Source organism: Mytilus edulis, chromosome 1 (genome assembly GCF_963676685.1).
Source record: "Mytilus edulis chromosome 1, xbMytEdul2.2, whole genome shotgun sequence".
NCBI classification, from domain to species: domain Eukaryota; kingdom Metazoa; phylum Mollusca; class Bivalvia; order Mytilida; family Mytilidae; genus Mytilus; species Mytilus edulis.
In genome coordinates this window covers 76,505,689-76,556,805 of record NC_092344.1, presented here as the reverse complement: position 1 = coordinate 76,556,805, position 51,117 = coordinate 76,505,689, and the positions used below count along the sequence as shown (strand labels likewise).

Sequence of the window (51,117 nt, the reverse complement as noted above, 5' to 3'; positions counted from 1 at the left end):
TCTGAACTTATGTAAAAAGGAACTAAACGGAATAAAATGAATTAAAACTTAAGATAACCAAATGTAGCTGCATTCCCTCCTTTCCATTTACTTCTTTAGACTGATTTGTAAACAACAGATGATTCAGTAATAGAAGAAAAGAACCAATCGGATGATGTTGACGATTTAGAGTTTAACGTCCAGTGACAAATATCATGTGCATTTGAGAATGACAACACGTTATATGTACCATGTGTTGTATTAGAAAGACACTTTCGGACGGATTTGAGAACGTGCTACTTTGAACAGACACAAAAATTAAGGCTGAAGAAAACGTTAATAATAGATCATGCATATTCCAGCAGGCAATCCATATCCATATATTGAAGTGACACACCCCTTAATAAAATGCAAAGGAAGTCAAAATAAAATAGTTTTTACTAGAAGGATGATGTTGCAGCGTATTGTCATTTTTTTTTTACTCAAGAGCATCTCATTCTTAACTTTTTCAAAGGGAAAATATAAAGGTTGCACAACTATTGTCGTGGCTAAATAACTCTTAACTGACACACATTCAATTGTCCAACCCATTAACAGACTTTATTCCCATAATGTTCACTAAAACGTGGTATTACTCACGTTATATTACAATTATGAAATATTTACTAATTTCAATTTATATTTTAAAACCAAAGTACGATTTTGTGTCCTTTAAATGATATCTAAAATTGTTTTTTTCGCCTTTCACTACAAAAATTGCTATGCGTATAAGCATAAATACTACATACTTGCGCGACGCCTTTTAGTTTTACTAAAAACTACGCAGACTATGAAATGTTTTTACAGTTGGAAAATGTTCTATGATATATATTATTTTGTCAGACACTTTTTTTTTTTATTTGATTCTTATAATGTACCTAAAATCTGTATATTAGATAGATTTTAATATTAAAATTGTGCGTTTTACTCTTAACAGACGTATAACCAACCCGATTAACAGACCAACCACCGATATAGCCGCATACTCAATATAGATTAACCGACCTATCTCTCGGTTAGCCGAGTGTCGGCCGTGTACACACTCAATGTTATCGACTGTAAGTTTCGTATGATATATTTTTGGCTATTAATAAAATTCTAATATCCCAACGATTAGCCTGCATTAGCATTTTTGATTGATTCAGAATGGTGTCATTACAACAGCTAAACAAATTATAGTGTTAAAACACCTCTTCGAATATACATATAAAAATTTTCCTAGTTTATTTGGAAACTGTAAGAAAAGCAGAGAGAAACTGTAAACATAAAATGATCAACAAAAAAGTGAAGAAAGCCGAAATCGTCATTTGGTTTCTCATAGGAGTCCCAACCTTTAAAGTCTGATTTTTTTATTGCAATAATTTGTTTGCGAAAACGACAGCAGATCGAAACATTTAAAAAAAATATAGCAAAAATGCCGAACAAAATAAGATAAACAAATCATTCACCATGACGGTAATATTCAACTGACCTGTTATAGGAGTGAGTGCGCTTCAAGCATGAATTTATCAATTTTTGCATATTTTGCATAAATGTTCAAATCATCATCTTCTATCGATTCATCTTTTTATCAAATCGGTGCGGTTTTCTGTTCACAAAGTTAGATTTTTTCATGATATTAATTTATTTCTACGATTCCCGTTTCTGTAAAAAATACAAAAATTAGAAAGCAATGAATGAGGGTATTAAATTTGATAATTTTTGTGCCTCTTTCTTCAATATTTGTTTGTTTTTATTGTGATTAAGATTATAACACAATGTTGGCTGCTGTACCCCTAATTTTTGACTTTTTTACCAATTATATCTGTTTGTTTTGTTCACGCATCGTTGTCAATTGAATGGACTTTGGTGCGACTGTCGTACAACTGAGAGGTTTAGCGCTATAAAACCATGTTCAATCCACCATTTTCTACAAAAGAAAATGTCTGTACCAAGTCAGGAATATGACAGTTGTTATCCATTCGTTTGATGTGTTTGAATTTTCCTCGGAGTTTAATATTTTTGTGATTTTACTTTTTGACGCGATTTCTTTGACATTTCAATTAATCATTAAAATAGAAATGTGAGCGTGGTCAAATCAAAAGTTTTGATATTACAGCAAAAAAGTCAAGATAAAATTTGAAATTTTGCTGTTCATCTTTACAATTTTTAGGGATCAATATTGTGATTGACATAACTCATTAAGTATACTTCATCACAATAATTATGAAGGTCATGTCTTACTGTAGAACAAATGTCGGAAAGAACTTAAACAGATGTTAAGTCGAATATATTCCCAATGTTTTTTTTTTCGACGGGTAATAATCTGCTGTATCACACTCTCAGCCATGTGTTATTTAATATATTTTACTGATGTTCTATCAATATTTTCATTTAAACTTAAAACCAAAGAAATGATCTATGAAGTCGTTTACAAAACAACAAGTTACAGTTGTACAAAAATAAGAAAAGTGAAGCAGACATTCTTTACTTTATTAAAGTGACAATCAATGATAAAAACGTAAAACTTTTGTCTTGTCTTTATAATCATTGATGTAAATGCAATCCATTGTATTTTGAATTATCGATTTTATATTGGTCTGCACGAGGGTGAAATAAAACAATTATATATCACGCTTGAACCAATCAAAATCTGGTATTTTAACATAAAGTATAATTAATGTTAGTTACTCAAAAATAGAAAGAAAAAAAACCAGATAAAAACTGTTAACATAAAAATTAAAGTTGAAACACAAGATTTTAAAAATGCAAAATGACTGAAAACATTGGATGACCTTATTTAAGGATTTTTTTCCCTATTTTTCTTGTCATTGTCCCATTTACTAAAACATATACTATCTAGGTAGGGACTCCAAACAACAACCAAAAGGCAGCAATACAAGATCTACAAATCAGATATCATGGCGGAAAATGGAAGATGACTTGGATGCTTTATACTTTACATATAGATGCCTTATATTTTGAAGTGTCCGTCTGTCATATGTCAATTGTCCTTAGTCTCATTTTCATGGTTCATTGACTACATATACTTGAAAGAAAAAAGTTAAAAATTTTGTAATGTTTCTTTCATATCATGAGTAAGGTGTATATGTCTGTTACTATCTGACTATGACCTCAATTTCATGGTTATTGATCAATTTTAAGTTTTCCTGATTAAGTTTGTTCTTCGATGTGCAATAGGTCAACTACATTCTAACCATATTTGGTGTATGGAATGATTACATGTTGTAAACCAGGTGTACATGTATTTCTAGTTTGGTTTATTTAACCTTGAATCATTTTCATGGATCATGTTAAATTGATGTGATAGTTGTAGTAAAGCTTTATATATTTAGGACTATCAACATGATATCAATGGTAAGTAAAGAAGGCGAGACATTTCAGCGTGTACACTCTTGTTTGTGTTTTAGACACAAAACTGTAAACAGAAAAGTATGATCAGCAATAAAGGATAAACAAACAAAAAATGATTCACATACTACTTCAAAATATAATCTGTTTATCGCTATATTACTTATGACGACGTTGTCAATTTCATGTCAATTTCATTAGCAACGCCACGTGCCTCCTTAGTTTCTACCGATAATTTTCCATCTCAAACGAGTAGCCTGATATGAATAATTATCACCAAAAAATCAAAGGAAAAATGCACGAAATAGCGATTATATAAGATATGTATTAGCTTTTTGGTCTTTTGTTATTTGTATTTTTATTGACAATCGTACCACGCAAATTTTATTTTCACATTCATTTTGTGGAAAGGTCAAATTTATAAGGAACACTGAAAAGAACCTTACAACGTTTTAACTTGTCATAAAACGCAGCGTTTTGTATATTAATGCTATGTTGAATCTTAATAGACCGTATCTTACAAAAAACTATTTAAAATATCCATATTGAGCAAGCTTGACTTATTTATAAACCTATTAGTTTTTATAGATCAGTAGACCATATTCACCTGTTATATCTCAACTAAATGGCGTCTTTCTACCAATTTCTTCTAATGAATTTTGAAACTGTTATTTAAATGTCGAATGGTTCAGAGATACAATATTGATTTTCTTTTAAAAACAACCAACCTGGTTTTGCATGTCGAAATTTAATTACAAGGCAAAGTTCCTCTAACAGAATCGCTTTATTATTTTTTTAAAGTGACAATGATCTGTTTTCATTATATTCAACTATTTTGATCACTACCTATGGTTTATATACCGGTACTATAAAAATCCTTGTCATCATGTATTGAAATTATTCTTTCGTATAAATTGTACAGTTCTTCAAGAGTATGCAAGTGTGAGTAACCATACATTTTCCTTTTAATAATCAATTGAGAAATAAAAATACATGTGAATGTCGTATGATATCATGTGGGCCATTTATTATGTTTCCAATCTCTCAACTCTCAACCAGTAACCTGCATTATCAATTATTCTATCGACAAAAAATTATGTCAGTACACAGTTATCCAAATTTTATTGTTGAAGCACCCCTTTTGTCTCTCTTGACGGATTAAAAAATCGACACATAGGTATGCTGTTTCTGTCGTCGGCGACGACGACGGAGGCGTCAACAATGTATTAGTTTGTGATAAGATATAGTTTATGGTTAACCACTATTGGTAAGTCAAAGATATTTGGTATGCAGATTAGTTTTGGCACATCTCATTTCCATAGAGATTATTTGGCCACTCCCCTCAGTCATGGTCTATTGACTTTGAATTGTTTGCATACATACCATGTATTGATTTGTGATTATGTCAGTTAATGTGGTACCACTAGTGGTAAGTTAATTAAAATTTGTATGCATTTGTATAAGCGTCGGCATATCTAATTTCCATGGAGACAATTTGGCCCCACCCCTCAGTCATTGTCTATTGACTGTGATGAAATTGTCTCAGTTTACTTGTATTAGTTTGTGTTTAGGTTTGTTTAAAGGGAACTACGTATGCTAATTCAATGGTATTTGGTATTCATTTGTATAAGCATTCGCACATCACTTTTCCATGGAGATTTTTAAGCCAAATACCTTTAGTCATGGTTCATTGACCTTGAATATTTGCAAAAATTACATGTTAAAGTGTTGCTATTCTATTTTCAAGATTTGCATTATCGAAATTACAAAAAACCGAGACATATCTCTGTGATAACAGTTTATTATATATATTATTGAATCAGAAATGCAAGATCTATAAAATTCGAAATGAAACATTTGAAGACTTTTTAAAGGATATTTTCTGTAAAAAATGTAAAAATTTGCAGTTGTTAATCAATAACAATCATTTATGGAATAACAATCTGTATATCCATATAGTTTCAAAGAATAGTTTTAAAAGAAAAGAGAAATAATTTAACAAGGTGTAAATACCTGAAAAAAATACAGTCAAATTAACATTAATAGTCCATTTGCCAATTACCGATTTGATTTCGTTATTACACACTTTTTAAACAAATTACTTCCCTTTGTCAATCGTAGACTGGTTCCATACCGGACAAAATTGACTTTTGCCAATGCAAAGTATGATGAATTGAAAGTGAGGTATCGGCGGTTTAATTAATTTTTCATGAAAAATAATTTCTAATGTCAAAAGTATTTAGATTAACAACAAATTAATGTAATGAAAAGATTTGAAACCCTTAAATATTACTCACATTACGCACAGGTAAATTTGATCGTTCTTCTAGCTCTCCATTATAAATGAAAATTAATGTCCCTCATTAGGGACACAACTGAAAGAGGGATCTCGAATTCCAGGGTTAATTACGGGAATTTGCAAATAGCCTATTGGATAATACAAAGAAATCCTAAATTATAACTAATGTGTGCTGTCATATTTTACTAGAGTTAACTCATCATTATAAAACAATCTAATTAAATGTTTCTTTCTATCAAATAACATTGAAATGACAACATAATATTACAGGACTACAATACAAATAAATAGGAGAACGTATTAGACAAAGAAACACATGATTAATGAATAACAAAAAGCATCAGGTTTAAAATTCAATACGTCAAAAACGCGCCTCGTCCACACAAGACTCACTAGTGACGCCCAGATATAAAAGATCGAAAGCGAAAAAAAGTACAAAGTTGTACAGCACTGAAGATCAAAAGTTGAAAAAGGCTGTGTCAAATACGGCTATGTTTTTATGCTTGGGATCTGAACATCCTTATTATTTAGAACAATTAATGCTATTGCAAACAGTAAATTTTATCAAATGAATATAACAGATATACATAATGAAACTGAAGTATCAACTCATTACAGAAAACAAACACGAATACATGCAAAGACCAACACAGAATAGACACACCCGACTCAGTCCAGGCCTCAACGCAGTAAATTGTGAAAATGACGTCACATACGATGGTGAAAAGGCATTAAAAATTACGTCACATTTGAATTTATGAAATTTCTGAAACAGCAGAAGAATGACGTCACATATGAAAAACTATATCTCAAAAGTAAGATCGAATTAGGATTGATTAAAGATTATAATAGAACTAAATACTGATATTGCATTTAAACACAATGCATATTGCAATACTTATTAATAGCAATTAACTATAATATATATATGTCCAGTGTGTTATGAATGCAACTTCAAACGTAAATTATCGTACAGATTACGTTGACCAAAATTAAATCTAATACATGACGGCGGTGATTAATTTTTCTTTCCATAACACATATATATAATAGAAAAGACGTCAACACATTTGACAAAATCCGATGAGAATTACAAATATAACATTAAACATTTAAACTAAATACATGAATTTGGGAAAGACAAGTACCGTAACACGTCTTATAGTAATGCGAATTCACAATTAGCAAAATCGGGAATAAGTCACGTTTGGTAATTAAATATTAGACGACATAAAGACAAACCACAATCTACCATGTGGTAAAAATGTCCTTAGCTAGTTTGGTTAAAGACACATCGTATGGATCCACCAATTCGTGATGGTGTCCATAAAATTTACGGAGTGTCAATTTTAATCTGTCCTCCTCATAACTTTGTTGGAGTAGTTTCTGCGTAAGGAGCGCACTCCTGTATATGTATCAACGTATCAATTGTGATATGTAAACACCATACGAAGGGGCAGATGATATGTTACTGCTGAGAAATGGGAAATTGATAATTGGGAAGTTGAAATCGTCCCGTTTGTCATAGATTTTTGTGTGAAGTCGTCCATCTACGTCAATATTGAGGAAAAGATCAAGGTATGAAGCAGTCCTTCTAGTATCAGTAGTATCCTTAATTTCAAGTTCACTGGGATATATGAGATGTAAGTATTGGCTGAAGTATGGGTTATTCAATGATAGAACATCATCAATATATCGGAAAGTAAAATTAAAGAATTTCGCAAGGTGCTTTTTCTTTTTGTCTTTTAGAAGGTTCTGAATGAATTCTGCTTCATACGAGTACAAAAACAAATCAGCCAACAGGGGTGCACAATTAGTACCCATTAGAATACCGATTGGCTGTTGAAATATAAATCCTCCAAACTCAACAAATATATTGTTGATCAAAATGTCCAGCATTTTGATGATATCATCTTCAGTATATTTTCTGGAAGATTCAGTGTGATTCTTCACAAAATATGAATTATTGTAACCCAAAACAAGAAATTTGTATCTACGATTCCCATTTTTATAGAAAAAGCTCTGTTTTATGAGATGGTGAAGTCGATCTTTCAACTGAGCATGGGGAATAGTAGTATATAGCGTAGAAAAATCAAAAGTTTTTATGTTGCTGCAAAATTGCAAAGATTGTGATCGAAGGTTAAGCAGTAGATCTTTGGAATTTAAAGACACATCGTATGGATCCACCAATTCGTCATTATAAGGCTATAAGTCGTCTGACAATTTGAGTCATGCAGAACTTTTTGTAGTCCTTCTTTTTTGCCCCTATAGTTTCTATACACCTATATATTAAACTATTACAGTTTATCCCACTTCAAAATAATACGCAAACACGCAAATAAATGTTTAAAATCGCCCATGAAGGACAATAACACCAATAGGAAGTAAACTGGCAAGTTTAGCCATTGAATTGTTGTCATGCTGATAATTTATATCGATACTACACTATTCATGTTGTAAAAGTGAGATATAGCGATCCTATATTCTTTTGTTGGTTGCTGCGGCATCAATATTTAGTTCTTTTTTTTTAACACCAACAACTTTATCAAAACTTAGATTTTATGAAATTTGGACAGAGCTTGTTAATGTTAAGTTTTTTTTATGGTTAAGAGATAATGTCTGAAGCAAACTTTGGAAATACTTTATATATTTTATGTCAAAATTACACTTTTACACTGACACAAACAATCACATAACGAGGTCTTTTTCAGCTTATATAAAATGCTTCGCTGAGCGCAGTCTGATACAACCGAAGATTGAACAGTTGGTGTATTTTGGACACAATACTCATGCTTGATACTGTCTGAATTTGGATTGAAATCAAATTTTTGACATAATATATATAATTCTGACACAAAATAAATGTGTTCAAAGATCAAACAATTCTATTGTGCAATACTGTGCAATTGAATTCGAAATTTGGAAAATTTGGAAAAAAAATATGAATTCCTTAATGAATTGGAAAACGAAATCCCCCCCACCCCCTACCCCAGTTACATTTTTGAAACCCCCTTGGAGCAACAACCCTACAACACAGTCCCAGCCTCTCCTTTGTATAACGGAATCTTTCTAGAGAGATCCATACACTTTAACACAAGTTATTGTCTTGAAACCAGAAAAATGCTTGTTTTTGGCCCTTTTTGGCCCCTAATTCCTCCATATTTGAGTTATTAACCCCAAACTCGATCCTAGACTTCCCTATGTTATACGGAACATTGTGGTTTCAGAGAGAACCATACATTAACACACAAGTTATTGTCTGGAAACTATAAAAATGCTAGTTTTTGGTCCCTTTTTGGCCCTTTATTCCTAATTTGTTGGCCCCATGACCTCTAAAATGAATCCCAACCTTCTACTTGTAATATTAATTATTGTGGTACAATTTCAGAGCAATAGAAACACTAATACACAAGTAATTATCCTGAAACTAGAAACATGTTTGTTTTTGGCCCCTTTGTGGGCCCTTATTCCTAAACGGTTGGGACCATCATCCCTAAAAACGATCCAAACCTTCCTTTTGTGGTATTGAACCTTTTGTTTTAAATTATAGAGATCTATTCACTTAAACCAATTGTGTTTTTTTTTTTTTTTTTGCAGTCGTATAAAAAGCATACATGAATATAAACGTATATTGTGGTACAATGTATTATAATAGGTTCTTTTTAATTTTTTGAAGAAATTTTACCTTTTTCTTGGGCCTTTCAAATAACAGCAATTAGTTATTAAATCTTCATTGTTTTCTTAGTTATCATTTGGGAAATCTAACAAACTGACTAAAGAGACCTTCTATAAATTCAAAAATAATTGCAATATGAATAAAACAACCGATGTTCAATGCTTCCCCCAACTTCTAATTGTTTGAACTGGACTCATCTTCAGCCTTGACAATTTATCTTTAGAAAGCAATTGCATAAATTAAGATTAGATAACGATTAATTATACTAGATACTTTACAATACGAACCGATGTCAAGGATACAACATTTCATCTCAGAAGTTAATCAGCCAAAAAATTGTACACCAATTGGTCGCTACACGATCTGCAGCAAACTGGGAAACCCGACACGACGTAGTTAGCTCTATATGGCATAGGCTGTTATATAACCAAAGTTGCATTTTCATTTTTGTACAATATTCTGTTACAGTTTATAAATGTAAATTTGCTTCGATTAATCTCACATTTTTTGACGGTCACCATGAATAAGCAATTATAATATTATTACAAGCTTCAAGTTCCAAATTTGCAGTATTTTAAGTCTCTGCATAAAAGCTTAAATTCTACGATTTTTTTTGAAAATTTAACTATTACTGGTTAGAACTGTTTTAGTGAATCAAAACTAATGTCTTCCCTGTAGAAGTCACTGCAATTGTAAATAAAAAATATGGTGCGTTAGTGGAATTATGCACCGTTTCCAATAAATTTAACAACTTATGAGTCAAAGGGGTTAGGAAATGAGTAACATAATATATGGTACACTTAATTGGTCTAGTCATGATATAAAATTATTAAAGTACATAGTTTATAGGTGGGTATCTGAACAGTGTTTATAATGGGAGCGAACTCCATCAAAACATCATTGTTGTACTCTAAGGTCTGATTGAAAAAATACATATGATTGAAGGTAGGAATATGAACATATTTCAAGCTATTTAACCATCAATTGTATGTAGAGGGCAGGGCATGCCACTGCTGGTGGAGATTTATTTCCCCGAGGGTATCACAAGCCCAGTAGTCAGCACTTTTTGTGCTGACATGAATTGTCATTGATACGGTTATATTTATAAATTTACTGTTTACAAATTTTTGAATTTTTTGAAAAACTAAGGCTTTTCTACATCAGGCATAGATTACCTTAGCTGTATTTGGCAAAACTTTTAGGAATTTTAGTCCTCAATGCTGTTAAACTTCGTTTCTTTATTTGGCCTTTTTAACTTTTTTGGATTCGAGCGTCACTGATGAGTATTTTGTAGACGAAACGCGCGTCTGATGTATATACTATATTTAGTCCTGATATCTATGATGAGTTTGTATATGACCCCCATGATGAACTAGAAAGGCAATTAAGATTAAATATGGGTTACAGATTGAGTTCTGAACTTTTTTAAAAGATAAGTCTAAACAGTAACATCATTATATGAGGGAGGGAACATGACCACAGGGAAAAAGCCTTAGCTGTACTGCGAAGGTCTTATCTGTTCTGTGGCCTATAAAATAAAATTGCTTACTACCACTCCATTTTAATTGTGATGTCTCATAAGCAATCAGTACACTTATCTTTCATATTGACATGTCAGCACCTACATATGATGTGTTGTGTACCATGGATAATGACTTATTTAACCTTGACCTTTTATTTGACCTTGAAGGTCAAATATCAAGGTCATTATCAATGGTACATAAAACATCATATGTAGGTGCTGACATTGTGTGTCAAGTATTACAAAAATCTTCAAGGAGAAAAAGGTGTGCTCTAGTAAAAAAAAAAACGGGGAAAAAATCAAGTATTTTGACCTTGCGGTCAAGGTCAACTGGCAGTTTTCACTTTATGAGACATACTGTCTTATTTTAATACACCTTCATGCCAAATATCATGAGATTGTGTCAAAAGATAAAAAAGTTTTCATGATTAAATACACAGGTTATTGTGGAAAATATATGAAAATAACCCATTTTTCTCCGTTGCCATGGTAACGATGTAAGAGACCCCAGCTGAAAAATAATAAAGCATGTAGTACATATGTAAACCCTTACAGAAATATTTAAAACATTTAAAAATTCAAAGTACTTTATGATGATCTTTTTACCAAGTATCCAAAATATGCCCAAAATGTCCTTTTTGGACCGGTCAGCCTCAAAATTTAGCAATACTCAAGCTTTAACATTTTGTCAAGTTTCCATGGACGAATAATGCTTGTTATAAAAATCAATTCAAATACCAGTTAAACATAACCTTATCTAGCATATTCAGAGTAAAAAAATTGTGATATTTTTGTAGATTTTTTGGAAATTCAGGCATTTCCAGTAGATGGTATCTAAAAGTAGCTTAAAATAAAACTTTAAAGTCAGAATTTTTTTTCTCTTGACTATCATAACATGTGTGGAAAATTTCATTTCATTTGGTTGACTATCAAAGACTGGGTGTTAATATGGTTAGTAATAAGTCATGTGTGCTCAATATGGATATTTTAAATTATCTTTTAGAAGATGCGGTCTAATAAGATTCAACATAACATTAATAGAAAAAAGGTTGTATTCAGTGTTCTTTATAAATATGACATTTCCACTACATTAATAGGAAAATAACAATGCGTGGTATGATTGTCAATAAAAATACAAATCACAAAAGATCAAAATGCTATTCAATATATTTTATTATATCAAAATTCAATATAAAAGGACTATGACCAATATCTGTGAAAATAAGATTATGAGAAAGACTCGTAATATCAAACAGTTTGACGAGTATGTTTGTGTGTTTTACACTAAAGTGATATTATATTCTCAAATAGAATATACATATATAATTCTCTTTTTTGTTGATCTTGTATTGCTGATTATACTTTTCTGTTTACAGTTTTGTGCCCTAAAACAAAAACAAAAAGGATAAACTAATATCTTATAGAAATATTTTGTCAACTATTCTAAATCATAGTCATTGGTATATAAGGCGAGTTCCTTGCAAATCTTTATCAACTTTTGCTTTGCAAGTTTTCCATTTGTCTTGTCAAATGCAACTAAATGAACAAAACACTTTGGAAACATTTCATCAACTTTAGGAATATCCGTTTGTTCAATATATAGAATTTCTTCTCTATTTTTCAGTTCCATGATTTTTTGCTGAACAGTTTTGTCTTGTAATTGGCGACTATTAGCGAACGAGTATAAATTACATCAAACTGCATACACTTGCTAGTTTTTGGAAACTCTGGTTTTATTCCAGCAACAATTAAAGCTAGTGTTACGAATAGGTCGATTGAGTTCGTTGTTCGGAAGACGACACATCTACGGTAAGAACTCGGTCTGCAGTTAATTTCAATCAACTTTAAACCATTTGGACTCACTATCATTTCAACATTAAAAACACCATTATCTAGCCCAATCTTTCTACAGCAATCAAATAATGCCTAAATTATTTCTGCCATGAGTTTATCTGGTAAGCTAGTAGGAAAACACGTGGTTGTATCAGAAAATCCATATAGTAATTTTGGACCCATGCCAGTGACCAGTGCTTTTATTAAAACACCCTGAAATATTATTCCATCAATATGGTGAATAATACCTGACAAAAATTCCATAAGAACCACTGAACTACCAAAGCCAGCCTCATCTCAATCCTTTTCATATTTGCTTTGTAGCATGTTAAATTTAGAAACACAATCATCAATTGAGTACACTTTTGATACACCCTCGGAAATATGACTTTATTCTGGTTTCAGTATCGCTGGAAATGATAAACCTTTTGTATTTGATATATCTGATACATTTTTGATTTGGCATGATAAATGGGAATATTGATTGGTATCAAAATCACGTGGTTCTGTTCTCAGAGCATCATATGTAAGTTGTTTGCTCTGGACGGTAAGAGCAACACCAGGATTGACGCCAACAAATCCTAACTTCTGACACAATATTGATGTTAAATGGATACAATATTCGTCCAAAATGAAGCATGCTGATAGTTGGTTCATTGTTGGACCGAGAAGTTTTATAATGGCATCACCCTGACTTTCATCTGCTAGTATTGAATTATCAGAGTAATTGTATTTAATCAAAACAGCAACAATGTCACGAAGGTGTTTGTTTTCTTTTGAATCAACAAGAGCAACCTGAAACATTTATGAATTTTAAGACTATCATGACTATCATATTATGGTGGTTATTATTGAACGATTGAAGGATTGGTGTTTAACGTCATTTTCAGAGTTTTTGTATTATCTTATGGCGATAAGTGTGTACTGTTTTGAGGGGTATCGGAGTGCCCCGTAAAAATCATTGACCTTCGGTATGAAAAGTGGTAATGCCAGTCAGTTGAGATAAGTCGAGATCACCTGCCACATAAAGCTATGATGATTTAACTTCGCGCGAAAAAATACATTCGTGAAAATAAAGAAAAATAAATCTGAGAATTAAATGAACGCTCTTGGACTTATTAATTGTGAAAAGACGACAACAATGAATATCTTTATTGGAGTTGGTTTAATGCTTTACACGATGTTTCCTCTTGGTATATGCACAAAATGGCCCATCCATATTATTCATTATCACTCTATCATTTGCTATTCTGATGGTATTGCAGTTTGAAAATTTCGTAGTGCACATGACTACAAAAGGAGTCATAAACCTTAATATCAATTACCTTAATATTCAAATCCTGAAAAGTTTTCCATACAAATCGGCGATCTTTACCAGAAGCTCCAATGACCAGAACAGTTTTTTCTGATATTTGCTCAATATTTTCTCTGTTCCATATTATAGTATCATTTCCTAATGTCGCTTCTTGATTATTGGCCATCTGCACACAGTAAATTTATCTTATTACAACCTCCACGAATCGTAATTTAAATATAATTGTATCTCCACGGATGAAAAAAGGTAGTCTCGATTACTAGTATCCATACGATAACTCCGGTGCAACAAGACTGCCATGAACCGTAATCTAAATGTAAGTGTATGCCCACGGTTTATAGATAAGTTGTATGCTTGAATGATATCCGTCCTTAGATCTCTCAATAGTTAAAGTTAAAGGATGAATGATTACCTAAGAAAAATAGCTTCACTTCACTCATTTCTATTCTGTAGCAGAGTGTTATTTTTTTTTACAGTTGAGGTTTTGTTTGGTAATTTGATTTTCCACTTGGGAGATTTTTTTACTCAGATTCAACTTGAAATAGATGATAATTATATTTTACCCTTATATCAAATAATTTTTCGATCGGACTTTCCATTTATTGACAATCATTTTGATAGTATGGAAATATTAAGTGTTAAGAGACGCCTGGTTGGCGACAAGCAGACCATGTGTACTACTATTGTATATAATTAAGTTTGGGGAGGGGGACATTTCAATTAGAGTCGTATCGTTTTCGTTAATTTCGTTTGGCAATTACACATAAATACACTGGATTGTTTGGTTGATACTTCTAGTATGCCTCGCATTCTTATTTCTAAAGATGTTTATTATAGTCCTTTTATAATATGATAATATTAATAGCATTTTGGTCTATTTTTTATTGACAATCATACCACATATTCTGATTTTCACATTTATTTATAGGAAAAGTGCTAATTTACTAAGTACAAGGAATACTGAATCTATCCTCGTTATACCTTGTCATAAAACGCAGCGCATTATATTAATGCTATGATGAATCTCTGTAGGCCGTATCTTTACAAAGATGATTTAAATTATCAATATTGAGCAAACATGACTTATTTCTAACCATATTAATTATTAAGGATTAAGTAAACCATGCACGTCTTTTATATCTAACTTAATGGCGTCTTTCTCAACCTTTGTTCTAATGAATTTTGCAACTGTTCTTTAATTGCCAAACTGATTCAAATTTACATCATTTATTATCTTTGAAAAAAGACCCAGTTTTTGTCTCGCTTTGAAGGAGTCAAAAAGCGAGACATAGGTATGCTGTTTCCGGCGTCGGCAAAGGCGGCGTCAACAATGTATTAGTTTGTGATTAGGTCTAGTTTACGGTGAACCACAAGTGGTAGGTCAATCATATTTGGTATGCAGTTGATGAAACATTGCCACATCTTATTTCCATGGAGATTATATGGCCCTGCCATCTCAGTCATGGTCTATTGACTTCAAAACTTTTCCTTATTTTACATGTATAAGTTTGTGATTAGGTCAGTTTATGGGGAACCACAAGTGGTAGGTCAATCATATTTGGTATGCAGTTGAATAAACATTGCCACATCTTATTTCCATGGAGATTATATGGCCTTGCCCCCTAAGTCATGGTCTATCGACTTCAAAACTTTTGCTTATTTTACATGTATTAGTTTGTAATTAGGTCAGTTTATGGGGAACCACAAGTGGTAGGTCAACCAAATTTGGTATGCAGTTGAATAAACATTGCCACATCTTTTTTCCATGGAGATTATATGGCCCTGCCCCCTGAGTCATGGTCTATTGACTTCAAACTTTTGCTTATTTTACATGTATTAGTTTGTGATTATGTCAGTTTATGGGGAACCACAAGTGGTAGTTTAATGACATTTGGTATGCAGTTGTGTAAGCATTAGCATACCTTATTTCCATGGAGATACTTTTGCTCCGTCCCCTTAATAATGGTCTATTGACTTTGAAACTTTTGCTTATTATATTTTTATTCATTTGTGATTAGGTCAGTTTATGGGGAACCACAAATTGTAGATCAATGATATTTGGTATGTAGTTGTGTAAGCATCGGCATATCTCATTTCCATAGAGATAATTTGGCTCCGCCCCCTTAGTCGTGGTCTATTTACCTTGAAAATTTTTCCGAGTTATCATGTATTAGTTTGTGATTAGGTCAATTCAAGGGGGACCGTTAGTGGTAGGCCAATGTTAAGTGGTATTCAGTTGTATTGGCACATTTCATTTCCATGGAGAATATTTGGCCTCAAACCTCAGTCACAGTCTAATGACTTTGAAACTCATCCTAGTTTACATGTATTAGTTTGTGATTAGATCAGTTTAAGATGAATTGCTAATGTTAAGTCAATGATGTTTGGTATGCAAATTTACTGTCATTTGCAAGTATTGTTTCCATGTAGATTATATAGCCCCACTACCTCTTATTGACTTTGAAACTTTTCTATAGTTCACTAGTTTATGTTTGTATTTAAATTGGGAACAACTTATGTTGCGTCAATGGTCATGATGGTATTTGATATGCAGTTGTATAAGCATTGGCACATCTCATTTACACGGAGATTGTATAGCCATGTAGCTCAGTCATTGTTCATTGACTTTGAATATTTTCATAACTTGTGTAAGATGTTAAAGTATTGCTATTTTGATTTTGCATAATCAAAATCAGAAAAGGCGAGACATATCTCTGTGATAACAGTTTATTTATGTAAAGAAACTTCTTATGACAAAGCCCTTCTATCAAAATCGCAGGTGAAAGAAAAAATTCGGCAAAGATCTGTTGTACATGTCAGTTTTAATTGTGCCCCTCTTCTTGCCGACTTGTTTCTTTATTATTACGAGTCTGACTTCTAAGGAAAAATGATAAGAAGTTAGCGATATCCTTTACGTTCCGCTATATAGACTCTCTTACTTAATAATACAAAGTTTGATGACTATGTTGAACGAATCTATCCCATCGAACTAGAGATAAATGATACTACAGATACAGTTAAGTCTGCCTCATATGTTGACTTGCATCTAGAAATTGAAAATGAGGTCGGTTGAAAACAAAACTTCACCACAAAGGAGATGATTTCAGCTTCCCAATTGGGAACTTTAAATTTCTATGTAGGAACATTCAAGCAGCGCCTGCATACGGAGTATATATCTCCCAATTGATACGATATTCCCGGGCTTGTGTTTTCTATCATGACTTCCTAGATAGAGAATTGCTGCTCACAAGGAAGCTATTAAACATAGAGTTCTTTACGGTGAAGTTGAAATAATCCCTTTATAAATTTTACGGACGCCATCACGAGTTGGTTGACCGTTATGGAATAAATGTTTCACAGATGATATCTGATATGTTTCTTATGTCGTAACTACAATACCCTTTCCTTTTCACAAATGTGACCTATCGAACTAGAATATTTACCGGATTTGTAATAACAAAAGCAACACGACGGGTGCCACATGTGGAACAGGATCTGATCACCCTTCCGCAGCACCTGAGATCACCCCTAGTTTTTTTTGTGGGGTTCGTGTTGCTTAGTCTTTTGTTTTCTATGTTGTGTCTTCTGTACTATTATTTATCTGTTTTTGTCTGTTTTTTCTTTTTAGCCATAGCGTTGTCAGTTTATTTTCAATCTATGAGTTTGGCTATCCCTCTGGTATCTTTCATCCCTCTTTTTTTATCAATTTTGAACATTACCAAGGGTTCTAATTTTTTATATCGAGTTTATTCTTTTCTATAAAATTAAGAATATACATGCTTTACTTCTTCTTTTTTCCATATACTGACTACATTCAAATATCTTAATATACTTTAAGATTGGTTCTGCATTATTAAAATATGCTAAAAACAAGTGTGACATTATACTTAACAATAAAAAGGTTAACTCCTAATTTTAATATCATACTGCCTGTTTTATGTGATTTTTTTCTCTGATGCAGGCTTTTTTTTTTTTTTGTTATAAACTGTTTTTGGCCTTTAAAGAGCTTTCAGTAACCGCGAGTACTCTCAAATCGTACTTTCGTGTTAATTTGACCTGTTGATACAATATGCAATGCATTTTTTGTTACTTAATGCTTATTTATTGAGTGTTATATATAATCTCTCTATTTCTTATATATACAAGCTTTGTTTAGTGTTTGGTATGAATAAACATTTGACTTCTGTTAAGTATTATAAACACAAAATGATTCCTTTTGTAAAAAATATTTCCTTGCTTCATGACTGTATACATGTCCTAACAAAAACGTATTTTTATTTTACTGTGTACCTTATCTTATTTGGCGTCGTTTTGTACAAGGTTATGGTTGTCTTCTGATATTCTTTAACATCTCACCCCTTATTTTATTTTATTGATTTTGTGTTTAAATTGTGTCATAGATCAAATTTATTCGTTCAGTGTATGTTAACTTGTTTATGTTAACATGTCTTTGATTGATTAAAGTCATTAATATTTTATAGTCTGTCTTTCTATGTTGTGATGTTACGCTATTGTTTCAGGGAAGAGTAAGATTGGAACCTATTTTAACGTTTTAAAATCCTTTATTTGTTTGCACCTGTCCAAAGTCAGGAACCTGATGTTCAGTAGTTGTTGTTTGTTGATGTGGCTCATCATTGTTTTTCGTGTTTCGTTTTTGATATAGATAAAACTGTTGGTTTTCCTATTTGAATGGTTTAACACTAGTCTACAAAAGACTCATCAGTGACGCTCGAATCAAAAAATGTTTAATCGGCCAAATAAAGTACGAAGTTGAAGAGCATTGAGGACCAAAAATTCCCAAAAGTTTCGCCAAATACAACTTATATAATCTATTTTCGAATTAGAAAAGCCTTAGTATTTCAAAAATTCAAAATTCAACAGTTAATTTATTATTATGAACATATCACTGGTAACTCTAGTCAACACAGAAGTGCTGATTACTGGGCTGGTGATACCAATAAAAATTGATAAAATATTATTACTTTACTGCTTCTATTCATCAGAATGTATTCATTCTTGATTTTTTTAGCCGTCTTTAGAGTAAAACAAACAACTCTAAAGGTGTTTTCATATCTTTTATCTAGCTATAATATAGATTTCGTAATTCATTAGTTGACCATTTATTGAATTTCAAATTTTGTAAAAATAATTAAGCATCTATTCTTCTTTTTATGGTTAAAAGTTTCATTAGATAAGTAAGATGCTGAAAAAATATAATATACAGATATAAACACTACCAAATTTTCACATTATATTTTCAAAATGGTCACAAAGCTTCAAATTTGCAATTTCTTTAATGAAAAATGCACAAAAAAATTAAAACTACCCATAACAATTCGATTTTGTACATTTCATGAGCAGAAGATTATATAACTTAGTCAAATACAAACTTATAACCCCTTCAAAATATCATACTTTACAAAAATATCAAGAAAATCAACCAAAAACTGACCAATTAAGACTCATTTTTGCGGAGTTATATCCCCTTCCATAGGAAATTAAAAATGCTGATTTTGAGATTTCCTAAAGTTAGATTTTATGGGTCTTTTTTTCTTGGTATATTGAGGGAATAATGCTATAGATTAGAACTAAAACATTTTCTGTTTCAATTGGTTTGAGGTTAAATCTTAGTTTGCCTGGACTATTAAGACAAGTCGATAGCACCTGTAGCCCTTTTCACAAAACTTCTTAAGTGTAAAATTCATCGTAAGTCTAAAATATTCCTTAACTTTTCAACTAAATATTTTTATCATAAGATCAATTTTACACTTAACATTTTTTGTGAAAAGGGCTACTGCCACGTGCGGGATTCGAACTCTTTTTTGTGAAAAGGGCTACTGCCACGTGCGGGATTCGAACTCACGACTTTAGGTTGCACTTTGTAAATATAGCTGTTTCTCAAACCTCACCTCTTTTGGGGTGATTTAGAATATTCATAGATAATTAATTTTGTTTACATACTGGTTCCTCGTTCTGATCTGTAGGTTGTATCTCATAGAGACATAACATGGGAATTTTAGCAGTAAATTTACATGTGTATATTGTTTATATTGAAATCTGTGGTAACCCTGCAGTCGGGGTAGGGGTAGTTAAGAAATTTAGTGTCAGTTTTAACTCATAGAAGTTCGGGGGCATAACCATGTTGAAAATATGCCACACAGCCCTATAATTTGACCTTTGAAAAAAATTGTAGTGCATATGAACTTTCCATTCTAGGTTATGTTTTTTTTTCAAAACTTCATAGTAAAAGTGGAACAGTTTTAGTCGTAAAGGGAGTTCCTATTGAAAAATGCATTGTCAATATTTACAGAAATGCAACCTTCAGTGTTGACGGACTAATAATACAGCAGTTCGGCTACTTTGACAACTCGGCTAAGTGAAAGAAAATCTGGTTTAATTGTAAATCAGATATAACGTGGTCCGGATTATGTCGTATCAATGTATGTTGTTTTTTGTCGAAATAAAGCTTTGCTTATATAACTTTGCGCGAAAAAAATGCATTCGTGAAAATAAAGAAAAATAATTCCGAGAACTGAATGGAGGCTCTTAGGCTTGAATTTACAAATTGATGGCAAAAAGACGACAACCATGAACATCTTGATTGGAGTTAGTTTAATGCTTTTCACGAAGTTTCCACTTAGTATATGTACAAAATGGCCAATCTCTATTATTCATTATCTTTGCTGTATTGATGCTATTGCAGTTTGAAAATTTCGTAGTTCACATGGCTACAGAAGCAGTCATAAAGTTAAAACCTTTATATCAATTACCTTAATATTCAATCCGGAAATGTTTTCCGTACAAATCGACGGTCTTTACCAGAATCTCCAATGACCATAACAGTTTTTTTCTGATATTCGCTCAATATTTTCTCTGTTCCATATTATAGAATCATTCCCTAAGGTCGCTTCTTTAGTATAGGCCATCTACACACAGTAAATTTAACGCGTGACAACATCCACGAACCTTAATTGAAATGTAAATGTATGTCCATGGATGAAAGAACGTTAGTCTTGATTACTAGTATCCAGACGTTAACTCTGGTGCAACGAGACTGCCATCAACCGTAATCTTAATGTAAGTGTATGCACACGATGACAGATAAGTTGCATGCTTGGATGCTCTCCGTCCTTAGTTCTATCAATAATTAAAGTTAAAGGATGAATGATTACATTAGAGAAAAATTGCTGAGCTCAACAACTTTCTATTTTGTAGCAAAGTGTTATTTGTTTTGACAGATGAGGTTTTGTTTTGCAATTAGATTTTCCACTTGGTGGTTTTTTTTTTTAACTCAGATTAAGCGTCAAATAGATGATAATTATACTCTACCCTACAAATAGTTTTTCGATCGGACTTTCCATTCAAAAGACCTTTAAGCAGACCATATGTACTATACTGTTAAATTTAGTTTGGGGAGGGGTCATTTCAATTAGAGTCGTACCGTTTCGTAAATCACGTTTGGCAATTACACATAAGGTAACTACACTTGATTATTTGGTGGATACTAATATGCCGTATACGGTGCAGGAAATGCTTACCCTTCCGGAGCACCTGATTTCACTCCCGGTTTTTAGTGGAGTTCGTGTTAACTTGTTTCTTGATTATTATCTATAACTGTTGATGTAAATGACCTTTGATTTTGTGAGTCTTTGTTTACTCCTTAGTTTTGATTGTTATTGTCCTTTTAACGAGCTTTCAGTAACTGCGAGTACTCTCAAATCTTTATTTCGTGTAACTTTGACCTGTTGATACAAATTGTAATGCAGTTTTGTTACTTAATGTCTATTTATTAAGTGTTATATATAGTCTCTCTATTTCTTATATATACCAGCTTTGATAAGTGTTTGGTATGATTAAACATTTTCACTTCTGTGTATTATAAACAACAAAATTATTCATTTTGTAAAAAAAGTTTACTCTCTCTATGACTTTATACGTGTCCTAACAAAAACGTAGTTTTATTTAGCTGTATACGTTATTTTATTTAGCGGCGTTTTGTCCAAGGTTATGGCTGTCTCTCTTATATTCTTTAACATCTCACCCTTCATCTTTTTTTCATTTTTTTTATTTGAATTGAGTCATAGATCAAATTTATTCATTCAATGTCTTTGATTTATCGAACTTGAGTCATCTTAATTAATCATTATAGACTGTCCCCCTTCTATGTTGTGATGTTACACTATTGTTTCAGGGACGGGTAATGTTGGTCCCTATTTAACCGTTTGAACCTGCTACATTTGTTTGCACCTGTCCAAAGTCAGGAATCTGATGTTCAGTGGTAGTGATTTGTTGATGTGGTGCATAAGTGTTTCTCGTTTCTCATTTGTTTATATAGATGTGATCGTTGTTTTTCTTGTTTGAATGATTTCACACTGGTGATTTTGGGGCCCTTTATAGCTTGCTTTTCGGTGTGATCCAAGGCTGTATGTTGAAGACCGTACTTTGACCTATCATAAAATTGAGAATGGAAATCGGGAATATGTCAAAGAGACAACAACCCGACCAAATAAAAAAAGCTTACTTTTACAAATTGTGACTTGGATGAAGAGTTGTCTCATTGGCACTCATACCACATCTTCTTACATCTATTTACACATACTATATAAAAACTTGTCTTACGTATTGCATTTATTCTTTCGATGAAACATAATATTATTCCAAAGTTCATAGATGTGAAAAACTAAACTTTTATTTATGATCTATAAAAAAGAATTATGAGAAAATACTTTTGAATGTCGTTGGATATTTTGCTAGCCATTTATAAGGTTTGTAATTCGGATTTGTTTTACACGTATGTTATACAACAGCTATTATAAAATACACTCTATTGTTAAAGTACTCTTGGAATATATATTTATTTTTTGATTTTGGGGATTTGCACATCTTTTTTTAATATATAATATTCTTACCAATAAACAAATTCTGATTGGTTGTTATGATAACCATAAAAAAAATATCAGATGGAGCCAATTCGTGTATTCGCCTTTGTACTTTCAAAAGGCGGAATCACGAATACGAGAATTTTGTTTTCAATGAATCACAGTCATTTCTATTGATCATCTCGTATCTTTGATTTGATTGGCTGATGATCAACAATTTGCAAATAACATAACTATTGTGTATGCCTATCATAGCTTAAGACTTATGTTTTTATTTCAAAAATGAACAGTAGAATGAAAAGTAAAATCACATAAATACTGAACTTGGAGGAAAATCAGTTCAGAATATCCATAATCACATGGCGAAATCAAATAACAAAACGCATCAAAAAAGAATGGACAAGAACTGTCATATTCCTGACTTGGTACAGGCATTTTCAAATGTAGAAAATGGTGGATTAAACCTGGTTTTAGCGCTAATATACTGTTTATATAAGGAAATAATCAGAAGTGCGCAAAACAAACAAACAAGAAACAAAAAGTGACTCAGAAATATGAAATTAAGGTTAAATATAGAAATATATATTCTAAATAAAATGTCCATTAGCCACAGATACTGACTTTATCCAATTTATTACTCTTATTAATTATAACACAGTCTTGTACACGTTATAATCTTTTTCAATTAAACAAAGAGTGAATTTTTTTCAATTTCAATGGGGGGAAATTGGGTGATGTGCAAGTTGATCTACTACGACCCATAGGCAACGCAAGTTCTTGTTATATACATTAATAAATATTTTAAAATCAAAATTACATAAGAAAGACAATCAACTCAGTACCATACCATTATGTGACATCAAACTTATTTTGGCCGAGCGATAGTGAGGACTAAAATAACACCAATATAATGCCTACCCATGTTAAAACTACAATACAGTATAGCTTGCATCCATTATTTCGATTCTGAATAGGACGATTAAGGTAATTTCTATGTCCGATAAGTATAGATGTAAAAGGCTTGCATTTGTGTAGGCTTTTCCATGAACCTCCCTTGTTTGTTTGTGAAGAAGCAAACGACTGGCACTGTGATTTTTTAGAGGAAGGAGTTTAAACAGCCAGCATGAACGGTTGTCGTATCTAGGTCAAATAGGTCATTTTCGGTATGCAACACTTAACAGTCATAATAAATGAATAAGTAACATCATGTGCAGCATTTAAGAGTTTGAAAGTTTTTTTAAAGTTAAGGAAATATATTAAGTGCATGCTAATTTGATACAAGAGTGCACACGCTGAAATGTCCCGCCTTCTTTACTAATCATTGATATTATGTTGATGGTCCTAAATATAATAAAATTGAGAAAGGAAATGGGGAATGTGTCAAAGCGACAACAACCCGACCATTGAGCTTTATTACAACTGTCACAAAAACTTAATCAAAAAAACTAAACATTGACCAATGAACCATGAAAATGAGGTCAAGGTGAGATTAACCATGCCAGACAGACATGTACAGCTAACAGTTCTTCCATACATCAAATATAGTTGACCTATTGCTTATGGTTTAAGAAAAACAGACCAAAACACAAAAACTTATCACTGAGCAATGAACCGTGAAAATGAGGTAAAGGTCAAATAAAACCTCTGCGACTGACATATAGATCATAAAATATTTCCATACACCAATTAAAGTTGACCTATTGCAATTAGTATTAGAAAAAAAGACAAAAACTCAAAAACTTAACTTTGACCACTGAACCATGAAAATGAGGTCAAGGTCAGATGACACCTGACAGCTAGACATGTACACTTTTTAATCATTCCATACACCAAATATAGTAGACCTATTGCATACAGTATAAGAAAAACAAACCAAAACACAAAAACTTAACTATAACCACTGAACCATGAAAATGAGGTCAAGGTCAGATGACACCTGCCAGTTGTACATGTACACCTTACTGTCCTTCTATACACCAAATATACTAGACCTATTGCTAATAGTATCTTAGGTATGGACTTGACCACCAAAACTTAACCTTGTTCACTGATTCAGGTCGAGGTCGAGGTCAAGTGAAAACTATCTGACAGGCAAGGTACGCACATACCAAACATAGTTATCCTATTACTTACAGTAAGAGAGATTTCATTACAAAAAATCTTAACTTTATTTTCAAGTAGTCACTGAACCATGAAAGTGAGATCAAGGACATTGGACATGTGACTGACGGAAACTTCGTAACATAAGGCATCCATATACAAAGTATGAAGCATCCAGGTCTTCCACCTTCTTAAATATAAAGCTTTGAAGAAGTTAGCTAAAGCCGCCGCCGCCGCTGGATCACTATCCCTATGTCGAGCTTTCTGCAACAAAAGTTGCAGGCTCGACAAAAATTCATTATTATGAAGAAGTCAATATACGCATGTGCAAACAAATTTTATTGGATTTAGAGCATGGGTTTGTTCACAAAGCGAAAGAAGCACGTCATATTAGAATGAGAAATCAATAAGCAACAAATAGAAAATATACATATAAAATATCACAGAAACCGTTGATTTGTACAAAGTACAAGTATTGCAATCAGTAACAATGGATGAAAAATTATAAACCATCCTCATTGTCCAGAAAATTTTCAGTATTTTGTTCTTCCGATGGATTTGAACAAGAGTCCTTCGCCCACGGCTGTAATTCACCACTTGCAAATACAATATAGAAGATTGCACCAAATATATACATGCCTGCTGCAATGTAGAAAACTATCTGCCACTCGGCTCGAGTTTGTGACTGTAAAGACAAGACGAATACATACTTGAGTGAGTTCAGTACATTATCGTACACAAGTAAGAAGAAACCTAAAACGGTTGTTTTTCGATGATGATTCTTTTTTGATATGACTGTATAAAAAACTCGATTTATATTATCCGTTGTCGTTCATTTAAGAAAATTCATAATTGACGAGATATTAAAAATTGTGTCAAAATTAAAAAAAAACATAACAAAACAAAACATCACAACAGGAACAACAGAAACAAAAATTAAAACCAAACAAACAAACAAACAAACAATTAAACGAACAAACTAACATACAAACAAATATTTCCAGATTATTCTAACATTATTTTGTCATTGACACCACCTTTTTATTTTAAGAATTGTATTTTCGAATTCTAAAACATACATTCCCGTTTGAATGGTTTTACACAAGTAATTTTGGAGCCCTGTATGGCTTGTTGTTCGGTGTGAGCCAAGGCTCCGTGTTGAAGGCCGTAAATTGACCTATAATGGTTTACTTTTTTAAAATAGTTATTTGGATGGTGAGTTGTCTCATTGGCGCTCACACCACATCTCCCTGTATCTATCTATATAAACACAAATTTGAGATTCCCCCCCCCCCTAAAAACTTTTATAACGGTACAATTTAAGACCGAGGTATGCACGAGGTATGCACGCTGGATTTTATACGGAATTCAAAGAAAAATATCCAAACACGAAAAATTTGATTATGGAAATTTGATATCATCGTATGTAACTTATTTTAGGCCAATCATTTCAGTTTTTGAGATTCTAAGGCTTTTCTGTTTCAGGAAAAGATTACCTCAGCTGTATTTAATAAAAGAATTAATTAGGAATGTTTGGCCATCAATGCTCTTCAACTTCGTACTTTATTCGGCCATCTTAAATATATTTTTCTTAGTCGAGCGTCACTGATAAGTCTTTGGAAGACGAAACACGCGTCACGTGTAAATACAAAATTTCATTTCTGGTATAACGGATTATATTATTATAGAGTTTATTGATGAAGCAACTTCCAATTTGTTGAGGTACGCATATTTTAAAAAGCATACTCGACTGTATTACAATTTAATTAACGCAAAGGATGTATATAAAAGTTTTGATACGTTCTTTTGAGTTTTTTTTATAAACGTTTAAGGACATGGTCTCTCAAATAAATCATATTTTTTGTAATTGTTTCGATAAACAAAAACAAAACTTATAAGTTAGAAAGCTTGCTCCATAGATCTTATTTTTCTAGGTTCCATTCCATAATCGATGTAATTTCAAATGTAAATTTGCTTGCCTCAGTGACGCATAGCACAAAGCATGTGATTCTTAAATCAAATGTCACTGCAGTTGAGTTTTTATCCATTCGTATGATGTGTTTGAGCATTTTGCCATTCGATTACGGACTTTCCCTTTTGAATTTTCCTCGGAGTGCGGTATTTTTGTTATTTTAAATTTTGACAAATGAATACATATAACAATAAATACTATATTATAATCCTCAAAATATATGTTCGACTGCAAAACGAAATGTAGTCGCACATTTTTTTCTTAAAAAACTAACCTTTTCTGTGATAGCCCCTACTATAATTGGGGATATAATTCCTGTTGTAGATGCCAGAGAATTCGATATTCCAAGCAAGATCCCTGCATAGCTAGGTGCTATATCAATATGATTAACAACCCATCCACTGTACTGAAATCCTGCCGAACTTACAGCAAGAATAACCAATACAATGGCCAAGGCTGTTTGGGAACAGTCGACATAACCTAAACCAATCAACATGGAAGCAGGACCTAATTTTGCTGAAACAGATAAAACTGTACTGAATATGCAGATTTTATGAGGGAATTTAAATTATCGTCGTGTCATATGTTTTCGTATGTCATATGTTTTCGTATCAACCACATTTCGTCGGTTTCGACTGCATACGCGTACATTGTGGCATGTTTTTCTGTTTCTATATTTAGAACAACAACACCACTACAACTTGATGTATTTAAAACATATTCAACGTCGCTTTTTAAAGACGTTAGAACAAATTAAATAAAACTGACCTATTTAGCCATTTTTGTTTAATGTCAAAAATACGCATCACTAGAATAGTTGTGGAAAAAAATTCTGAAGGGTTAAAATAAAGTCCAGATATGTTTTTTGCAAGTCAGACACCGGATCTTCAAGACATATGACTGTCATGTGTTTTTTTGGCCGTTTTAATTACAAACCATCGAGTTAAAATTACTGATCCAATTTTTATTTCATACGAAAACATATGACGCCGTTTTTTTTACATACAAAAATCGCAAAGTAATCGGAAACAGTAAAAAATCGTAGAAATCATTGACAAAAAAACTAGATACCTAAAATCAATCTACAGGACATGCTTTTTAAATCTGAGTAAACACCTAAAGTAAAAACCGTAAGCAGTGAAAATTGTTATTAGTACGAAAACACATTACACGATGATAAGTGACAAACTCTGATTTTATTTCTTAATATATTATGATCTATTTCATTCTAGAATTAAAAAAAAATGCGAAACGAAAGAAGAACATACAGATTAGATTGAATAATGACTTTTAAAACCATCATCAACAAACAATTGTTTTTATATAATTTTGATTTTGAATATTTGATAATTGAATATTTGAAATGCTACTTTAATAAAAGGTTAACATTTTGATGAGTCTTACCAACAGTGTCAAATACTTTCCGGGTATTTGTAGTCGACATTAACTTTCTGTCTCGGAAAAAGTCAGCAAGCCAGCCTCCACAAAATACAGTCGCCCAGAAAACAATATATGGTAATGACGAAAACAGTCCATTCTGTAAGTTAATTTTATATCAGTTACTTCAATTGATGAATATGAACATTATTTTATACTACAATAATCGATACAAAAAGTACTAAAGGCACTTGGTTTATATTTTCCAAACTTTAAGCATACCTTTAAATCGATCCAAAGGGACTGTTTACAATAAACAGTGAGTCAGTTTAAATATAAAAGGCCCAATTCTATCACAAATTTAAGTTTGTTTCTATGTTTTGTAACTGTTATATGCATTTTATTAGATAGCACTCATATTAAATAATCGTTGATGATTGATAACAAACTAAAAATGAAGTCATTTCACCTCATCATTGGAATCATTGTTGAAGAAGAGGGGCAAAAGATACCAAAGGTACATTCAAACTCACAGATCGAAAATATACTAACAACGGGCATGACGAAAGAAAATAAAAGACAAACAGACAAATAATTGTACACAAGACACAACATAGAAATCTAAAGACTATGCAATATGTTAATATGGTCTCGTTCACAATGCGAAGTCCAGTAGAATTATGAATTTGCATGTTGTTTAGCAAACGGGCGTTGATTAAACATTCATCAGTCAACCAATCAGCCCAACTCTATTATTGCAGAATCAAAGAAAAAGTGGAACCGCTGCGCGATCCTTTAGATTATTGGCCATATAATGTCTAACTTGTTTATGTATCTACTTATCCCGTATAGCCAGATTGACTATCCTCGAATTTTAGGAGCAGGGTTGCATTTCTCAAGGCGAATAAACTATGACTGATTGCTATTATAATTCCCTGGGTCATCCTAGGAGGGAGTGTATTGGCTTGTAAATATTTTCTAAGTTAAATTTTGTTTTCGTTATAGTCCTTAATAAATATCATTGAGCTGTACAAAGTCAAAAATATGACAGTTGTTTTCCATTCGTTTCATGTTTCGGCATTTGCTTTTGCTATTTCACTTTTTTCATAGCTGCATTCAACTTCAAAACATTGATTGAAAATTGATCGCTTACATTTCATAGTAAAAGTGACATGCTTTGTTTAGATCAATTACTTTATTTTTAAAAGAGACCCACTTCCAAAAAAATCTGGGCCTGTAAGGGAAGCTTTGACATGGTTTAAGGGATATTCATACCCAAAAGTCGAAATCAATTTGACAAGTCATGACACAATGTGAAGAACGCTAACAAACAACAGTACAGGAAACACAACATAGAAACTAAAGACTGATGAAATAGTTAAATAAAATATGAATATACAACTTTCCGCTATATAGATGATGTTCTTTCACTAAATAATTCAAAATTTAATGACTTTGTTGAACGCACCTATCCCATCGAACTAAAGTTAAAGGATACAACAGATAAAGTTTAGTCGGCCTCAAAACTTGACTTACATCTAGAAATTGAAAATGAGGGTCGGTTGAAAACAAAACTTTACGTCAAAAGAGATGATTTCAGCTATCCAATTGTGAACTTTCCATTTCTAAGTAGCAACATTCCAGCAGCAGCTGCATACGGTGTATATATATATCTACCAATTTATACGATATTCCCGTGCTTGCATTTCCTATCATGATTTTCTTGATAGAGGGTTGATGCTCACAAGGAAGCTATTAAATCAGGGGTTCCAATTGGTGAAGTTGAAATCATCACGTCGTAACTACGACCCCCTTCCCTTTCATGAACGTGACTTACCGAATTAGACTATTTACCGGATTTGTTATCACATAAGCAACACGACGGATGCCACATATGGAGCAGGATCTCCTTACCCTACCTGAGATCATGCACCCCTATTCTTTATTTTCCAAGTTGTGTCATGTGTACTATTGTTTGTCTGTTTGTCTTATTTTCATTTTTTACCAGGGTGTTGTCAGTTTATTTTCGATTTATGAGTTTGACTGTCCCTCTGGTATCTTTCGTCCCTCTTTTATCTAAAGTTTTACATTTTTCATCATCATTTACAGCAAAAAGATACAATTCATTTTAACCATTATATAATCAACTATCGAAAGAGGACTACTTTTTAAAAACGATTATGAGTTCACATTTTAAAAACTTTTTCTACGTTGTTTCCTACATAAAATCATTACTTTTTCACAATATATCGAGAGATCATTCTTGCTGGTACATTCGTCTTATATTTTTTTCTGATTTATCAAACATTGTAGTTTCTGTGACTTACCGTTGTGATATCAAGCTTTAAAACATCGTTCATGTAAGTTGGGATGTATGTTAGCAGTGTATAAAGACCCCAATCACATGTTATATTAGATACCACTATGGCATAATTCGGCATTGACTTTGTAATCTCCAACCAGGGCACCTGTAGTTCCTGTAAAAACACGAATAAGAGTTTCAAATATAAATCTCCAGCCTTCTTAGCAATTTATTTTGAATAATGCATGTTTTCCATTTTGTGTTTTTGCGACTCTTTTATTACTTATATTATTTAGACATGTCTTTTAAAGTACGTATTGTGTTATTTATTTTCTTATCTCCAGTTTTTCATAGAAGAAGATATTCAAAATTTTGACAAACAATCTTCATACTTAGTTGAAAAATTTGTTGGTTTGATTTTGTAAGAAAAAGATTTACGTACAAAATCAAAAATTTGTCTTGGAAAACATGGTTTATTTTGAGTAAAAATTTAACTTTGAACTATAAACTGTCATTAACAGCTATGTACTCCTAGATCGATACATTTGTGCCCTTTGATTTTGTTTGTTCGCCGGCATGTGGTTACATGTAATTATTAACATTATATTTTTTGTCTTTGTTGGATAATTGTAGCATTGACAATGACGGAATTTCCTCTGGATTTTTATACTTTTTCTATAGGTTTTTATTTTACCACAAGATGTGGTTTTTATATTTTTTATGAAATCAGTTTTCTACAACTCTTTATAGTAAGTATTCGGGAAAAGTAATATATACAAAGTACAGTTCTCAGTATAGTTTGTACTATGTTACAAGCTTAACTTTGGTTGATGTACACCCATTATAAAGCCATAGATTTAGATATAATTGAGTTTTACTCTTCGTATTGTTATGTGTTTCTTTGTTCTACATTGACTAGAGATAGGAGGTGGTTGAGATCTTACAAATCATGTTTAACCCCGCCTTATTTTTTGCTCCTGTCCCAAGTCAGGAGCCTCTGGCGTTTGTTAGTCCTTTATTTTTTTTTTTAAACTTCAGTTCATTTATATGTTTTGGAGTTTGGTGTGACGTCTATTTTCACTGAACTAGTACACAATTTTATTTAGGGGCCAGCTAAGAACCACCTCCGGGTGCGGGATTTTCTCTCTGCGTTGACAACCCATAGGTGGCCTTCTGCTGTTTTCTGTTTTCTGGTCGGGTTGTTGTCTCTTTGACATATTCCCTTCTCCATTCTCAATTTGGATAAGTGTTTATAATGGTTTACCTTCTTTTTAGTGTCATGGGTACTGTCTGCTAATAAACCCATTATGTATTCTTTTTCCTCTCTTGAAATTCGTTTGTGCTCGGCTGGTGTATCACTTACAAACCACATCCATAAAATTAACCATATAAAACTTGAAATGCCTAACAAGAAGAGACAAGAACATTCTGTACTGACGCAGTCAGAAGTAATTTCGATTTGTGACATATTTATAAAGGATACTTCCCTATGCTTAAGCTTTTTAATTTCCAAGTTAAAATAGAACTAAACTCAATAATAGTAGACAACTCACTAATAGTAGAAATCTCACTTATAGTAGACATCTCACAAATAGGCGACACCTCACAACGCCTATTCGAAGTCCGTCTAAATGTTGTGGTTCTTAGCATTATGTATGAGTTTCATAAAATGTAAATGAGACAAACTTCAGTAGGAGTGGGAAACGAAAAGATTTGCAGTTTTTAAATTTATAAAGAAGCATAACTCTACATCGTTAATTGACTCACTTCCAAAATTTGAACTCTGTATGCTAGCTGAGGTTTTTTTATCATTGCCTAAGGTTTGGATAAGAAAACTTAAGTTTCAGTGCGGAAACAAAACAAAAATGCAATTTCCAAACAAAAAAGTAGCATAACTTTAGAACGGCAAGTAAATCATTGCCTAAATCCAAATTATGTATGTTAGTTTTGGTTTTCAGTATTTTGTATCAGTTTCATAAGTTGTATGAGGAAACGGAAAAGGCATGAACGGACGGACGGGCGGGCGAAAGTGCAGAAATACGGTCAAGAGGTAACAATTGATGCCCCTGTTGCCTCTGGTGGAAGCATTAAAAGCACGAAAATGAAGAGAATTCAATGACAATTATTGTAGCATGGATAGAAAGTTCAGTTAAAGGAGACTTCATCACTGGGTCGATGCCACTGCTGGTGTAGTTTTTATTCCCCGATGGTATCACTAGCCAAGTAGCCAGCACTTCTGTGTTGATATGAACTATCATTGATATGGTAATAATAATAAATTAACTGTTTACAAAACTTTGAATTTTTGAAATACTACGGCTTTTCTACCTCAGAAATAGATTGCCTTAGTTGTATTTGGCAATACTTTTAGAAATTTTTGGTCCTTAATACTTCGTACTTTATTATACCTTTTTAACTTTTTTATATCCGAGCATCACTGTTGAGTCTTTTTTTTAAACGAAACAAGCGTCTGGCACAAATACAAAATTTCAATCCCGGTATCTAAGATGAGTTTATTTATAAGGAAATTTAAATTGCCACTTATTGAAATCATGGACCAAAGTTCAGTTCAGTTTAGAACGTTACCTCTTCTTCCATGTGCATTTAAGGGTTTACTTGGTTGAGTTATAAAAGATGACCTCAACATTTTAACGTTGCGCTTTTTTTTTTAAACATTAACAATTCCATCTTCGTGCCTTATATATCATGTACTGTGTAAGACGCTAGATTAAAACTGAAGAGGAAAGGTAACATCTGACCACCGAAATCTTGAATTGTTGGGCTGAGGTTTAGACGAAATGTATATATATAACTGAAGACTTAATAGAAAATACAGTGGGCATTGCCGAATCAATTCATACACCAGCGACGGCGAATACGTCAACCTTAATTCACCACATAATATCAATGCAGACTGTAAAAAATGTTCAAAATCATGTTTATTTTCTCCTTGTATTTCTGGTTTTATTGTTTACTATAAATCTGTTCCTCAAAATTATTTTAGCATTTAACATTTGATTGAAACAACTGATTACTAATATTAAATGCTTTTGATACCCAATCGCCGATGAGGCTGCTTTAAACATATTGAATTTTACGATTTATCTGTACAGTAGATTCGGCATTCGCATGGTATATGGTGTAGTTTTACAATTGAATTTTAAATTGATAAAACATACAAGTAGGTAAAGCCGAGGTTGAAGAATCTTTCAGCGAAAATTACATTTCACCTAAATGATTTGGTAAGGATTATATAACTTAAGTTTTACGTTAATGTGCACACATTCGTTTTAGTTTCTTACCCCATTTTTGTTTTATGTCCATGGATTAACGAGTTTTGAACAGCGGTATATACTACTGTTGCCTTTATTTACGTATCATGGCCTTACACATAAAGTGTTGCAAACGTACTTAAAAAAGGTTATTCAAGCTCATATGCTGTACACTTTAAATGTTTCATATTTATTAACATACCACAGACGTAGAATATGGACGGCCAACCTCCAGCAAAACCATGTACACACATCAATGAACCAAGTGCAAATGTTACAACAATGCCAAGTTGTGTACCTGGAATGAAAACATTAACTTCACAGTGTTATTTAAAATGAAGTTTTATTTCGATGCAGAATAGATTGCAGATTTGAAATTGATCTTCTATTATTGTCTGAAATAAAGTTTTGCAGTCATTTTGGAGGTATCAAATTAACTGTTATTTCTGCTTTCAGTTTGAATGTTTCTTTTGCGAGACAAACTTAAACATATGATTGCAGATGTTTTAAATTGTACATGTTGTTTGTAAACATCAAGTTTGTTATTTATACAATTTTGTTATATCGTGGATTGCAATATAAGACAAGTGACAATACAATAAATAATCCTGTGTATCCTACAGACAATAACCACACAACACCTTTCAACTTTAGAATATATTTGTTCTTTTGTCATGATCTGATAATCTAAGAAAGTAGATGAATCTATAAATACTTCAGATAAAAACATCAGTTTATTGAAGAACGTGTTGAAACCCGGAATATTAGATAAATGAATGCTCGAACCTAATAATTGCATTGGACGAACCAAGGCGATAAAAGTTTAACCTGTGTAATGTCCAAAATAAAATAAAAACAGATTCAATGAAGCGTTAGTGTCCACCTTACTCCGTTTTTCTGGTCAAACAGGAATATGATTCACACAATGGAATATATTAAGGACGACACTTGAAGAAAGAGAACCGAGATATTATAGTACAGGGGAAGACTTTTCGATACAAAATCATTTTTGAGCTTTTTGAACCTCCCCTGTTAATTTTTAATTTATTTGAATTCACTGAAAATGAGAAGTAATAAGTCAATGGAGCTGCATAAAGTGTCATTGAATATCACATGGGAGAGTCCAGATTTAAAACAAATACATATGGCAGTATAGCGGAATCAAACTACCGTTACCAATAGTTTTTACCTCTCTTAAAAGTTTCATGAACTGCCAAGAGAACTGCTTTTGAATAGTCTTTATAATTGTTCTCCACACACAGCTGTTCTTACGTAGAAATACATTGGAAAGTTCTAAACTAGAATAAATGTTGACAATTCTACCGTAGTACAGACTCTGCTAGTTCTATCTCTAGAACACTTTTTATGGGTATTTTATTTATCTATTACAATTTTATTTACATTATTTATTATTTGCTTATTTGTTTTTTTTTTTAAATGCATGAACAGTAACCAAATTACTTACCAGAGTACGTCATTGCAGTAAACTTGCTTCGTTCTGATGGAGGAACCCAGTTACCAAGAAGAGAATGCATAGCCGGAAATACTGCTCCCTATTAAACATGTTAAACATTATCGGTTTCCAAATTATCAAAAATATAAAATTATTACAATATACCTGTAGGATGATCTTTTTATCTGGTTTGAGTCATGTGAACTCATTGAATCAATCAGATAGATTTTGTAAAGAACATATTTAAATATTGTATTACACATTTTGTAACATCCTATTCCAAATATTTCCCACAATATCGTTGCTTTGCACAAATGAAGTATTTTTTTCATTTAGTTTTCTGATTTTTTTTAATTACTCTCTCTCTCTCTCTCTCTCTCTCTCTCTCTCTCTCTCTCTCTCTCTCTCTCTCTCTCTCTCTCTCTCTCTCTCTCTCTCTCTCTCTCTCTCTCTCTCTCTCTCTCTCTCTCTCCCTCTCTCTCTCTTATAATATATAGCTTACAGTAGATAAACCGATAACAATCCTAACAACTACTGCAAAGATGTAGCTAGTTCTAGCAGCAAATGGTGTTAACAATGTGAATATCATTGATACAAACATGCTCCAACCAGTCACAATCTTTCCCCCATATCTTGTAGCTATCCATCCTGCTGGCATCTGTGTTATCAAATAACCCCAGTAGAATCCACCAAGTACATATCCTTGTATCTCTGGATCCCAATTTAACTCACCGCCCTATATAATAACCAAGAGACTAAAATAATGAAAAGTCTAACTCTCTTTATTATTGGTCTGCTTATTAATAAATTCGATTGTTTTAGTCCGTCAGTGATGGACCAGATTCTGTTATTCTTTAACCAATTCATGTCCATTTCAGAACGTTCCAAGCACACAAAATGGTGCAATTTTGTTGAAAATCTTTTCCTGGTTTTCGGTTTAATCATGGTGCATTAAGATATGTCGTAGTCTGTTATATGTTTGATGATTTTTAACAGTTCATTAGCTACTAAAACACCCAAATGTTTTCCAGTGTAAAGAGATGATTTGTTTTATTTCTTATAATGTAAACGTGACAAATCCTTTCTAATTCACAACGTACCAGACAATGAGTAATATATTTTATTATTATTTTGGCAGAAATGGGTAAATATTTAAAAGTAGACTTGAGTTCTATTTTCCAATTGGAACTAAATTAATCATTTCTTTAAAGGTTAATGGTTTTACACTAATAATTTTGGGGCCCTTTATAGCTTGTTGTTCGGTGTGAGCCAAGTCTCTGTGTTGAAGGCCGTACATTGACCTATAATGGTTTACTTTTATAAATTGTTATTTGGATGGAGAGTTGTCTCCTTGGCACTCACACCACATCTTCCTATATCTACTTTGATCTTCTATACAATTTTAAGATCTCTCTTTAAAAGTAACATAACAAAAATACTGAACTCAAATTCAAAACAGACAGTCCTTGACAATGAGATGTTTACAGGCAACAAAAGCAAACCCATAATCAAACACATTCTTCCTATTTTAAGATATTAAACTCATCACTATTGATGATAAATCTTCATGAGAAATATGATATTGAATAATGCAATTAAATATATAAAAGAGGAAGAACGAACCATTGAAAATAAAGGATCAATGAGACATCTTACACGATACAAAGTCTCAGTCTTGGCTCAACTCAAGTTAAAAAAGAAATAAAAGGATTTATTATAATTGTGACCCGCCATGACATTTGCAGGCTTATGGAGGTAGAACGTCATTGTTAGAAAAATTATAAAAATGATAAATGTTTTGCTGACGCCGAACTATACATCATATATAAGTTTTGAAGAAGTTTTACTTTATCGTTTGAAGTGAAAAATATTTGAATCTACATTTTAAATTGATACAAAAAAAAATCAAATTTCTGCTCTATAGATTTCCTTTCATAAATGAAATCTGAAATATATTCCTAACAAATGCACCGTATAAAATGCATTTAAGAGAACACCTACTTGTAAACTGTTACGCGTCGCATACTAAGTATAGAGACATGCATAATCAATCTAAATTAAAAAAAGGAATTCTTAAAGCTTAATTTGACAAATTTTAAACTAACTTCATTTCAACAAGTTCAAATTGCATGTTCTAAAATAGAGCTAAGAATTGTTTGTATTGTAGTAAATTTAAGTCTATGAAATTTTATTCAAATACGCTATTGAACATTACTAAGAGCCAATAAATACAATAATTTTGTATTTTATAAATTAGTGCCTTCAATAAATAAAAGCCGTCATAGAACAGTCTCATTTTCATACCGATATTCGAAATGACTCGTTTCATTGCTATTACAACAAATATGTCAAATTCACATGACATAGAGTTTTGTTTCGGAATATTCTAGATAAATATACAAAAAGCAAATTTTAGACAATGCCCTCCTAAGCCTGGAAGTGGCTAGTCACATATAGTTAACGGCGTTTTTCTCACAATGACGTTCTACCTCCATAAGCCTGGATATGTCGTGGCTGGTCACATATATGCAAACTGCTGGTATATTTGCAGCCACATCATCAAAATGAAAATAACACTTTATAAAAATAGAACATAAGCAATAGTAAAAGACAACTGTACAAAAAATGACAATATAACTATAACACAATGACGGGATGTATAGATACCGAGCCACGTCAAAAGGTTATAACAAAAAACGTAATAAACAGTAAAAGTACAAATATACAAAGAAAATAAAAAGAACAGTATAACTCGTAATAAGAATGATTAACAAGGTCGGTATTTAGAATTCCTACTTAAAAAACACCATGTATTATATGTAAAGTTGATACGGAATATTTATCAACACAGTTTTGGTATCTTCCAAAGAATTTTGTTTTAAGAAAAAAGACGACGTTCTTTTATATATCCCTGCTTCATCAACTGTCTGCTCAGATACTGGTGACGTTTCAAAAAGTCTGAGTATCGGCTACAAGTGTTCGAATACCGAATGAGTTGGAAAATGAATATCCAATATGCATGTGAAGTTCGTTTATTGCTGCTAAAGTGGAATTCATCTGTAATATCAAAATTTAAATCATCGCTTTTGTCATAGGCTCAGATACGGTTATGAAAGTTTTTGTCAAATTTAATGTATAAGTCTTTAAAAAAAAAGTCAGAAGAAGCCGTATCTTTTATTTCTTTAATTTCTAGTTCTGAAGAATGAAATAATAGAATCCAATCCGAAAGTTTTTGATTGATAGAACATCATCCGTTTATCTGAATTTGAAATGACAGAAATGATCTTATTGTTTTTTTAAGTGCTTAAAGGAAATTCCTATTCATTTGCAAATAAGAATTGTCAACTTACAGGGATAGAAGACGCATCCGAAAAGTTATGATCTTTCTGGCGAAAACAATTACTATCTTTATTTGAAATAACTGTAGAGTTATCAATAGTATATATCGAAGTCCTATTCACCATGCAGACAATCGCAACATTAATGTTGACAAGCATCGCATACATGTTAAGTAGTCCAAAAAATCCTAAGACCGCTAGTGCAAAACGACAAGAACCTAACAGAGGTACATGTATAGATTCTACAAAAAAAAAAAATTAAAAATAAGTTTTTTATGAACACAGTTCCTCTTATATTCATTCTAAACAATTCATTTAATGATGTTTTACTAAAAATACAAATGACTGAATGAAGTACAAATTAAAAAACTAAATTCCATACCTTACTTATTCTCTAAATTCCTTTTTCTAATAATTTTCTTAATCTCTAAATTTCCTTTTCCATTAACTTTCTTAATCTCTAAATTCCCTTTTCTATTAACTTTCTTAATCTCTAAATTCCCTTGTTCATTGCTTTTCTTAATCTCTGAATTACCTTGTCTACTACCTGTTCTAATCTCTACCTCCCCTTGTCCATTACGAACCAGTGCACTCGTTGTTCCTTCTTCCATTTCTGTAACAAAATATTTCACCGGTTATTTATTTTTAAAACTTACCACTGGTCTTGTAATTTTCTATAATGAGAACAAATTTTAGTAAACATACGAAAGTACCTTGATAAAATCCTCACTTGATAAACTGTTGCTGAATGCGTGTACATGTCCTTCAGATACCATACATTTGTTATCGTCTTCTTGTTGGGATAAATTACTTTGAAATGAGTTTGTATGTCATGAGCAACATGCCATGAATTGTTTAACATACAATTCTTACATGTATTTGTCCGGAACATCCCGGTATATCCCAGGTTGCTGTAGGAGTTTGTGTTGTTTTACACTTTTATTTTCCGTGTTTTGTTTTGCAGACTGTAGTTCGTCATTTTTAGTGCTTTTTTTTTAACTTTCGAATCTAATTTGACTTCTTGATATTATTTTACCATTTAGCTATTTTAAGTCTCGCAAACAAACAAAAACATTTTCCTTAAATGAATATTTGACTGTTATTTTGTTTCAACGAATGTCTTCTGTTACAGATTCATCGTACAAAAAATATGTTGAATCTTAAAGTCAATTGTGTGAATTTCATTTCCCCACGAAATTCATTACAAAATTCTGATTTTTGTTATTTGCACGCAAGTACTAATATGCAAAGTACAGATGAAATATATCTAAATATTCCCCATTAGTTAATTTCTTGCCTTCCAGTTCAGTCTTTACATTGTTTCAGTACAATATTTTTACATAAAGTTATTTTCAAAAGTAATCAGCAAGATTCGTACATTTATGGAGAAAGTATCGAATAGGTTAACCAGTTTAATGATCTTTCCTGGTGGATTAGTCTTTATGTAAATCATGTACGTGAATATATTTTAACCCTATAATTATTAATAATAGTAGCATAATAATCTTCGAAATTTAATCCAACGTATCACACCTCATTATGTTTTCAGTTTTCTGATGGTAAAAATAACTTACTATGCATTAAAGTTCAGTGATAATTGTCACGGAATATTTTAAAATTAGGAATCTTTTTTTTAACTCATTGCGAACTAAATAAAGTCAACAGAAGAATTTCGCTGTTCAATGGTTATAAATTGATTAATCAAAGACTTTTCCAGGTCATAAACCAAAAAAGAGGGAAACACATCAACTATTAGAGGGAAACAACGGAACAACAGAAACCATCAACCGCAACAAAATGAAACACAAACAGAAACATACATACAAAAAAACTATTTGATACAAATAACAACAACCATATTCGTGACAGTAATAAACAATTATATTATAGTACTTTACAACATTCAACAACATGTAACAACTGACACCCACAAATGACAGTACACCAGGACAACACAAACCATGTTAATATTGCGCGTCACACGAATGTATCAGTGCCACAAAAAATGAGGTATATTTTGTGACGTTAAATTTATCACAGGTAAATCGTGTTATTTTATGTATTTTCTTAACCATGATAGGTATTTTCAATGTGATGTGACAGGTTTGAAATGGTGTTCTTATGGAAGACATATCATCAAGTTTAGATATGCACGAAACCCTTTCTTTTAAAAACAAATATTTTGAGTCTTTTCATGAGGTACATAAAAATGAAAGTACAAAAGGTCTAGTGTATGACTAATGCATATAAGAATAATCTTTAAAAAAAAGCAAAAATGCCAGGTCCAAACAAAAAACAACATATCCTTTCGTAGTCTAAAATCGTTCATCTTGTCAGTTCGTTAGGTATTTGTATTTGAACTTAACACACGGGGAAACTCCACATTGACGTCACTACGCTACTTCCGGGGTAGAAAAACAGTGCAGAATACGTTTTTTCTGCACTTTTGAATAAAAAAAACATTTCTTAAGGTAAGTTTTCATTGTTGTTCTCAACTATTGCTAAAAAATTGCCAATTTTCTAATGTCCGTTTCAATCCCGACTTCCGAATGTCAAAAAAACATTCTAGAACTTCACAACATCCCACTTCCGGCCTCTATTGCTTTGTGTACATTCCATTCAGCGTCATCAATCTTGTGGCAGGCAATACAGGTCAAGCAAATCGTATTTTTAGGAATTATAAAATGACATGCTCCTTACGTCTTTCGCGATTTTCCCGCGAAAAAAGCCCAACCAAAATGAAAGGAAAACAATATGAAAACATAATTTTGTACAGGAATATAGAGTAGATCGATAAAAAACAATCTACATTTATTTTTCATAGAATTTTCTTTTTCTTGATTATAAAAAGATCGATATTCTGACCATCATGAATGTAGGTAAATATTCATACAAAATTCCATTGATGTCAAAAGGGATGGCAAAAAAAAGAGTTTTCCTGTTGAATAAAACCCAAAATTATTGCAAACTATTTTGAAGCAATATCCCACAAAGAAATAACATAATTGCCGTAGACTGAAAAATCTCCTAATTGACAGTAGAGCAATTTGATTGGGTAGAACGAATTGACATCACGTGATTTTGACGCCATTGATATTTAAATGTAAACAAACAAGGTCAGAAGGTTCAGTATGGGACAGCATCGTACATTTTGTTACTGACAAACAATTATGAGTTACCAAGCTTGACAATGCATGGTAATACAAAATGAAAGCTAAGTCTACAGAAAAAGTGAGAAAAAAATAGCCTTAGGATAACGAGTTATCAACACAACTTGATACAACACCCTGACCAACACCGATAAAAAAGACACAAAAAAAACAGTAAAGAAACATTACATTTATATCCAAAGATTGAACACGACGAACCCCAAAAGAATCCGATAATGACGTATTGAAGGAGCAAGACGTTTCTACTTTATAATTTACACTTGTCTATATCCTCATGCGGGTAAAAATTAGTCGCGTTTCTTTTTTACCAATCGACCTCGAAGGATTATATCTATACATTATCTTATCTGTGACCAATTGGGGAAGGGTACATAATGGAAAGATCATTTTAGATGAAAGATAAGCGAAAGATACCAGAGGAACATTCAAATTCATAAATCGAGAATAAACTAACAACGCAATCGCTAAAAATGAAATAGACAAACAAACAATAGTACACAAAACAAAACATAGAACAATAAAGACACGAAACCCGCTAAAACTTGTGGTGATATCAGTGCTCCAGAAGGGTAAGCAAATCGTTCTCCACATGTGGCAACCGTCATGTTGCTTATATAAGTACAACCCAATAAAAAGTCTAATTAGGTAGGTCACATTCCTGAAACTGGAACGGGATTCTAGCAACGACTCTAAGTCATCTGCGTAACGTATATTTCATAACGGTCAACCAACTCGTGATGGCGTCCGTAAAACTTACGAAGGGATGTTTTCAGCTTCCCCATTTGGAACTCTTAGTTAAATAGCTTCGTTATGGGCAGCAACACCGTATCAAGAAATCATGATAGGAAAAAAGCATCAGAGATTTTTATACGTAAAACAAAAAACCCAGACTTCAACCTGAAAGTTGAAATCAATGATTTATGACGCAATACTTTTGCTTAGATTTTAATATTTTAAACAACTTCTGTATAAATAATAATATATCAATTTAATAATGCTTGTGATTGTTTCTGACTCCTCACTAAAAAGTAAAATTACAACAATACTGAACTTCGAGGAAAATTCAAATGGCAAAATCAAAGCTCAAACACGTCAACAATGGACAACAACTGTCAAATTCCTGACTTTGTTCATGTAGACAATGGTAGAATAAATCTGTTTTTTAGAAACCATTATGTATAAGAAACATCATGCTGTTCATTAAATCTTGTGTTGAGTGTATTTTGTTCAGACAATATTCAAGAATATAACTCGTTTTGACCCTATGGACGCTTTTAATTTTGAAATAACATCAAATGAATAAAAGAACGTCTTTTGCAAAACATAAAAAGAATGTTACTTATAAAATATAACATACTGTGATTTAATAGTATTGAAAATGTGAGCATTAATTACTTATTAGTATTTATGACACATAAATGTTTAAGTTTCATTGAATAAAATGCTTGTATGTTCAATTACATCCATGTTTTGTTTTAGAATGTCATAAAATCAATTTGCTGTCAACGGAAAAAGATGTTTGAAATTCTTTTTATTCAGACAATATGAATAAAGCCGGTACACGTTTCATGATTAAGATAAAAGAACCGACAGCTGATTTTGTCATAAATATATTTGTTGTTAAAAAATATGCATAACATATTTAGTTCAGTTAACAGATCATTATTTTGAGTTAATGTCAATATTAAATCAAATTTTACCTATGCATGTATTATCTCGAAATTGATATCAGAAGATTTAAATTCCAAAGGTCTTTTTATCTATTCATCTCAAGACATATATATATATAAGTAGCATACATAGCTTGAAATATAAGTACAAATGGAAAATAGAATTGAGAAGACTTTTGGTGGTTTACCAGGAGATTCTACGCATTTGTTTCATTGAATTAAATTTGCCGAACTTGTTTTGTTAAGACGGATTGTTGCTATTCATATTATTTCAGAATGGTTGATAATATAACGTCACAGTACACATATTGTACCAACTACCCAAATTGCACCTATTTACCAGAAAAATTAGCGGAAATCTCAGATAAAAGTTAAAAGACTAAACATTTTGTATTTTTATGAACTGATAGTATACACGTATTTTAACATACCTGAATATTTGTAGATTTTTACAAAACATTTACCGTATATATCAACAGATGCAGCATTCACTGGAAAAGGGAAAATCTACGGAAACGACATTAACCAAAAGCAAACTTTTAAAAATGAGCAAATAAGATATGTAACAAGCATTCATTTATTAATTAAGAAATTAATAGTAAGCATGGACTCATGTCAAGTTGTTCTGAAGATTTGAACAAATAAAACAAAACATCTGTTATACGATTTCTAAGGATGGATATTGGGTAATCCTCATTATATAATAATGGATTGTTTGAAGGTTAGTTTTACCCCATTTTTGATGATTCTATATGGATTCAAAATTAAATTGATGGAACTATATAGTAAATAATGATACATCTACAAAAAAACACAGAATGGAAACGTTTGTCTGGATCACAAATAAACGTAGGTGAAAGAAATGTCAAAATATGTGGTTTTTTGTGTACCATCCAGTTAGACAGGTCTGGGGAGTTTTTTTTCGATCAAAATATCATCATAATCAAAAGAGGCTTTATATTTTTCTTGTTTAAATAGTAATTATTAAAATTAATATCATCTGAATTTACTTATATGTTTAAAAAAAATAAGCTTCCATGTGTATGTGTCTTGATCAATTTACTCATTTACTTTTCGTTTTAAACTTTTATAATTTGAAACTTTACGATCTTTACCTTCACACTGAACGTTTGTTGTACTAAAAAATGTCTTCCCGAATTCTAACTAACAAGATGTTTGAATCGAAAATATTCTTCGCCGAATTAGCTGTCACATGACTCAAAATAACACCAAAACTTAAAAAATACGCTACCTTTAGATGGCATATGATGTCATTGTCCACACTGAACATTTATGTTACGAAAGATATTTTGTTGTAAGATTCTATATTTTCTACAATTGCAATACTTCGGTGATGAAAATGTATTTGTTGTTTTAATGAAAAATTGATATTAAAACTTCATTAAAGTCACTATACATCCTAATTTCTCTTGCTTAGAGAGTGGATAACAATATTCTTTGTTGTGTTCACAAATGTTTATATATATATCTATATATACAAGTCTAAATTGAAAACATGAAGAACGAAGTTAAAAACCAATGAATATCCAAACTTCCAAAATGTTTTGCCAAATACAGCTTAGGAAAACTTTTCCTTTGGTAGAAATCCTTAGTATTTCGAAAAAAAGTTGTTTAAAGCTTATTTATAATTATGACCCTAGTACTGATAACCAATGTCAACACAGCAGTGCTGACCTTTGGGCTAGTGATACATCCAGAGGGGAAACTTCCACAAGCTGTGAAATCGACCATGTAGTTATAAATAAACTCAACGTATATACCAGAATTAAAATTTGAACGCCAACCGCGCATTTCGTTTACAAAATCAAATGCGCGTCTGACATACACAATCACTCTTAGCTTTTACAGGAGTCAGGAAACTTTTTTTTTATCAATTATAGTGCTATGTGATTTGGTTTAATTACAGATCTTATTAAAACAGCTACTATACACATTTTAGTTATTGTGGGACGTTGTCTTATGGATGTAAAACCCTCAACATTATCACCACAGAAAAATTGTCTCATGAATTTTATACCATAATTCATAGCTGATTTACTACATATACTAGTTATGTAAACTGGCAATAATCTAATTAATTAATATATAAATATCTATATAAATATGATTACTCAATAGTATTTGGGATTCTTAAAAAAAACATTTAATGATCACCAACGGGTTACGATTAAAACTTATTGAAGCCTTTAACTATTCACCGAGAGTCGAATCAGGGTGCAACAAATTTAATCTTATTTAGAAATATATTCTTCTCAATTTTTCCTCAGAAGATTCGAATTCTTAATTTTGATACGTAACTAACACTCCTGCTGATGAAAATATTTGATCTGACGGTATTGAGGTGATGGAATGACAAAGACACGATAAACTAAAACTGTAAGCCTTGTAAAGTTGATCTTCTTTATAGCCTACCTATGTTCGGAGTACTTCTAAAAGACAAACTAACGTATTTTAATTTTGATTAATTTTATCAATGATTTGTATAGTGTTTTAATTAAAATCCAGTTCCCCTTAGGGAGAACAAAATAGAAATACTATTTGTAATAGGAATCCGTTGGTCAAGTATCATTTTGGTACTCGATTACACGATATCTCATTGACATCCCTTCATTTCATCCATATATTTTAACATACATACAAGCACGCGTATTAAGATACATCTGAATCTTAATTAGGTTGAAAGTTACTGTATATTAAATACTATCGTTTCTAGACTCAAAGCAATTTGGAGCGTGAGATATTGTTTAACTACGTACTTGCTTGTGGTTTAAAAAACCTTACTTTCACCTTCAGTCTCTATTTGGGGATTGATTTTGTTTTGACTTGTCTAAAAACAATAAAAAGTAATGATTGATGCATAATGTTCTAAATAATGTTAAAATATACATGTTCTATAGAAGAAAATTTCTATTGATATTTTAAAACAGGAACAATAAAAAAATTACTGTTGTAACTTAACTGGCAAATTGGCCCCTCGAGGTAAATGATTGTGAAAAATCAATCTTACCGTGTAGAGAAAAAACGCCTTTTACCAACAACTAGAAAATAGAACTAAAGTCTGGATCCTTATTAAATATTTATATTTGTGTTACGTAACTCACGAAATCGGCATATGTCTTGTCATGTTAAAGTACCCGGGTTTATTACGCATTATTTTATTCAGATTAAACTAAAAAGTAGGTAGAATATTGATTTAAATTGTACCAAGATAATTTTTTATGGAAACTATAAAAAATTGAAAACTGGAACCAAATGAAAAATTTTTGTGAACTACTTCTCTTGAAAACATAACATATTTTATATACTGTATATAGGACACTTCATGTTGTATTTATGAATCAAAAATAGTAAAAAAGTAATATTTCGTTTAATTAATATCTATTTCCCGTTTTGCAACTTCTCTTCCAAATCTCGGGCTTTAATAGGAAAAAAAGTGTTGACATTAAAAGGGAGGAAAATATTTCAATTTACTTCTCTTTCATAAACCTAAGATTATGTGATCTGATAATAGAATAACTACATCCCATAAAAGTCATACACTGTTAATTTTTCCAACGAAGATATTTTTAAAAAAAATACACAATAGACCGTTTACACAATTCTACAATATTTTACAAAAGTGACTATTATTCATTATTTCATTTATTACAAACACGAACGTCCTTATAATCTAGCAAATAAAACTTGAAAAAAGTCTACTATAGATCGTTTATATCTGAATAATAATTTTTCTACGTTCACTAAAATAAAAAAATTAGCGATGAACACAACCTGAGTTCTAAAATATATCTTATCAAATATATCAGTCTAACATATTTTTAAGCCATACTCACGTTTCGTCTGCACAAGGTTTATCAATGGTGCTCGAATTCAAGCACACCAAACCAAACCAAACCGTACGGTGACCTATAGTTGTTAATTTCTGTGTCATTTTGGTCTCTTGTGGAGAGTAATCTCATTGGCAATCATACCACATCTTCTTTTTTTAGATGAAATCGAAGATCATTTCAAGCCAAAACTGGCTATAGTCATCCATAATTTGTCGTAAAACAACCTTAGTGTTTCGACTAGTATAAAAATCTGCAACATACATATTTTACTGTAAAATAGCCGCCCAATCGTATGTTTTGTCAACACAAAGTGCTACTTATTTGGCTGGTGAAAACAATTGGTACAAAACGTACACCAGCAGTGTCACCAACTCAAGTGTTGTTCAAACTTATATAATATATAAGACTTATACTTTGTAACGCGTGTCGCTTATTTCCTGTATATAAAAATAATCAGTTACAATCGAAATAAAAAGGTGAAAGCAAAATCAAACACAGAATTAAAAAAAACATTGTAAATCAGACTCCTGGAGAGGGTCCAAATTTTTTCAAATTGTATTCGAAATTAAAATTAAAATGTGGTCTTATAACATAAATATATTGTCCAAATTATTTGCAAATCAAACCCAATGTCATTTTCCATTGTTTGCAAGTACTAATCCAGATAAGTAATGTGATTTGAAATTGATTATTTGTTTTATATTGAAAATCATATGCATTTTCACCTGATTCAATCTGTATGGATTTCAATTGATCTCAAATTGATATAAGTAACTTTTTATCAAGAAGGATGAAATCAGAAAAACAGCCCAATAGGAAGTGTTGACCTGTAATAGCATTGTTATGTTCATAATTATTATTTATAAGCTGTTAACAAAAATTTGAATTTTTGAAATACCACGGCTTTTCAACATCAGGAATAGATTACCTAAGCTGTATTTGGCAAATCTTTAGGAATTTTTGGTCCTCAATGCTCTTCAACTTCGAACTTTATTTTGCATTTTAACATTTTTTATTCGAGCGTCACTGATGAGTCTTTTATTGACGAAACGCGCGTCTGGCGTAAATATAAAATTTCAATCCTGGTATCTATGATGAGTTCATTTATTGACCATTATGCCGACAACTACTTGAAAAAAGGTTTGGTATTTGAATATTATCTGAAAAAGTTTGATGAAGTATATAATGCTCATTTCATATTAGTATTACAATCTAGCAAGTTAATCTTGAATCTTTTTATTTGATCATGTCTTTTTTATGTCTTCTATGTCACCTGTTGCACTTCATTTGTACTGAAGTTATGATATGAAACGTGTCTGACCTTGATACCTCGGTAAATACGAATCCCAGGAATTTACCTATAATTTGGTGTTTTTATTTTCAAATACTAATCAATATTTAACCAAATACCTGTGTCATTTTTTGTATAAGGAAGTAGGCCGCTAATTTTAGTTTTCAACGAAAAGCGAAGGAGTAAGTTCTGAAATGGTTTATATTGGCCTTAAGATTTTTAAGTTTTTTTTTAAATAGCCCATTATACTACATAGTTTCCTATAAAATAGATATTACTTTAATTACAAAATAGCTAAAAAGTGCGAGGTTTGGCATGCCACTCAACCCACCATTTTTTTCTTTAAAAATGTCCTTTACCAAGTCAGGAATATGGCCAATGTTAAATTATAGTTCGTTTCTGTGTGTGTTACATTTTAACGTTGTGTTTTTGTTGTGTCGTTTGTTTTCTCTTGTGTTTGAGTGTGAATGCACATTACTATAAGACGTGTCAAGGTAATTTTCTATCTCTAATTCGTGTATTTGGTTTTGATGTTATATTTGTTATTCTCATCGGATTTTGTCTAATGCTTAGTCCGTTTCTGTGTGTGTTACATTTTTTATGTTGTGTCGTTGTTCTCCTATTATATTTCATGCGTTTCCCTAAGTTTTAGTTTGTTACCCCGATTTAGTTTTTTGTCCATGGATTTACGAGTTTTGAACAGCGGTATACTACTGTTGCCTTTATTTAAAAATTATGGAATATTGAATTCTTAAATATGCATTACATTGTTGTAACATCTGTGTTTTGGAAACATTTATAATAATTCTTAACAATTTTTATCTTATTCAACTTTGGCGGACACCTACGATCCACAATATTTTTGTGTCTTGAAATTCAATGTCATGACTTGTGAACTTTTGGTTACAGAACATTTTGGTAGCCGCCAATGGTTTGTTCAAACTTTTAGGTGCGAAAAAATCACAAAATCATCGTATTTTGACAACATATCTAACATGTCCTGATTATAAAGCCAAAAGTGAAAAATTAAATTTTACCATGAACTAAGATTTTGAAAGATATCCATTTGAGAACCATTTATTGCCATTTATAAATGTTATGATAAAGTTAAAATTGAAGGCCAACTTTTGCCTATGTGAACCATGTATATGTCAAAATTAATTTGTTTTAAAATCGAAATATAAGATACACAAATACCAATAATTCATCAATTCATGAATATTTTGGAATCCACAGTAACCTATCCCATCTCCTTAGAATGTTATATAAAAAGAAAAAGGTCATACACATGTTTCCTTTTTTTAATTATCAAACTTTATAACCTTGAATATACAGAATATATTTGCAGTCTAAGATATTTACATACCTTTTACGTAAATCCTTTACCTTTTCTATTTGTTGACAATCATACGTATTCTTACAAGACATAAAATCAGAAAAGTTGATTGACGATTTATTATATTTTTACTAATGTTTTAGTTTAAAACAAACCCTTTGCGTTATTTTTATTTGCAATTCCGCAAAATATGTATTCACACTTGCTGATATAATATTTATTACAATAAAAAACTCATCAAAGTTAAAGTACTTATGATTCCGTACGTCAGAACCGATTGTACGTGAGTAAGTAAGTGAGTAAGGAATGTATTCTGTTAAATAAAGGTATTAAATAATTTCATTGGCAAGATACCTGTAAATAAAACTTTTCTTTATGAACAGTAAATCTAGCTGACTTTCTTAATTTTGGTTATGAATAAAGGCCTTCACAGTCAATATTTAAATAATGTTGAAAAAATGGATAAATCCGATTTAAATATATACAAAACAAGATTATTTTTTTTTTAAATGAGGGATTCTCATAAACTGCAAACGAAGTCCATTCATTTAAACATGTGAACTAATGCAATTGGAAAACTGAAAGCTTAAAGTTTCCCGTACATAGTTTGCTTTATACTTTTCGCATTTTATTACTTCTGTTTACCTGTTGATGTATTTTCTATAAAAAAAAATATGTCTAGATATTCAGAATTTTGCAGTATTTTTGGGCGCTTGTAAAAGCTTTAAGTCTGGCTGTTTCTAAAACAATATTAATTAATTGCCATTCAAAACAATGAATTCAATTTTAGATTTAGGTTATATATAGGTCTCAGCGATGATGTTTAAAGAAAATTGCATGTGCTACTTCTATAAAGCTAAAATGATAATGAATGTTTGTTTGTATTAATGTACCTGGTTGCTGGATCATTTTTTATTCTGTTCTGATCTTTTTATATGCAAGAATCGAAGTAGCATTACCTATAAAGGTATATATGCTAAATGATAACATCATCTTTAAGTTCGACAATTATTTATTCAGTCATAAATATCAACCAAATATCAGCATTACCTATAAAGGTATATATGCTAAATGATAACATCATCTTTAAGT

At 31.6% G+C, this 51,117-nt stretch overlaps 1 protein-coding gene across 3 annotated transcripts; it reads right to left on the bottom strand.

Moving 5' to 3' along the window:
- Positions 1 to 25,311: 25,311 nt before the first annotated feature.
- On the bottom strand, positions 25,312 to 46,691 carry LOC139490254 (sialin-like). Of its 3 annotated transcripts, XM_071277114.1 has the most exons (13): positions 46,576 to 46,653; positions 46,325 to 46,395; positions 43,979 to 44,054; positions 39,243 to 39,320; positions 38,720 to 38,949; positions 35,872 to 36,105; positions 35,382 to 35,469; positions 34,119 to 34,214; positions 31,909 to 32,048; positions 30,670 to 30,819; positions 28,370 to 28,502; positions 27,240 to 27,481; positions 25,312 to 25,678 (listed from the first exon to the last, which is right to left on the bottom strand). In XM_071277114.1, exons 4-13 carry the CDS (start codon positions 39,316 to 39,318, stop codon positions 25,496 to 25,498), a joined length of 1,572 nt encoding a protein of 523 aa, XP_071133215.1. In that variant the 5' UTR covers positions 39,319 to 39,320; positions 43,979 to 44,054; positions 46,325 to 46,395; positions 46,576 to 46,653; the 3' UTR covers positions 25,312 to 25,495. The 3 variants fall into 3 exon arrangements, with proteins under 3 accessions (XP_071133215.1, XP_071133221.1, XP_071133211.1); XM_071277120.1 differs by lacking the exon at positions 43,979 to 44,054; XM_071277110.1 differs by lacking the exons at positions 43,979 to 44,054; positions 46,325 to 46,395 and having other exon boundaries at positions 46,576 to 46,691.
- Positions 46,692 to 51,117: the final 4,426 nt, after the last annotated feature.

What these genes read in the sequence shown, in the direction of transcription:
- LOC139490254 (XM_071277110.1), bottom strand. Translation starts at nt 39,318, where the DNA reads ATGGAAGAAGGAACAACGAGTGCACTGGTTCGTAATGGACAAGGGGAG. An exon ending in GAAAGTATTTGACACTGTTG is followed by an intron (nt 27,482 to 28,369) that starts GTAAGACTCATC and finishes TATCTGTTTCAG; the next exon opens with CAAAATTAGGTCCTGCTTCC. An exon ending in TAGGGGCTATCACAGAAAAG is followed by an intron (nt 25,679 to 27,239) that starts GTTAGTTTTTTA and finishes TTGTCTTTACAG; the next exon opens with TCACAAACTCGAGCCGAGTG.